The sequence below is a fragment of the Tachyglossus aculeatus genome, chromosome 12 (genome assembly GCF_015852505.1).
Source record: "Tachyglossus aculeatus isolate mTacAcu1 chromosome 12, mTacAcu1.pri, whole genome shotgun sequence".
Taxonomy (NCBI): domain Eukaryota; kingdom Metazoa; phylum Chordata; class Mammalia; order Monotremata; family Tachyglossidae; genus Tachyglossus; species Tachyglossus aculeatus.
Window position 1 is genome coordinate 25,017,360 of NC_052077.1, and position 64,180 is coordinate 25,081,539.

Sequence of the window (64,180 nt, forward strand, 5' to 3'; positions counted from 1 at the left end):
TGGTGGAATTGCTGAGTGTAAGCCTCATGTGGCCTATATTGTATTGTACTGTACTCTCACAAGCACTTGGTATAGTGCTCTGCACACAGTAACCATTCAGTAAATGCCAGTGATTGATTGATGTGCAGATGTTCTCCATACAGTTACAATGGAATCAAGTATTTACTCAACTTAAGAACAAGATTTTGTTTGTGAGAAAATATGCAGATAAATGATTTCTCCATTATTATTAGATTATTTTTATTATTCCAAGTATACATGAGAAACCACTCAGAAACCCTACTGGTAAATGGGAAAGAACTGTTGCCATGTTAATTTTGTTGTTCTTCGGGGACACCCTAATTTCCCACATAAGCCATCCTTAGGGGTGGTCCTGTTTGACTTCATCATGAGCAGAGGTCTATGCTCCTGTCTAACATTTTTTAGTCCATTTTTTCAAACTCAGATGTTTGGAAATTCAGCATCTTTGTCAATAACTGCATTTTTTTCTTGAGTTAACTGCAGCTAAATTCACAAAGGGGAAGAGATTATTTTCAAATTTTATGATATTATTCAGCTACCTTTGGCCATCCTTCTCCATGCACAGTTCAAGAAAGTGTCAAAAATAGGATAGGCTAGGACCTGATCTCGTATGTATCTGCTCTCTTCACCCACTACTACCCAGCCAGGGCTCTCCACTTCTCCCAAGCTCACCTTCATAATGTACCTCACTCTCCACTCTACCATCCTTGACCCATTGTTCAGAACCTTTTCTCATCCAGAGAAGCAGCATAGCTCAGTGGAAAGAGCCCGGGCCTGGGAGACAGAGGTCATGGGTTCTAATACCGACTCCACCACTGGTCAGCTGTGTGACTTTGGGGAAGTCACTTAACTTCTCTGTGCCTCAGTTCCCTCATCTGTAAAATGGGGATGAAGACTGTGAGCCCCATGTGGGACAACCTGATTACGTTGTATCTACCCTAGCACTGAAAACAGTGCTTGACACATAGTAAGCGCTTAACAAATACCATTATTATTATTATTATTATTGTTATTATTATTATTGTATCCAGGGACATCCTCTTCAAATCTACAAGGCAACAACTCTCCCCATCTTCAAAGTCATCCTACAATCCCACCTCTTCCAGGAAGCATTCTCTAATTGTCCTCATCCCAGGTAATGTCACCCCAACAAGATATGCATAACTCTTTTGAATATACTGCCAGCTGTGGAAATATATGGGTACTTATTGAGCTACTCATCTTTCCAAATTCTGGCTCTTTTCGGTTGGTTTTGTTTCTTTTCTCTGCTCCCAACTACTTGTAGCGAAATATATGTCCGATTACCTCCCCCATAAGATTTCAATTAGATTCATACTCTATTAGTTCCCTTATCTTAATTTTTAATGTCTGTCTCCTATAGACTGTAAGTTACTTGTGGACAGGGGTCTCGCCTATCAAATCTATCCTATTGTATTCTCCATGGCGCTTAGTGCTCTGCACATAGCAAATGCTCAATACATTCCATTGATTGATTTTTAAGCCTCTGAAAGCAGAAATTGTGTCTTTTACTTTTCCCAAGTGGTTAGTATAGTGATTTGCACACAATCTATGTTCAGCAAATATCAGTAAGGCATCAAGCCCACCATGCTTTCCTCTTCATGGGCCCAGAAGTCACCTGGTGTCCTAAGGTATTGGCAGCTATGGCTTTCTTCAGACAGCCTAACTCTTAAAGAAATCCACTCAGGCTGACAGAAAGGAGGGCAAAGCTGAGGTAGAAGGTGAGGAAGAGAGGGTAGGTGGAACAACCTGACATGTCACAAGATGTCAACACAGGATCAATAGGATTCTTGGGGGAGACTATTAGGATAATAACAGTGAAAATAATGATAAGAACAACAATAATTGTGGTATTTGCTAAAGACTTAATATACGCCAATTAGTGGTGTAGTGGATAGACCACAGGCCCGGGAGTCAGAAGGATATGGGTTCTAATCCTGGCTCCATCCCTTGTCTGCTTTGTAACCTTGGGCAAGTCACTTCACTTCTCTGGGCTTCAGTTACCTCATCTGTAAAATGGGAACTGAGACTGTGAGCCCCACATGGGACAGGGACTGTGTTCAACCTGATTTGCTTGTACTCACCCCAGCGTATGGTGCAGTACCTGGTACACAGTAAGCGCTTAACAAATACCATAATTATTATTATTAAGTATTGTGCTCAGTGCCGGGATTAATACAAATCAACCATATCAGACATAGTCCCTGTGCCACAGGGGGGCTCATAGTCAATGGGAGAAGAGGTATTTAATTAGCTTTTTACAGGTGAGGAAACTGACGCACAGATCATCAGGCAAAAACTTCTCACCCTCGGCTTCAAGGCCCTCCATCACCTCGCCCCCTCCTACCTCACCTCACTTCTCTCCTTCTCCAGCCCAGCCTGCAGTCTCCGCTCCTCTGCTGCTAATCTCCTCACTGTGCCTTGTTCTCGCCTTTCCTGTCTTTGACCCCCGGCCCACGTCCTCCCCCTGGCCTGGAATGCCCTCTGTCTGCACATCCGCCAAGCTAGCTCTCTTCCTCCCTTCAAAGCCCTACTGAGAGCTCACCTCCTCCAGGAGGCCTTCCCAGACTGAGCCCCCTCCTTTCTCTCCCCCTCTTCCCCCTCCCCCCGCCTTACCTCCTTCCCCTCCCCACAGCACCTGTATATATGTATATATGTTTGTACGTATTTATTACTCTATTTTATTTGTACTTATTTATTTATTTTATTTTGTTAATATGTTTTGTTTTGTTGTCTGTCTCCCCCTTCTAGACTGTGAGCCCGTTGTTGGGTAGGGACAATCTCTATATGTTGCCAGCTTGTACCTCCTAAGCGCTTAGTACAGTGCTCTGCACACAGTAAGTGCTCAATAAATACGATTGAATGAATGAATGAATGAACAGTTAAATTACTTGCCTGAAGACACACAGCAGGCAAGGGGTGGAGCTGAGATTAGAACCCAGGTCCTCTGCCCCCCAGTCCTGTGCTTTTTCCACTAGGCCACACTGCAATATCAATCAGTAGCATTTACTGAGCACCTGCTGTGTGCAGAGCCTTGAACTAATCACTCGAGAAAAAACAACGACTTAAAAGATGGGATCCTTCTCAAGGATCTTACATCGTAGCAGTGGAGACAGACAGTGAAATAATTTGTGGATAGGCAGAAAGAGACTAACATCATAGTCTAAACACCATGAACACCAGGCTTGTCTTGTCTGAAAGTATAAATGTGGCTATGTTGTGGGACATTGCCAATTCCCGAGGTAGACATGACAATCTATCAGAAAACTTTTGTCTGGGAAAGTTCTGTGAATGCAGGACAAACAGATATTTGGAAACAAACTCTACCAGCTCTTGTGCTTCTGTTTAATCTCACTCCTCTCCCACTATGGCCCAGAATGCACACCTCTTTCCTCTAACACCAATGGACTTACTGTGTCACGATCTCAACTCTTTCACCGGAGACCCCTTTCCACTTCCTCCCTCTGGCCTGTTACTCCCTTCCCCTTCATATCTAGCAGATCACCACTCTCCCAATCAATCAGTCAATCAATCATTTATTGGACACTTACTGTGTGCAGAGCACAGTACCAAGCACCTTACAACATAAGAGTTGGTAGACATGTTCCCTGCCCACAGCGAGCTTAGAGCTTGGACAGTGAGGGGGAATCCCCACTTTCAAACTTCCACAAAATCATATCTTCTCCTGAAAGTCCCCCCGATTAACTTCTCTTCTCTCCACCCTATTCTCCCTCTCTTCTGCATCACCTATGCACTTGAGTTCGTAAGTACTTTGACTCTCACACCTCACCCCACCCCCCATAGCCTTATATTGTTGCTTCCCCTTTCTGAATTTATTTTAATATCTGTCTACCCCCACTAGATTGTAAATTCCTTGAGGGAAGGTATCATGTCTATTGACTCTTAGTAACTTCGTCTGTACTAGTGTTTAGTACAGTGTTCTCTGCACAGAGCAAGTGCTCAATAAATTCCGTTGATTAATTGATTAAAATGAGGGTAAAAAAAGTTAGGGATTGTTTACATGTTAAGGCAACACTGCCTAACCGCATTGATTTTTTTTTTTGTCCTTGCTATAATGCGTGTTTAATTTCACGTAAAGCCAAACGAAAAGTTGTCTCGTGGGTTCCCGCAGAACAAAGCTGACTCAAAATGATTGATCAGAATCAGTCCAAACATTGTGTTACTTTCTGCCCCAGAGCAGCAATCTTTCCGTAAACAAGGAAAAGGACAGAGTGATCTGCCCACAAGGTAGTCTGCCTCTGGGACGTATCCAGCAGGGAAGCCCAGGGTGTTTGTAGCGGTGGGTAAAGTGCCCATTAAATGTCAGTCTGTTAGGAGCACCACGCTTAACTTGACAGGGGGTGGCAAGGTCCGGAACAGCATGATTACTAGAGACTAGGCAGCTTCCCAACATAGAGTTTCAAAGTCAGGGAATAATAATGATGGTATTTATTAGGCGCTTACTGTGTGCCAAGCACTGTTCTAAGCGCTGGGGGAGATACAAGGTTATCACGTTGTCCCAGGTGGGGCTCACGGTCTTAATCCCCATTTTACAGATGAGGTAACTGAGGCACAGGGAAGTTAAGTGACTTGCCCAAAGTCCCACAGCTTCCAAGTGGCGGAGTCGGGAGTAGAACCCACGACCTCTGACTCCCAAGCCCGGGCTCTTTCCACTTCACTAATGAAACGAGAGTGTTGGGGAAGCAGCGTGGCTCAGTGGAAAGAGCACGGGCTTTGGAGTCAGAGGTCACCGGTTCAAATCCCGGCTCTGCCACTTGTCAGCTGTGTGACTTTGGGCAAGTCACTTAACTTCTCTGTGCCTCAGTTACCTCATCTGTAAAATGGGGATTAAGACTGTGAGTCCCCCGTGGGACAACCTGATCACCTTGTAAACTCCCCAGCGCTTAGAACAGTGCTTTGCACATAGTAAGCGCTTAATAAATGCCATCATCATCATCATCATCATCATCATCATCATCATCGTTGGATAATGGGAAACCCCTGCCTAGGCGAAGAGAGTTCCTAAGAAATAGACCTCCATCTTGACGAAAACCAAGGGAAATATTAGGGAAGAAGTCGCAGAAAAGAGAAGGGTTGGGGGGAGGAAGAGATCCAGCGGGTCTCTTCCTGGCTATGTTGCCAACTTGTACATCCCAAGCGCTTAGTACAGTGCTCTGCACACAGTAAGTGCTCAATAAATACGATTGATGATTGATTGATTGATTGATTGGCTAGGCCAAGGGGGACGCCCGATTCCCCCCAGCTTGGGTATCATCATCATCATCATCAATCGTATTTATTGAACGCTTACTGTGTGCAGAGCACTGTACTAAGCGCTTGGGAAGTACAAGTTGGTAACATATAGAGACAGTCCCTACCCAGCAGTGGTATCCAGAGGGACTACGGTAGGAGAGTGGAAGCTAGCTCTCTTCCTCCCTTGAAGGCCCTATTGAGAGCTCACCTCCTCCAGGAGGCCTTCCCAGACTGAGCCCCTTCCTTCCTCCCCCCCTTGTCCCCCTCTCCATCCCCCCATCTTACCTCCTTCCCTTCCCCACAGCACCTGTATATATGTATATATGTTTGTACATATTTATCACTCTACTTATTTTACCTGTACATATCTATTCTATTTATTTTATTTTGCTAGTAGGTTTGGTTTTGTTCTCTGTCTCCCCCTTTTAGACTGTGAGCCCACTGTCGGGTAGGGACCGTCTCTATACGTTGCCAACTTGTACTTCCCATGCGCTTAGTCCAGTGCTCTGCACGCAGTAAGCGCTCAATAAATACGATCGATTGATTGATTGATTGGAAGCTTTCGATGAATGCTTCATCGGATGAGGGGCTGGATGGGGAGATCAATCAATCAATCGTATTTATTGAGCGCTTACTATGTGCAGAGTACTGTACTAAGCGCTTGGGAAGTACAAATTGGCAACACATAGAGACGGTCCCTACCCAACAGCGGGCTCACAGTCTAAAAGGGGGAGACAGAGAACAGAACCAAACGTACCAACAAAATAAAATAAATGGGATAGAAATGTACAAGTAAAATAAATAGAGTAATAAATATGTACAACCATATCTACAGGTGCTGTGGGGAAGGGAAGGAGGTGAGATGAGGTCGAAGGTGAGGGGGGTAGGGGAAGACTAAGAAGAGCAGTGCGCGCCTTTCTGACCAGCAGGTCCCTTGGAAGGGGGGCCGCGATGAGTGCGGGACCCGCCTTTGTGGGGGCCATTTGCGGGGCGGTGGAGGAGGAGGAGGAGGAGGAGGACGGCTTCTTCCTTTGATTGGTTGGGGAGTTTAGTGGCCTCCACCGATTTGCCCATCTCCCCAGTGTTTCCCTTCGTCGCCGGCCCGCGTTGGGGCGCGGAGCGGCTGCGGGAGCTGCGCACCGACCCCCGCGCCGCGGTGCCCCGCCGGCCGGGTAGGGCCGGGCCCCGGGCGATGGTGAGTGGCGGGCGGCGGTAACGGGGGCGGCCGGGCTGCGGGGAGCTGCGGGGCGCTGCGGGGAAAGGGGACGGAAACCGGGAGACTAACAAATTAATTGGAGGTTCAGGGAGATACACACACACACACACACACACACACACACGCACACACTCTGGACAGACGCACGCACATGCACACAGCATCATTGGACACACACTGGACAGACACACACACACAGCCTCATTGGACGCACACTGGACAGACACACACACGCAGGACAGACACGCACACAGCCTCACTGGACAGACAGACAGACACACACACACACACACTGGACACACACACACAGCCTCATTGGACACACACTGGACAGACACACACACGCAGGACAGACACGCACACAGCCTCACTGGACAGACAGACAGACACACACACACACACACACATGCACACACTCTGGACAGACGCACGCACATGCACACGGCATCATTGGACACACACTGGACAGACACACACACAGCCTCATTGGACACACACTGGACAGACACGCACACAGCCCCACTGGACAGACAAACACACACAGCCTCATTGGACACACTGGACAGGCACACACACGCAGGACAGACACGCACACAGCCTCACTGGACAGACAGACAGACACACACACTGGACACACACACACAGCCTCATTGGACACACACTGGACAGGCACACACACGCAGGACAGACACGCACACAGCCTCACTGGACAGACAGACAGACACACACACACACACACTGGACACACACACACAGCCTCATTGGACACACACTGGACAGACACACACGCAGGACAGACACGCACACAGCCTCACTGGACAGACACACACACACACACACACTGGACAGACACACACACACACAGCCTCACTGGACACACACACTGGACAGACACAAACACACAGGACAGACACGCACACAGCCTCACTGGACAGACACACACACACACACACACTGGACAGACACGCATACACACACACACACACTGGACACACACACAGCCTCACTGGACAGACACACACACACAGGACAGACACACACACACACACTGGACAGACACGCATGCACACACACTGGACAGATACGCACACACCTACATACACACACACACACACACACACACATTAGCACACTTTCTCATCAGCGTGAACCCGCTGAGGGCCGGGAACGTCTCTGCCGACTGTGTTACATTGTCCTCTCCCTGAGCTCTTAGTACAGTGCTCTGCCCCCAGGGAGAGCTCAGTAAATACGACTGATTGATTGATTGATTGGACAGATACACACACACACACACACACACACAGAGGCAACCGCAGCGTGGAGTCGGGGCGGCCTTGGGTTTTCCTTCCGCCCCTGACGGTGGGCGTGCAGGTGAGCGGGGGGGGGGGGGGGTCGACCACTTTTAGAGCTCTTTTAGACTGGGAGCCCACTGTTGGGTAGGGCCTGTCTCTATCTGTTGCCAGTTTGTACTTCCCAAGCGCTTAGTCCAGTGCTCTGCACACAGTAGGCGCTCAATAAATACGATTGATGATGATGATGATGGGAAGACATCAAGTGAGCGCCCTCGGCCCGGGGGTCCCCGCTTCTGGGCGGTGAGCCCGCCGTCGGGCAGGGACCCTCTCTAGGCGTCGCCGACTTGCACTGCCCCAGCGCTCCGCACACAGTAAGCGCTCAATACATACGATTGATTGACTGCTGGGGGGGGGGGGGAAGCAGGGCAGGGGGCAGGAGGGCCCCCCCCCCCCCCCCATCACACACCCGGACACACACACAAAGACACGCAAACGCACACGCACGAACAGATACAGCCACACACACACACACAGACACAAACACACACACACAAAGACACGCAAACGCACACTCACGAACATACAGATACAGACACACCAACACACACAGACACAAACACACACACAAAGACACGCAAACGCACACTCACGAACATACAGATACAGACACACACACAGACACAGACACACACGCAAAGACACGCAAACGCACGGACACGAACATACAGATACAGCCACACACACACACACGCAAACGCACACTCACGAACATACAGATACAGCCACACACACACACACAGACACAAACATACACAGACACACGCAAACGCACACACCCGAGCACACAGATAACAGCCACACAAACACACACCCACAGACACAGACACACACACACGCACAAAGACACGCAAACGCACACTCACGAACATACAGCTACAGCCACACAAACACACACACAGAGACACAAACACAGACACGCAAACGCACACTCACGAACATACAGATACAGCCAAACACCCACCCACAGACACAAACATACACACACACCCACAAAGACACGCAAACGCCCCCACACGAACATACAGCTACAGCCACACGCACACAGACACAAACACACACACACACACAAAGACACACGCAAACGCCCACTCAGGAACATACAGATGCAGCCACACAAACACACACACACACAGACACAAACATACACACACACACACAAAGACACACGCAGGCGCGCGCACACACGAACATACATCATCATCATCATCAATCGTATTCATTGAGCGCTTACTATGTGCAGAGCACTGGACTAAGTTGGCAACATAGAGAGACAGTCCCTACCCACCAGTGGGCTCGCAGTCTAAAAGGGGGGGGGGGGGGGGGCAGAGAACCAAACCAAACATACTCACAAAATAAAACAAATAGAATAGATATGGACAAATAAAATAAATAAATAGAGTAATAAATATGATATAGATACAGCCACACACACACACACAGACACAAACATACACACAAAGACGCACGCAAACGCCCACACACGAACATACAGATACAGCCACACAAACACACACACACACACACACACACAAACACACCCACCCACCCCCCGCCTGTCCCCTCCCCTCCCGTCCGGCGGGGAGGGCCTGTCCTGTGGGGCTCCCGGCTGCGTTGGAGCCCCGCAACTTCACCCGCAACTTCATCCTGCAAACAGAGCCCAGCCCTCTCCTCCAGACGGCCCCCGGAGGGCCGTTACCGACTGCCGACCCCCCTACGGGACCTCTCCGGGGGCTCCAGTCGCCGACGAGACGGTAACGATCATCATCAATCGTATTTATTGAGCGCTTACTATGTGCAGAGCGCTGTACTAAGCGCTTGGGAAGTCCAAGTTGGCAACGTATAGAGACAGGCCCCACCCAACAGCGGGGCTCACAGTCTAGAAGGGGGAGACAGACAACAAAACATATTAACAAAATAAGTAGAATAAATACGTACAAGTAAAATAAATTGTATTTATTGATTGATGCTTCAATAGGAGCAAAATGAATCGAATTATAGCTCTATACACATCATTAATAGAGTAAGAAATATGTACAAAAATATCCTGAGGAGGAGAGAAAGGGGGTAGGGTAGAGAGAGGGAGTGGGGGCAATGGGATGGGGAGGAGGAACAGAGGAAAAGGGGGGACTCAGTCAGGGAAGGCCTCCTGGAGGAGGTGAGCGCTATCATTCATTCATTCAATCGTATTTATTGAGCGCTTACCGTGTGTAGAGCACTGTACTAAGCACTTGGGAAGTACAGGTTGGCATGAAATGCCTATCCTTGGCACTTTTAATGACTGGAATACTCATTTGTGTCCTCAGCTATTTTGCAGCTATTCCAACCTGATAGACCCTCAAGTTACCCCCCGTTTTACCGTTTTACAGATGAGGCAACCGAGGCACAGAGAATCAATCAATCAATAACGATGAAGCTGGGCTGCGGCCTAGGGCAGCGCGCACTTGGGAAGGGACCCGTTGGGGCTTGGGAATTGATCGTTTTTACACTGTGAGCCCACTGTTGGGTCGGGACTGTCTCTATATGTTGCCAACTTGCACTTCCCAAGCGCTTAGTACGGTGCTGTGCATGCAGTAAGCGCTCAATAAATACGATTAATTGATTTTTAGATTGATTTTTAGACTGTGAACCCACTGTTGGGTCGGGACTGTCCCTATATTCAATTTGTACTTCCCAAGCGCTTAGTAAGGTGCTCTGCACACAGGAAGCGCTCAATAAATACGATTGATGATGATGATGATTTACTTTATTTTGGTGGTATGTTTGGTTTTGTTCTCTGTCTCCCCCTTTGAGACTGTGAGCCCACTGTTGGGTAGGGACTGTCTCTATGTGTTGCCAATTTGTACTTCCCAAGCGCTTAGTACAGTGCTCTGCACATAGTAAGCGCTCAATAAATACGATTGATGATGATGATGTTGGGTCGGGACTGTCCCTATATTCAATTTGTACTTCCCAAGCGCTTAGTACAGTGCTCTGCACATAGTAAGCGCTCAATAAATATGATTGATTGATTATATGTTGCCAACTTGTACTTCCCAAGCGCTTAGTACAGTGCTCTGCACACAGTAAGCGCTCAATAAATACGACTGATTGATTGCTTGATCGTCGCACATCTGGCCCTTTCAGATGATGGCATTTATTAAGCGCTTACTATGTGCAAAGCACTAGCTCTAAGCGCTGGGGGGATAAAATGATGATGATGTATATGTATATATGTTTGTACATTTTTTTTTACTGTACTTATTCATTTAATTTATTTGTACATATCTATTCTATTTTATTTTGTTAGTATGTTTGGTTTTGTTCTCTGTCTCCCCCTTTTAGACTGTGAGCCCACTGTTGGGTAGGGACTGTCTCTATATGTTGCCAATTTGTACTTCCCAAGCGCTACAGTGCTCTGCACATAGTAAGCGCTCAATAAATACGATTGATGATGATGATGATGGCGTTTATTAAGCGCTTACTATGTGCAAAGCAGTGTTCTAAGCGCTGGGGAGGTTACAAGGTGATCAGGTTGTCCCACGGGGGGCTCGCAGTCTTTATCAAGGTGATCAGGTTGTCCCACAGTCAATCCCCATTTTACAGATGAGGTAACAGAGAATCAATCAATCAATCGTATTTATTGAGCGCCTACTGTGTGCAGAGCACTGTGCTAAGCGCTTGGGAAGTACAAGTTGGCAACATATAGAGACAGGCCCTACCCAACAGTGGGGTAGAGAAGTTAAGGGACTTGCCCAAATTCCCACAGCTGACAATTGGCGGAGCCGGTATTTGAACCCATGACCACTGACTCCAAAGCCCGGGCTCTTTCCACTGAGCCACACTGCTTCTCTATTCAGATGCCAGCTCGGGGGCCACCGGTAGGTGCAGGACCGTGGGAAAAAGCCTTGTCATAAACGTTTTGCTTTAGAACATACGAGGTACGATATAAGTGCGTTTTTCCTTACATCCCGAAGTGTTCGGGCCTCTGCAGAATTTCTCCTTTACTCTGCCCTGTCTCCAACTGCCTGCTTTAAGTAAAACCAGTATAGGATACATGGGGCTCGTCATATTCAGTTATCTCACCAATTTCCAACTCGTTGTCTGTAAAAGAGCAGAATGTTAAAGGAATAGAGCCTTAAAAGAAAAAGATGAAACGTTTGAGGACGGGGTACCTGGGCCTTTGCCTGCTTTAAGTGAAACCAGAGAGTATGATACCTAGGACTCGTCATATTCTGTTATACACAGCTATGTAGCCGATTTTCAACTCGTTGCTTGTAAAAGAGCAGAATGTTAAAGGAATAGAGCCTTTTTTTAAATAAAAAAAAGATGAAAGGTTTGAGGACAGGGGGTTCCAGTTCCCAGGCCCTTGCCTGCTTTAACTAAAACCAGAATATGATACCTAGGACTCGTCATATTCTGTTACAGACAGCTGTCGAGCCAATTTTCAACTCGTTATTTGTAAAAGAGCATAATGTTAATAGAATGGAGCCTTTTTTAAAAAAAAAGAAGATGAAAGGTTTGAGGACAGGGGATTCTAGCTCCTGGGCCTTTGTTTTCATGACTTTAATAATAACGGTATTTGTTAAGTGCTTACTATGTGCCAAGCATGTGCTTTCCACTCATATTAGTGTAGCACTGATTCTGTTGGGCATATAGTTAATTCACCAGTTGTAGGCAGAGGAACATGTCAAGCATTTTTGAAACTTTCTGATGAATTGTTATACTTGTTCACAGTTTAGAGCAGATCTGTTCCTGTTCCCTAAAATGGCTGTATTTTCAGAGGTGGCTGTCAAGGGTGAAATTTAACTGAGATGTTCTCTGGAAGGGTTAAGAAAAAAGAAAACAGAGGTTAAAGTTTTGCATAAGAGAAGCGGCGTGGCTTAGTGGAAAGAGCACGGGCTCTGGAGTCAGAGGTTGTGGGTTCAAATTCTGGCTCTGCCAATTGTCAGCCGTGTGACTTTGGGCAAGTCACTTAACTTCTCTGGGCCTCAGTTCCCTCATCTGGAAAATGGGGATTGATTGTGAGCCCCACATGGGACAACCTGATCACCTTGTATCCCCCCAGCTCTTAGAACAGTGCTTTGCACATAGTAAGCACTTAACAAACACCATTAAAAAATTAAATGCAATAAAATGTAAGATCATGAAAAATTATGATACTACCCCATGTCCGGGACATCCCTTTGGCTCTGTCTCTTAGTTTAGTGAGAATGAGTAAGACGTTTGGGACTGATGATTTGCTCCATCAAAACAATATCTCGTTCACCGTTCCAAAAAGGGACAACAGTTTTTAGAATCATTAAACTGCCACCCGAACAATGGCCGGAAAAAACAACAACATATTTTCACTTAATGAAGCTTTAGGGCTTTTTTTTAAACATTCAGTTGCATAAAAGGGAATTGTGAAGGCTTGGTATAGCAGATTTAAATACTCCTTTTAAAAGTTTTTCGTGTCCAAACAAGCAAGTGTTTATTTCCACCTGAATATAATTTTCCAATAAGAAATGTCAAAGAATGCCAGTATGATAAAACAGCAGTTTTTGATACCTTTACGGTTAATATAGTTTTCTGAATACAGCTTTCTGAAAGTCAGTGTGAATTTACATTATTTAAAAGTGTTTTTAAAACAGAGAAAAGTACATTAAAACTCACTAAAAACATTTCTTTTACTCTTCGATTGCACAGGAAAAGCAATGCGTGCATGTTTCTATTGGACTTCAATTTATCAAATGATCAGTCTTAATTCTTGAAACAGTCTTTCGAAATGTGCCCAGTGTAATATGGTAAAGGTCTCAAAACCTCAATTATCTGTGCTAAAACATAAGATTAGATATTTTTAATATTCATACATATAAGTAAGGAAGTAACTATTTTGTGCAAATACTGTACAAATTAAATTACTGGCAGTGGTGGCATGGGAATAGTTTTGGCAAAGGAAACTTTCAAGCAAAATCCAAAGAATTTGAGCATAAACCAACAGAATTCTGGGTTTTATGGATATCGTATGTAAATTGCAATATTGTATGTTTCAGGATCACAAAACTTTGAAACTGAGTGGTAAAATACATGAAGCCAAATGATATCATGGTTTACCTTTTATATCAACTAAAAACTGATGTTGCAAACAATCTTCAGAAAAATGTTGATTTTTATATAGCAAACTGTTTGGATAATGCAGTCCATTCTTAAAATAGTTTAACTGGCTAACAAAATAGTTTAATATACATTTTCATTCTTTCCAAATGCAATCATTTTGGCAGGAACTCCAAATGAAATGAATGTGAAGTTGGCATCAGTAGAGGCAAAGTTAATTAAAAGGGTGAGCTGTTACCTTGAAAATTGTGGTGAACAAAAAACTGCTTTTGAGGAAAATTAAGGTTTTTTCTACCAAAATTATTCACATAGAGTGTTATAAGAACTCTCATTGATTACTTTTCAACTTTCTCTTTCACTTTTCTTGTGGTGTTACAGCTTTTGATATTGATTTTCCCACGTTTGAAAATTCATCTGCTTTTTGTTTCAAAGCTTTTGCATTTTGGTTTCCCAAAGTGTATACAGTCTTTTTTGCCCATTTGTAAAAGCTGATAAAACTTTTCTCAGTAAATTAGAATCGTTTTTAAAAAGTTTTAGTTTTGAAGTACATTTCAATTAAATGAGAGAGGCTAACATGCCTCTAAAAGTTGAACTGTGTTGGTGTTTCCAACAAAAAAAATCTTAGCAGTTTCATCTGCTGTTTAACAGTTATAGAGTTAGTATCTTGCTTCAGAATCAGTCTACAAAAGGATCGTTGGTAACTAATGTTTTTGCTGAAGTTGTACCTGATTAACCTCATAAACAGACAGACTTGAGGAAGTAAGACAGAATCTTTGTCGTAGTCCTCATTATTTGTGCCTCCTGATTGGCCTAGAAGTCCACTTGATTGACAGTTGATACCTGGATTTTCTAGGGATGCAGTTCTCACCTCTTCAGCTGACTTGATGCTACCAAACTGACAATGGAGTAGTAGGATAGAGATGAGGAGTAGCCAAGACTTAAATCCCTTCTGTCAGTCAGGTTAATAGTTTGTTCCCCTCTGTGTGGCCCATCTGACATTCAACGCTGAGGGCCAGGCTTTTTCTGAGAGTCAAGGGGATGAAATGGCTTTCATCAGAAACCTAAATTTCCACAAAAACACTCCCTAGCTTAGAGTTAATGTGAGAATCAGAAGAATATTCAATCATTCATTGAGAGCTTACTGGTGCACAGCACTGTACTAAGTACTTGGGAGAGTACAATATAACAGAGTCAGTAGACTTGTTCCTTGTCCACCACGAGTTTATGGTCTAGAGGAGGAGACGTACATTAATATAAGTAAATATTGCAAATTTCCTTCTATCTTTAACATAGTTTTAGAGACACATGACTGTTTTTCATTGGATCAAAAATGAATTGCTACCTAGTGTCCAGTAACTGGCAAACAACAACAACAAATAAACCCAATAGAAATTGTAAATTTCATCTCATTCCTAAACTGAACAGTAATTAACTAAGCCCTTATCATTTGCCTGCAAAACATTATAATCCAGGTTTGTCTACTTACCATTTGTCCGGTGTCCTGAACATCGGTGACTGATGCCAGGATAAGTAGCAGTTTCGATGGAGAGGAAAACGGGGATTTTAGCTATGTTGTGAAGGTTGAACCGACAGGATTTAGTGATAGATTGAATATGTGGGTTGAATGAGAGTGAGGAGTCAAGGATAATGCCAACGTTATGGCCTTGTGAGACAGGAAGGATGGCAGTGCTGTCTACAGTGATGGGAAAGTCAGGGGGAGGACAGGATTTGGGTGGGAAGATAAGGAGTTCTGTTTTGGACATGTTAAGTTTGAGGTGATAATGAGACATCTAAATAGAGATGTCTTGAAGGCAGGAGGAAATGCAAGACTGCAGAGGAAAGAAATCAGGACTGGAGATGTAGATTTGGGCGTCATCTGCAAAAAGGTGGTGGTTGAGGCCATGGCAGTGAAAGAGTTCTCCAAAGGAGGGGTGTAGATGGAGAATAGAAGGGGACCCAGAACTGAACCTTGAGGGACACCCACAGTTAGGGGATGGAAGCGGCGTGGCTCAGTGGAAAGAGCCCGGGCTTTGGAGTCAGAGGTCATGGGTTCGAATCCCAGCTCCGCCACATGTCTGCTGTGTGACCTTGGGCAAGTCACTTCACTTCTCTGAGCCTCAGTTCCCTCATCTGTAAAATGGGGATGAAGACTGTGAGCCCCACGTGGGACAACCTGATCACTTTGTATCCCCCAGTGCTTAGAACAGTGCTTTGCACATAGTAAGCGCTTAACAAATGCCATTATTATTATGGAAGGCAGAGGAGCCCGTGAAAGAGACTGGGAATGAGCAGCCAGAGAGATAGGAAGAGTACCAGAAGAGGACATGTATGTCAGTGAAGCCAAAATTGGATAATGTTTCCAGGATAATGGGGTGGTCAGCAGTGCTGAAGGCAGCAGAAAGATCATGTGGGATTAGAATTAAGTAGAGGCCATTGGATTTGGCAAGAGTAGTTGAGGGAACATTTGGATTTTTTAGGGGTTTTGGGTGTGTGGAGATTAAGGCTATTTAAGTTACAGTTTCATTTAATGTGGTAGATACTTGCAGGGGCCAAAGGAGTCTAATTTTTGAGGGTTTTTTTTAATGTTTGGAGCATGGCTATCCTTAGAGTAAGGCTTTCAGCTATCCCCAGTTTCCAGAATAGGCCTTGATTTGACCATTCATTCATTCAGTCATATTTATTGAGCATTTACTGTGTGCAAAGCTCTGTACTATTTTGACTGTTCATGTCAAAAATCAAAATTTAGGATTTAGAAACCTAGCACTTTTCAAGACCAAGAGAATCCATTAGACATGGCATGGCTATCAAGCTAGTGAAAAAATAATAAGGAATAAATGCTATGTTAAAATTGTTCTTCAGACCTCACCCCTACTTTTTAGTCAGTGTGCCTTCTTGAGTTGGATCAATAATCTCTAGTTGAGTGCTTTATCATTTACTTTAAGATTATATAGAATAAAGAATTTCAAAGTGCAGACATAAATTATGTCAACTTCTGTAATCTTGAAGCTGTTGGGTGTTGAAGGTTGCTTCATATTCAGTGATTTAGAAATATGTGAGTGTTTCAGGTATGCAACATGACGAAGGTGGTTTTAATTGGTTGATAATTGGGTGTCGTCCACATCCTCAGTTTCTGGTTTTTCTTAGTGGAGGTAGTGACGGTGGTGGTGGCGGCTGTGGAGGCAGGGAGTTCTCGCATACTAATAGTGATGAGTGATCTTCCAAAAATTTAGCACCATGGACCGAAAGCCCTTAGTAGTGTATCTTGTTTCCCAACACAACCATTTACTCCAGTTAGTTTCCAGAGAGCCTTCTCTCTGTTTTGTTTTGTTGTCTGGCAGCTGAACGCAACTAGCCCAGGCTTCAACCTCCTGGGAAAGGTGAGGGATACAGCCTACTGCAAGCTTCTCACACACAGAGACCCTACTTCCTGAACAGTGTCTGTTGGGAGTAGAGAGCGAAGCGGGTGAATGGAACATGGTATTCACCTTCTCTCTCCCTGTTAATCTGCCCGAAGTACCATACACATATTGAGCAGTGACATTCCAGCTCCAGGCTAATTGAAGTTAACTGGTTGCAAAGAGAAGCCAGGCATCATGTGAGCCTTGTTGTATTTCCTCTCCAGCTGCACCAAGGATGGAAATATTTTTAATAAAAAAAGCACTGTGCAGGGAAATTAGGAAGAATCTCATAAGGCAATTTTTCCTGTCACAACATGAAGGAAAAATCAGACTGTGGACATAGGACTATTTCCTTTTCTAAAAACTGAAATTGCACATTGCTGTAAACTTCTAAAGGGAGGATCTCCTACTTTGCTTTCAAAAATAGTCGTTGAACTTTCTGCCGAGAACGTGTATTTCTGGAATTCTTAAAAATCGATTTGTCCCAAGGGAAATCAGCAGTGGAAGCAAACATAGCGGTTATTTCATTGCATGCCCTGGGGCCCGGCACATTTTTAGAAATCTGTAATTAGCTCCTAGTCTCAGGAGCTCTGGAACCAGAGGGTTAGAAACCAGGAAGGTACATTTCATGATGAGAATTTGGGAACTAAGACAGCTCTTGACAGCATCTCCTTTATTTCTACTCTTTCCCAACAGTTTAAAAGCACTCAATCACCTTGCTTCCTCCTACCTCTCTTCACTGCTCTCCTTCTACAACCCAGCCCACACATTCATTCCCTCCACTCATTCCTCCTTCCATCCCTCCTCTCATTCCAACCTATTCACTGTAGCTTGACCTCATGTATCCTGCCGCCAAGCTCTCGTCCACATCCTTCCTCTGGCCTGGAATGCCCTCCCTCCTCATATCTGACAATTACTCTCCCTACCTTCAAAGCGTTATTGAAGAAGACACAAATCCTGCAAGAGGCCTTCCCTGACTAAGCCCTCCTTTCCTCTACTCCCACTCCCTTCTGTGTCACCCTTGCACTTGGATTGGCATCCTTTATTCACCCTTCCTCAGCCCCACAGCACTTATGTACATATCTGTAATTTATTTATATTAATATCTGTCTCCCCCTCTAGACTATAAACCTGTTGTGGGCAGGAAACTTATCTACCAACTCTGTTGTATTGTACTCTCCCAAGCCCTTAGTACAGTGCTCTGAACAAAGTAAGTGCTCAATAAATATGATTGATTGATTCTATTGACACCACTTTGTCTATGTGATACTAAGAATGACCATTATATTTGGTAATTAGGATTACAAGTTGTAATTATAAATACATTTTCTGTTATAGGAGGTTCTCTTTATAAGAAAACTAAGGGGACCAATTTTGAGAGAAAATTGACATATGAAAGATTGTTCTTCGGGAGGTTTTTTGAAATGATAGAGTTGTAGCTTAAATTAATCCAAATCTACTGATTAGGCTGTGTCCAACCTAATTGACTTGTATCTACTCCAGCACTTAGTACAGTGCCTGGAACAGAGTAAACTCTTAAGAAATACCATTTAAAAAAAGAGTTCAATCTAAAGAAATTTTACCGAGTATGGTTTTATATACAGCCCTAAATGGCCCTGTGCTGGCCAAGGAGACAGAGAGGTATCTTCCATGCTCTCATTTCATCTGCAGCCTCACCCTCCTCTTTCTTCCAAGACATCTCCGCTTGGGTGATCCACCCATTGATTGATTGACTTCTTGATCACTTTGTATGTATATTTGATCTAACTATATCATTTGTGTATTTCAAATAGCGATGATATGAGGCTAGAAGGGGATTGTTCTATGTTTTTAGAAAATGACTCTATCTAACCCTAGAGGTAACCCAAGCCTCAGAGTTGGAAAAATTATATTCCATAGTTACTTTGAGTAGATTAATATTTGGAACATGAAGCTTTCTTATTCCTTTGCATAGTGTATGAAACCAAGAGATCACTCTCCCCACCTTCAAAACATTATTTAGTACAGGGCCTGGCACATAGTAAGTGCTAAACAAAAACCATAGTAATAATAATTATTATTATTATTAAAAGCCCATCTCTTCTAAGAGGCCTTCCCTAAGTCTTCATTTCCTCTTCTCCACTCCCTTCTGCATTGCACTTACACTTGGATTTGTGCTCTTTATTCACCTGTCCCTCAGGACCATAGCATTTATGTACCTATGCATAATTTATTTATATTAATGTCTGTCTCTGGACTGTAAGCTCCATGTAGGCAGGGAACATGTCTACCAACTCTGTTGTATTGTACTTTCCCAAGTGCTTAGTTAAGTGTTCTATACACAGTACACACTCAATAAATACCATTGATCTTAGGGGTCAAAGAAGAAGAAAGCCAAGAAGCAGAAGGCAAAAACCTGAGAAACAGTGATGGGAAACAGAAAAGTGATGGGCCAGAGTCAAAGATGTGGCTGGATAAATGAAATGAAATAATACCCCCACATTATAAATGTTTAGAATTAAGAATGATTTAAGTCAATGGGGAGCATATGAAAGTGGTAGCAGAGCTGAAAGCCTCACATAGCATGTTACATTGTGAGCTGCTTGAAGGCAGGCCCCTTTTAGCCTTTTGCTTCTGGTGTACTCTCCCAAACACTTAGTACAATGCACACAGGAAGCCCTAAATACCAATAGATACCTTGACTGATGGATGGAAGGGAAAGAGACCCTTAGTTTGAGTAAAAAAGTAAGTTGTGATAAATCAGAAAATTCAAGAAAATGATGCCGGAGTTGGAGGGATCAACAAGAGACTGGTGAACCTTATATTTCTCAGTTACAGGGAACTTTCAAAGTTTGAGACATAGGTCAGGGACAATCTCCTTAATCAGACGATAGGTTTGCCCACCTGCAAAGCCACTTCAGGTCTAGTTCATAGATATTTACAAATATTCTTAAGTATAATAAAAGGGAAGTAAAGAGTATTGGCTTATTAAGAGTGACATATTAAAAAATAAAGACATTCTAGAGTAGAGCTAGCTTTGGGGCTCAATGTAGTGGAGTCAGTAACATTGACTAAGCACTCCAATGTGTAAAGTGCTGTATCGTGAGCCCCTTGAGAGTCAGAGTCTGTACCAATTTCCAGCACTTGGTACTGCACACAGTAATCACTTAAGTACTATTACTACTACTATGTGCTAGGATGAATACATGGATATTAATTCAGATATGTCCCCTGGCCTTCAAACAGGGGAGTCTTTGACACTGCACATAATACATTGTGTGTGTTGTACACACACAGTCTAATGCAAGCGTTGTTTATCTGGGAAGGTTCCTGATCCACCCCACTGTCCCCAGAATCATGCATGCCTTCTCTCCCCTCAGATCCCTGCTGAGGTGAAGGGAGTCTAGACGTTGAAGATAAAAATTCTGAACCTCAAGGTGTAGGATGCCCTATCCATACAGGGCACAGGGCAGCCTAGTGGAAAACTGGAGTGTCCAAAAGGAAACTGGATGAATGGCCACCCTTCCTACATGGAGCTGGAAATCTAAGAAGGGAGAGGGTGAGGCCTAGGAAAACACAGATAAAATAGAACAATGGAACAGTGTTAATAGTAAAAGTTAAAACAGCCTTTTACATTCATCATGAACTGGGCAAAAGACCTGAGTACAAAACTGTCACAATCTCCTCAATCTTATAACTATGAGGAAGGTAGGTTCTCCCCACCCTTGGGTTATTGGTGGAGGTCAGGGGGAGAAGAGCTTCTTCTTGGAGGTGGTAGCAGGAAAGAAGACAACTGACCATGAATCTTGATACCAGGAGACCATTAGGTGATGAAGAACATATGAAAAGTGATAAGTATCCATTTACACATCCTCCTTACACTGAAAGTTTTCGCTTATATCCAGAGAGATACAAAAACAGAAGCAGGAAACTAGAGCAGCGCTGCAGCAGTGCTGTAGTAGCAGCAGCAGAAGGTCTTGGTATCCTGTCTTCTCTTAAACCAACTCTTCTTCTTGTTGAATGGCCTGTTACCCCATTTTCCCTCCAGCCCCAGCTGAGATCTGGTCCCCAAACTCTGCCTCTGTTTTCTTAGCAAGCAACTGTGAAATAAGCAGGTTAAGCTTTAGGGACTTTTGGGAACATTCAAGAACTTGGCTTCTTCCCTCATTTTCCTTCCCCTAAAGGGTCAGAGGTTCATCTTATGTTCTTCATATCCTGGTGCTTGCTGTTTGTTTCTGTGTCACTCGTTCTTTTTATACCAGATTTGTTTGGGGGTCATTTTATATTTCACTAGGGAAAAATAATGGGGCAAATGCTGTTTTAACCTGTTGAGTTAAATTCCCCAAAAGTCAGAGTTCTCTTCAAGAGGATCTTCCTCTCCATCTCTACCCAAGTGTTTAGTGCAGTGGTTGGCACATAATATGCACTTAACAAACCCGACAGTTATTATTATTATCATTATCAGCTGTTTACTTGAGAATACTGAATGAGTGGATTGGAAGCTATGGAGGTTTTTCTTCAGTCCACATTTACTTGATCACAGTTGTGTCTGGAAATGAGAATCTTACAGTCAAGGCCTCTTATTAGAAACTGGTTTCTCTGATCTTATCCCAAAAGAATAATACTGTTGTACACGGCTCTCATAGTTTTGTTGGCAGGGAGAAGAAGCCATTGGAAAGTATCTTTTAGGTAATACTTGCCTAGCTGGACAACAGTGTTACTTCAAGATGACAGAAAACATTCAAAACCTTGTCATATATTAACAATGGCTGTAAAAATCCCTCAAGATCCCCCATTTTGGTAGTTGTTCATTTAACTCCATAGATACATTTCCTTGGAATCCTTTCCTGCTGCAAGTGAAATATGCTACTAATGAAAACAATACCAGCTGTAATCATCTTTTATAAATAGACCTAAAAATTCTACATGTGCTTAATTATAAAACAACATTTCAGTAGTCATAACACTGACTACACACTGGCCCCTCTTTGACAACAGGATGCCCTTAGGAAATGACCCATCGAAACACCTCAGTCGGAATTTTTGGGGGTAAATTGTCAGAAGAAAATTAGCTTATTGGGCAAAAGGGAAATATTGACTCTTCAGTACTGAAATTGTCCATGGCCAAGGAAATGACTCGTGGGAAACAGGAGAAGTTTAGAGGCAGTGGTCTTAGGAGGATACAAGTCTAAGGGTTTTTTTTTGCTACTTAGGCTTTCAATAATAATTCCTACTCATAATGGAATTGTATTCATCAATGTCTTTTGTTGGTTTATTTTATGGTAGGTGCTTTTTATTGTGGTTGGAAATGTCAGGAATCTAGGGCTATTATATTTTGAAAGAGAAGGGGTTTCCAGCCTCAGCCTAAAGTAATTGATTTTATTATGATTCTTAGGACAAATGGAGCAAGCTTGTCATCATAAATTCTTTTTTATTATAAAATACCGTCAGACAACTTGAATAAAGCATTTTGATAGGGTATGTGATTTCTTTAGCACCTGCAACCCCAGAATCCTAGCTCTCACTTTTTCCAAATAATTCAAAATAGGGAAAGGAGGAAGTTTCTGACCCTTTCCCTGCATAAAAATCACAAACAGCTCAATTTAAAGTCAGCTGACACAGTTCAATAATAATAATGATAATTGTGGTATTGGTTAAGTGCTTATTATGTGCCAGGCACTTCAGTAAGCACTGGGGCGGATACAGGCAAATCAGGTTGGATAAGTCCCTGTCCCACTTGGGGATCACAGTCTTAATGCCCAGTTTACAGATGAGGGGACTGAGGCCTAGAGAAATGAAGTGACAGCAGACAAGCGGCGAGGTTGGTATTAGAACCCTTGAACTTCTGATTCCCAGGCCCATGCGCTATCCTCTACACCATGCTGCTTCAGTATTTGATTACTTAGTAAGATAATCTGCATCCAGTAAGTGCCCAATAAATACCATGGATTAGTTTATTGACTGACACAGGCATTGTCTATAAGTGTGTTAACCAGGCTATCCCAAGACCCACAGTCTGACCCAAGCCCATGCAGGGCTGCATCCTGACACTGCTAAAGCATCAGTAATGCAGCTGGGCATCTTCAGTAAACAGGGAGGGGTAGCCAGCAGGTATGATTTAACTCAGAGACTTCAGGCTTCCTCCCCTTCCCGCTTCAAGAGTACTTGAAGCATCTAATACATTTCAGAAGCAATGTGTTTACAGTACATTTTTGCTCTTAGATTAAATAAAGTTGTATCTAAAAATGAGTTGATTAAAATGTATTACAAAATTAATATTAAAAGCAATGTGGTCTAATAGAAAGAGCCTAAGCCTGAGAATGAGGGGGCTTGGGTTCTAATCCAGCCTCTGCCACTTGCCTGCTGTGTGACCTTGAGCAAGTCACTTCTGTGCCTCAATTTTCTTTTCTGTAAAATGAGGATCGACTACCTTTTCTCCCTCCGCCCTAGACATTGAGCCTCATGTGGGACGGAGGGACTGTATCCTACCTGATTATCTTGTATCTTCCCCCAGCACCTAGTAGAGTGAATGTCACAGAGAAAGTGCTAAATACCACAGATAGTATTATCATTAGTAGTAATATTAATGAATATTTACAATTCTGATTTATTAATCATTTTTAATCAATGGTGTGTACAGAGCCCTGTACCAAGTGTTTGGGAGAGTTGGTAGACAGGTTCCCTCCTTAAATCAATGCTTCTTAACGGACAGACTACTCCAAAATAAGTGATGATGAACAATTACAGCCCGTTGTTGGGTAGGGATTGTCTCTGTTGCCGAATTGTACTTTCCAAGTGCTTAGTACAGTGCTTTGCTCACAGTAAGTGCTCAATAAATACGATTGAATGAATGAATTACAGGCAATATATATCTTATAATCAGGAGGTCTTAAAATGATTTTCATAACAGGGATGTTAAATAATGCCCAGCCAAAGTCACTGAGTTCACTGCAGTGCTTGGAGACACTTGTATTAAATGTTCTGTACCTTTCAGTAGGTGCAACGGATTTGGTCTCAGAAGCATTATGTTCCCTTACAGATGTCAGTAATATCTTTCAGAATGTATTCTTTGTGAGTCTCATTTGCTTTCATGACTCCCTAGTAGCTGCTTACTTTGTAACAGCAACAGCAAGCAGGAGGCCAGGTTACTGATGCAGCAGTTGCACACATCACCGGGAGAGTTAAAACATTCACTATAAAAGAGACCTCTTAATGAGGGGAAACAGGAAGCATTTTGAGTGAAATGCACTTGTTTTTGTTATTACGATTTAGGGAGTTGTCATAGTTTTCATCCTTCCACCATATTTTGAAGGAAGTCTGATGTTAGATATAAGGGGTCATGTAAGGGTAGAGTAAATTGGAACACACTTAGGATTTTTGTGTTTATAACACTTTGGCACTTGGCTCCGCACACAGGGAATGCTCAGTAAATATGAATGATTGATTAGTTAATTAGCAATTTATTTCTAACTAATAAAGTCTGTTGGGCTTTCCAGAAGGAAATCATGACTGAGATTGACTTTAGGGATGGGAGAAAGGCCCAGGGGAAGTATATCAAAAGGATCATCGTTTAGTCAATCACTAGTATTTATTGAGGGCCTGCTGTGTGCAAAGCACTATACTAAGCCCTTGGAAGAGTACAATACAAAAGACTTAGTAGACATGACCCCTGCCCTCAAGGAATTTACAATCTAGTTGGGGAGCCTCCCTCCTTTAACTGGTTCCCACTTCATAGTACCTCTCCAACCAAATACTTCCTTCCCTCTTCTATGCTAGTGGGCAAGGTGTGCCCATATAAGACCTATTAAACTCCAGTCCATTATTTGCCAAACCGTAATCCAGATAGTTTTCATTGGTTGGTTAATCAAAACAGCTGTCACTGAAGCCTGACATTCAGAGTGCTGCTGGGGACATCTAATTGGGGGAAGCAGCGTGGCTCAGTGGAAAGAGCCCGGGCTTTGGAGTCAGAGGTCATGGGTTTAAATCCCAGCTCTGCCACTTGTCAGCTGTGTGACTTTGGGCAAGTCACTTCACTTCTCTGGGCCTCAGTTCCCTCATCTGTAAAATGGGGATGAAGACTGTGAGCCCCACGTGGGACAATCTGATTACCTTGTATCTACCCCAGCACTTAGAACAGTGCTTTGCACATAGTAAGCACTTAACAAATACCAACATTATTATTATTATTATTATTATTATTATTATTATTACCTAATTCCAAGAAAGGCAGAATTCCATTAGTTTCATCCTCAAGGACAGACTGTGGCGGGGACAAGTATTCCCCAAGGCAGTTGTAGATGGCAACTCTGAGCTGCCATTTTCTGAAAGTTGTCCACGGAAGGCAAACTGGGATATCATGAAGCAGGGATTTTGAAGCGGATTCTATGCTGATGCGTCAGGGGGGTGGGAGGCAGGGTGGGAGTGGGGGGTGCTTATTACTACTAGACATTATTTCTAGTCATAGCATCACAGCTGGGTGGAACCTCATTCAAGATCGCTATGAGTGTTAACAGTACACTGAACTTGATAGTGAATATAGTTGTAGACTATATCGCTCACACATCTCTTCCCTCTTTTTTATAAAGGTGTAAAAGCACATCTGTTCCTGGGCTGACTTTGTGTTGCAGCTAGGTTACCACCATCACTGCCTTCATCTTTCTGCAGTTGTTTTCTTCAACTAAGAAGAAAGTGGGACAAAACGCAAACAGCAGCTTTGCCGTCTCTGGATATTGCAAGCAATATGTTCTGCACTAAACTGAAAGATCTGAAAATCACTGGAGAGTGCCCTTTCTCCTTACTGACACAGAGTCAGGTTTCTGAAGAGCGGGAAGAGGAATGTGCAGAAGGGTCGGATATTTGTAGTGCGGCTTTGCCCATTTGCAGGGAAGTTCATGAGAAGAAGGTCCAGGGAAATCTTCCTCAAAGAAAAACCAGTAGAAGTCGAGTGTATTTGCACACTTTAGCAGAGGGCATTTGCAAACTGATCTTCCCTGAGGTAAGTGACTCCATTTCAGTGAGTATGATAGCAACATTTCTGAGTTGAAGTACAAATATTTAATAAGTAGAATGAAAGACTCCCAATTCATACCTGTGATAAGCAGGAAATTTCAAGGTATAGAATATTGCCTTTTGTAGGAAAAGTTTCTGGTGACTACCCATTTTCTTTTTAAAATGATGTTACATTAGGCATGGTTCAGTTTTGTGAATATCAATTATAATTAAAATCAGTGATAATTAAAAATGAGTTTAATTTAAACTTCGATCAATCATTCATATTTATTGAGCATTTACTATGTGCCAAGCACTGTACTAAGTGCTTGGGAGAGCAGTTCTGTGGGATTGAAAAAGACATGAATTTGATTCTAACTCAGAAATAAAGGTGACTTCACCAAGTAGTGTCCAGTAAGGATTCAATAAATATTACTGATAGCTTTATCTCTTAATGCTGAAGTGGTTTGGCTCTGCTTTGGGAGAGGTGATGAGTCCTCTCAGAGTGGAATTGGTTGCATTACCTCAACAAGCTTCAACATTCAAGTTCATGATATGGAATCCACTGAAGAGGAGTAATTATTTCTCAGAAGAACATTGAATTCATTAAAGCATAAATACTGTATTTGTTTCACTTTAAAAGACTTTTGGTTTGAGTTATATGCTCAGTTGAGTGTATATAATCATTTGAATTCACTTGAAATAGCTTTTTTTAATTAAATTCTTTTTGATCTCCAGTTTGAAAGGTTGTTTCTTGCACTTCAGAGGACACTGGCAAGGCATAAAATTAAAGAAAACAGGTAAGTTAAGTGATTTACAAACATGAATGAACAACTAGACCCTATTTGAACCTTGTGTTTCATAAACCATGCCCTCTAGACGTACTTGTATGTAAAGTTGTGTCATTCATTCATTCATTCAAATTTATTAAGCACTTATTTTGTGCAAAACACTGTACTGAGTGCTTGGGAAAGTACAATACAACAATAAACAGTGACATTCCCTGCCCACAGATCATCAGTAATGTGATAATCAGATATATGACAGTCCAAGTCCGTAAGGCAGTTCTACATGACAGTTCCTTCACTGATCTTTACTATTTCCCCTTTCAATTTGTCATTAAAGACTTTCTCACTGTTAGTCCCATCTGAAATGCTTCAAAAAAGGTTTAAATAGCCATATTTACAAATCTCTCATCCATACTATTTAATTTCAACATTTCCTGAAGTCCCAGTAAGTTTAATTTATAAAGTATGGAACAGGAATTGGAGTTAAATTGTTTTTAACTTGAACTTCACTACCTACTTGAAGAAAAGTAAAGCACCATATACTCTATATCTATTTAAGCTTTTGAAGAGCTGTAAAAGTCATTAGGAATTCTGTAAATGTGGTAATGGGAAGAACCTCCTGCAAACTTTAATGTTCATTGCTCACCTTACACTTGAGTGGCACTTTGAGGAAAGATCTTGTAAAGCAAAACTTTGTAAACTATGAACAGTTTTACTTAGTAAAAGTGGGATCAGGTTTCAGACCCTTTCAAGACAAATAAAGTGTTTTATTTGGTATGCAAACTAAAACAGACATGGGTGACTGTGTAAAGAATTTGTCCAGCCAAGGCAAGGGATGCTGGAAACATTTCTCCTGAAGAAAAGTAGAAGTTATCTAGATGATAGAACAGGCAAATTTGAAGAGATATTACAAAAGAAGAACAGGCTTGCATTGGTTAATCTGGTTTTAATTTCTAGTCTATCTGAATGTGGGAATTAAATAATAATACTTTTATGTTTACATAACCCTTTTTCCTTTATGGGAAAACACTACTGTTTTTAGTACTAGTGGTAGTTAATAGTTGAATTTTTTGAATGCTAACTTGGTGCAGTGCACTGCACTAGGCTCTTGGGAAGTGCAGAAGAAGGAAGAAGTAGGGGTGGTGGTAACCTCTGAGGAACTTTCAGTTCAAGAGCTAGATTTGGTAATCTAATTTGGTACAAGCCTAGAGAGTAAAATATGCTTTATGAGGATTCATTACTGAAACAAAGAAGACGTGGATTTGTTTCAGAAAAAAATCAAGCAAATAGAAAAAAAGTAATTTCATTTTATTTTCTTTACTCTTTTATATGGAGCTATGATTTTTTACTAAGCTTTCCTATCCTTTCTGCTGTTTCTAATCCAAAATGTTATAATCCTTATAGAAAGTCTTTGGAAAAAGAAGATTTTGAAAAAATACTTACAGATGAAGCGAGTGCTGCAGGTAAAAGTATTGATAAAGGCTATCAAGCCTTTGGGAAGAGAAGAATCAGCAGTCAATAGTCATCTTCCAGTTTGATATTTATATATATATATTTCATGATTGTTTCCAACTAATATAAAGCGTTTAATACTTTCTTCCAATCTATAATGAGTTCTATTTGTTGTATATTCCCACTTTTCCCCGGTATGTTGCCACTAGATAAATTGGAAGAAGTGGTGTTGCCTAGTGGATAGAGCTTTGCCTGGGAGTCAGAAGGACCTGGGTTCTAATCCTGGCTCTGCCACTGTTCCACTGTGTGACCCTGGGCAGGTCACTTCTCTGTGACTTAGTTACCTCATCTCTAAAATGCTCTGTGAGCCCCATGTGGGACATGGACTCTGTTCAGCCCGATTTGCTTGTTCCCACGCCAGTTCTAAGTATAGTGCTGGCACATAGGAAGCACTTAACAAATACCACTTAACAAATAATTAAAAAGTTGGACGGGGTAAGACTTAAGGGTAACTGTCCTTTCTGAGAGGTTTGACACTAGGCTGGCCATCCTTCCCCCTTGTCACAGTTTCTGACCTTGGCGGAATTCCAACGTGTGTAGATGACCTAGATATAACGCCAGGTGAACCTTTTGTTTTGCTACCCGATCCTAGATAAAAAAATTTCTCCACTTAGATTAAATAGTAGTTCAAAGCCACAATGTTGCTAAAACCAGCATTGGATGACAATATTGGTATGACCCAAAAGTTACCATATACTTCCAGGTGTTCCAGTGGATATTCTCAAAGCATCGCTCGGTGAAGAACTTTTCAAGATCTGTTATGAAGAAGATGAACACATCTTAGGTGTTGTTGGAGGGACCCTTAAGGATTTCCTAAACAGCTTCAGCACCCTTCTAAAGCAGAGTGGTCACTGCCAAGAGGCAGAGAAAAGGGGCCGTGTTGAAGAAGCTTCAATACTATGTCTGGAGAAGGATCAAGACTTCCTGAATGTTTACTACTTTTTTCCCAAGAAAATAACGACTCTGATTTTCCCTGGCATCATTAAAGCAGCAGCTCACACACTGTATGAAACTGAGGTGGAAGTGAAACTTCTGCCTCCCTGCTACCGCAATGACTGCAGTGAATTTGTTAACCAGCCCTATTTGTTATACTCTGTTCAGGTCAAAAGCACAAAGCCTTCTATCTCCCCTTGTAAGCCACAGTCCTCCCTGGTGATCCCCGCATCTCTCTTTTGTAAGACATTTCCATTCCATTTCATGTTCGACAAAGATATGGCTGTTTTGCAATTTGGCAATGGCATACGGAGGCTGTTAAATAGGAGAGATTTCCAAGGAAAGCCAAATTTTGAAGAAAACTTTGAAATTCTAATGCCTAAAATTAACTACTCATTTAGTGGAATTATGACTATGTTGAACATGCAATTTGTCATAAGGGTGAGGAGATGGGACAACTCTGTGAAGAAATCTTCAAGGGTAAGAACAGATGCAACTTGATCATTTATTTGTAGCTACTGGCTTTTCTGGGAAGATACGAGCAAAACAAAAATCACTTAGGGTGATTTTCTAAAGACTGTAGAAAAAGAACTTTCTTGAGGAAATGGTGTACAGAGAGAATTTCTTTGCCATGGTATTCTTTACCACAGTAATAGGTGTGGGCAGGGAACATAACTACCAATTCTGTTGTACTTTCCCAAGCACTTAGTACAGTTCCCTGTACACAGTAAGCACTTAATACCATTGATGATGATGATCTGCCTAACATCACCAACTAGTTTACTGTTAGCTTGTAATATTGAGGTACTGTATATTCAAATCCATTTTATGAGGCAATAAAATGTATTTATGTTGGATATGAAAATTTAGATGCAGAATAAGGAAAAAATCAGAATGGTCCAGTCAATGGTGAATAAGCATATTATTGAAATCTCCATTCATAGGGAAGTGGATACTGGTTGCCAGTATTTCAGGGTTTCGTAGAGGCTTAACGTGTGCCTTATGTAAGGTCAGACAAAATTGCCTTAAGTAGCACTGCAAAGTCACAGTAAAATTTGATTCTTAAAAGAGGTTTGATTTGAAGCAGTGGATTGTTGGGCTGGTAGAAGATACTGGCAAAGAGTCCTATAGACTGAAGCGCCTTATAAATTAATACCTTTATAAAAAGCAGATAGTGGATGTATCTACAAATCTGTGCAGCTCATTTTATTCAATCCCATTCCAAAGCAATTTATAATGGTGACTGGATACCTCAGTGGTTTTTATGTGCTGCTGAGGAAACTAACAGGAAGACAAATTAATTGTAATTTGGTTACTCTCATGTTGTTAAAAACTGGCCTGAAACAGCTTAATATACTCACCTACCCATGATTATTAGAATTATTATTTGATCTGCATTTCAAAAAATAATTTAGAAATGATGCAATTCAGTGAATGTTCAATCCCAGACAACTTAAACTCTATAAAATAAAAGTCACATTGCTTTGTGACTTAATTAGGTTCTGTGACAGATCATCTACTAAGTAACTTTAACCATAACCCTAGAAATACATACTCCTTAGCACCTGAGGCCTCTAACTTTTCCTGATGGTGTAAACCAACTGAGACAGTCCATGTAGAAATCCTTCAGGGCAAATAGTTACTAGCTCAGATTCATGAATTGCTCCTCAACCCAAGGAGACAAGACTTAACAGTTTTGTGTTAATTCGTTGAATTGTTCGTGAAACAACACACTTTGAAGATAGCAATTCAGGGAACCTCCCTGAACAGTTTCTTTTAATAACAAACGCTAAGGTAACCACCCTTTTTAGGTTGACAACATTGTCCTGTTGAGTGATTTTTAAGGCCCGCTTCTATCCAGACCCTATCTTAGATATTAAATAACAGTTTGATGGGAATCTCAGCTTCAAACCTGTGCTTGGAAAGCACCTCATCCCCATCAATGGCTTTGTTGGCCCCGCTACCAAATAGCAGGCTTTCTTTACCCCACTTTCCTGAAATTGCCCTGCATCATCCAGAATTAACCCCATCCCCAGTCAGTGGCTGGAGACACATTAGATTGTCTTCAGATGTTTTAAATCAGTGAGGTATAATTGACTTGGTAAGGGAGGGACAACTTCCATTGTTGCACTTAAATTCCCACCCTTCCCGACCCCCATCCAACCTTACAGCTTTGGCATCACTAGCACTTCACCTTGTCCATTGTATCTTAGAACAGTGCTTGGCACATAGTAAGCGCTTAACAAATACCATAAAAAAAGACATGGTGCAATGGTCAGCACTAGCTTAGGAGTAACAGCTAGGGAGTCAGTCAGGCAGGTAATCCATCAATCAATTGTAGTTTTTGAGTGCTTAATGTGTGCAGAGCACTGTACTGAGCCCTTGGGAGAGTGCAGTATAACAAAGTTGGTAGACATGTTCCCTGCCCACAAGGAGTTTGCACTCTAGAGGGGGAGATAGCAAAATAAATAGTTGATAGTGCCACTTGTGGACAGATTCAGGGGTGCTGTCAGTTTACAGGGAGGGAACTACCATGTATATATTTCAGGGGTACTTGGACCTTGGCAGAGATGTAATTGGTTTAGGAACCCTCACTTCAGTTTACAGATCACTCCCATGGTGTAATGTCTCCAAGTGTTTACAAGCTATTACAAAATGAACATGGTGCTTCTGCTGCAGAAAGGCAACTGCACCTCTTTTTCAAAATACTTGTGCTATTTAAGTTTTTACTGTGTGTTAAGTACTGTTTGAAGTTACAAGATACCATGACAGACTCAGTCCCTGTCCCACATGTTGCCCACAGCCAAAGTGGGAGGGATGAGATGAGAAAAATTGAGGCACAGAGAAGTTAAGTGATTGCCCAAGATCACACAGCAGAGAAGTAGTGAAACAGGGGGTAGAACCCAGATTTCCTGCTCTTTCCATTAGGCCACACTGCTTCTCAAAGAGTTTCTGCTTTTCAGAGGCCCAAATGATCTATAGCAATTTCTTCTTGCCCTTGGTTGAAATGCTCTGAAAGTTCGGACTGACCATCATCTTTGCTTTTCAGGTCATGGATCTCAAAGGCCAAATGATCTACATCATTGAATCTGGCACCATCTTGTTCTTAGGATCACCCTGTGTTGATAGATTGGATGATTTTACCGGCCGAGGTCTCTACCTTTCAGATATTCCAATTCATAATGCACTGAGGGATGTGGTCTTGATAGGAGAACAGGCCCGAGCTCAAGATGGACTAAAGAAGAGGTTAGGAAAACTTAAAGCCACCCTAGAGAAGGCTCACCAAGCACTCGAAGAGGAAAAGAAGAAGACGGTAGATCTTTTGTGCTCTATATTTCCTGGCGAGGTTGCTCAGCAGCTCTGGCAGGGACAAGTTGTGCAAGCCAAGAAATTTAATAATGTCACAATGCTTTTCTCTGACATTGTAGGATTCACTGCAATCTGTTCCCAGTGCTCACCTATGCAGGTTATCACCATGCTCAATGAACTGTATACTCTGTTTGATTACCAGTGCGGAGAGTTGGATGTCTACAAGGTAAGGGGAATGAATTTGTGAAAATAGCATTCTCGGAGAGTCAGAGGACTTGGATTCAAGTCCCGGCTATGCCAAATTCTCGCTGTGTGACATGGGCAAGTCACTTAACTTCTCTGTGACTGTTTTCTTGTTTTCCCTCCTTAGATGGTGAGCCCCGTGTAGGACAGGGACTGGGTCCAACCTAATGAACTCATATCTATTCAAGCACTTACAACAGAATTTGACACATAGCAAGTGCTTAACAAATACCATTTTTTAAAAAACCCGATGACTGTCCCCCATGCAGTCACAAGTAGCTTGGAAAATTATTTTTCCCTAGACCATAATTCTCTAAAAGGATCTTGGTTTGCTTCATGACAAAATGGAAATGTACAGCTTCTCCTGGATGGTTTGGCTATATGTGTAACAAAGTGGAAGGGGTTATATGCTACACTGATCAGAGTGATGCTTCACTGGGCCAGTGATATTTATTTAGTGCTTACAGATTAACAGAGATGGCAGATGTGATCCTTGCCCACAAGGAGCTTACATCCTACAGGGGGACAAAGACATTAAAATAGATTAGGGATAAAGGAAGCAGAGTTTAAGAATATTTGCTTCATTCATTCAGTCAGTCATTTATTGAGCACTTACTGTGTGCAAAGCACTGTACTAAGCGTTTGGCAGAGTACAATATAACATAAACAGACACAGTCCCTGCCCACAACGAACTTACAGTCTAGAGGCAGAGACAGACATTGATATGAATACATAAATAAGTAAATAAATTACGTATGTGTACTTAAGTGCTGTGGGGCTGGGAGGGGGGATGAATAAAGGGCACAAGTAAGGGTGATGCAGAAGGGAGTAGGAGAAGAGGAAAGGAGGGCTTAATCAGGGAAGACTTGGAGGAGAATTGCCTTCAATAAGGCTTTGAGGCCGGGGAGAGTAATTGTCTCTTGGATATGAGGAGGGAGGGCATTCCAGGCCAGAGGGCAAGAGGTCAATGGTGAGATAAATGAGATCAGGGTACAGTGAGGTTAGCATTAGAGGAGTTAAGTATGCGGATTGCATTATAGTAGACGAGTAGAGAGGTGAGGTATGATGGGGCAAGGTGATTGAGTGCTATAAAGCCAATATTGAGGAGTTTTTGTTTGATGCGGAGGTGGATAGGCAACTGCTGGAGTTCGTGAGGAGTGGAGAAACATGGTCTGAACGTTTTTGTAGGAAAATGATTTTGGCAGCAGAATGAAGTATGGATCAGAGTGGGGAGAGACAGGAGGCACAGAGGTCAGCAAGGAGGCTGATATAATAATCAAGGCAAGATAGGATAAGTACTTGGATTAATGTGGTAGCAATATGCTTAGAGAAGAAAGGGCAGATTTTAGCGATGTTGTGAAGGTGGAACTGGCAGAATTTAGTGACCGATTGAATATGTGGGTTGAATGAGAGAGAGGAGTCAAGGATAATGCCAAGGTTACAGGCTTATGAGATGGGAAGGATGGTAGTGCCATCTACAGTGAAGGGAAAGTCAAGGGGAGGACAGGGTTTAGGTAGGAAGATAAGAAGTTCTGTTTTAAACACGTTAAGTTTGAGATGATGGAAGGACATCCAAGTAGAGATGTCTTGAAGGCAAGAGGAAATACGAGACTGCAGAGGGGGAGAGAGATCAGAGCTGGAGATGGACTGTGGGGCTGGGTTGAGTATCCAAGTGCTTAAAAGGTACACAGCCAAATTCATAGTCTATGCAGAGGGGAGGGCAGTTAGGGGAAATAAAGTGCCAGAAATATCTCTAGAGTTTTTACTGGAGCAGGATGTTATTGTTTTGTTTAGGGTATTGCCACATTGTCCACTGGGAGTGAGATGAAAGGCAAAGGGTGGGGGGTGGGGGGGGTGGGAGGAGATGAGGAAGGTGAATTTTTTAAATAAGATTTCTACAGGGTCTGCAAAGAATTGTTTTCACACACTCTGTGTGTGTGTGCAATGTGAGGAATAGTTGTTATCCTCTATAGCCATGAAAGTTAGGAATTGTATTGTCTGGAGAGTTTTGTGGTGGACTTTTAACTGCAGTTAGTTGCTTCACTAAACATACTGCTAACATTTTATAGCACAGTAAAATAGATAGATGGGATCCAAAGGAGAGGATGTATTTAAGTTAAAGCGTGCTCAGGAAAGCCCCATTTTTCTTCAGGGGCTTTAAAAATGCATGTGTTTTCTTATTTTTTTTTCATCAGGCATTAAAATCAACAAAATAATTACACATTTTACATAATCCCTTTTAATTTGGGCAGCCAAGCTGTATTTGTGAGGGCAAAAACACCTCTACCAGGGATTGGCTTTTTTGCTTAAATCTGTCTTCAGCAAGCCTGCCTCATTTATCTTTCAAATACCCACATTTAAGTGGAGAAGCTGAGTCTTAGAGATTGGGACATGCCAGAGGCCACATACTGAGTCAGTGCCTGAATTAGGAGCCAGATCTCCTCTCTTCTAGTTCAGTGCTGTATTCATTAGTCAGTCATTATTTCTCTCAGCATGGTCTATGGGGAACCCACAGGGCCTCTGTAGCCCCACATCACCTTCTGCTAGAGCTCCTGCATATTTAACCTTGGCAGATGGGATTCTGTTTTGTTCTTATCCTCTTCCTTGGGAATTCTCTCCCTGTAGGGGCAGGTTTATTGCTGCACATTCCTATTAAAAGAGTGATATTCTTGGGAAAGCATCTGGGAGCTGGTGCCAACACAATTTCCCTTCCTCTTCCTCCCTCAACCACTGGTTACATAGTGACCGACTTCCCACATTAAGCTGGTTGCCTATGATTTTTCTGGGTTTTCTCCTGCCATCCAGATAGCCTAAAGTGGGACCCACTAAGGGTCTCAGAAATCATGCTTGAATAGGAGTTTCCCACTCACTCAAGAAGATCCTTTCCAGGCACGGTCCCAGCCAAGGAAGCCGCTCAGGCTGCCTAGGCTTTGTCCGGTTGATAGCAGTGGCAGTGGTACTGGCCGCTGCTGAGGATGAATTGGTTGGTTCTGAAATCCCAGGAGAGGTGGGGTGTAGTCACAATGGCTCACCTGGTGATATGGCCCCTTCTAGACTTTAATCTCCTTGTGGGCAGGGAACATGCCCACCAGCACTGTTGTACTCTCCCAAATGCTTAGTAAGTTGTTGTGCATTGATTGATACCATTCATTGGCTGGGGCTGCTACCAGTATTACCATCACAACCTTGGCAGAAGCTAAATCGGCCTAATTTTGGCTAGTCACCACTAGGACTGCTAGACGGACATGGTAGTCCAGGCAGTTAGGTTCTCCCTCCTGTTCCTTGGTCTCCCTCCCCATATCTCCCTCTGCCATTTTCTATTTTACTACTTTACCCCTTCCCCTACAACTTCTCTCTCCTTCTGGCCCATCCCACTTTTCCTTCCTTCTACTTCCTGCCTTTGCTTCTTTTCCATTTTTCCTCTTTCTTTTCCTTCTCTTCCTTTTCCTTCCCTCTCTTTTGTCAGTTGCCCATTCCTTTCAGTCTTCTCTCCCCTTCCCCCCACCTCAACCCCCCACTTCATTGGCCCAGTCTGCATCATGCCTTGGGCAATTCAATTTCTGGTCACCTTACTGGAGGTGAAGGTATTTGGAAATGGTGCCTGCACACATGTGCATAGTCTCTCTCTCTCTCTCTCTCTCTCTCTCTCTCTCTCTCTCTCTCTCTCTCTCTCTCACTCTCACTCTCTCTCTCTCTCTCCACCCCCCCACCCCCTTCCCTCCACCTACCCAAAAGAGATGACCTTCGGGAAATCTGTCCTGCCAAAACTATTCTTGGACTAAAACCTTTGAAAAACACTGCCTAAGGCTATGCTGACTTTTGTTTATTAATGGCATTTAGTGTCCTGGAATCACTTATTTCATGTTTAGTCTGATTCTTCTCTTGATTTCTTTACCTGGATATTTTATTATGAAACTAATTTATGTGTTTAGGTGGAGACGATTGGAGATGCGTATTGTGTAGCTGGAGGTTTACATAAAGAAAGTGAGACTCATGCTGTTCAAATAGCCCTTATGGCTCTGAAGATGATGGAGCTATCAGACGAAGTGATGTCTCCCCATGGAGAACCTATCAAGGTCAGGCAAATGAATTGGTTGCTTTGAGGATGAAGTTTTAACTGTTATATCTTGGGGGAATCGAATAGTTACTATTTCATCACCCCAAAAATGCTATCTGTAGCTAATTCTAATGAATGGCGTTTAACCACTGAGGGAAAGAATTAGATTTGGTTAGAGATATTCGGATAAGGTCAAGAATTTGAATGTCAGCTTGGTAGCCACACATATACAAGTTATCTTTCTTTGGTTCACTTGCAGTAAAGCTGTTATTCATTTCCGTGAAAGAAATTTAAAAGAATTTGTGTTTAGGAACAGCTCTCTTAGTGCCTTTGCTCCTGTTCCCAGAAATGTGGAAGCCTTCCAGGCTATATGGCGTGTCAGAAAGACCCAGACCAGTAAAATGGTAAATACTGTAATCAGCTGTAATATGTAGGAATTTAAGCTGGTGACTCCCACTCGCTTTAATGAGTACCCTGTGACTAATCCTTCTGTGAACTCTGCTGAGTGTTTACAACTGCCTATTTGTGACAAACCCCATAAAACACAAGAATGTCAGAATTCCGGGGAAGAGATCTGTCTGCCTAACATTCCAGCCTTAATTTCTATAATTTCCTTTTATGGGAATAGCTATTTTTTCTCTTTCTATTTTTAAGAATAAGGAATGTCTAAACATGATATGTCCTATCATCAACAGTAGCCTCTGTGGACTCCTCGTTTCTTAAACCTTATGTGGCTTTAACAATATTTTTTTGATTGTTGGAGACTTATGGCTAATGTCTTCTTCTCCCCATTATGCAACTCTGAAACATTTGTGTATGACAGTTTGTGACTTTGGGACTCATAGAATTTTTCAGTTTCAAGGTAACTGACTGCATATGCAGCTCTGTAGAATCTGCAGATCAGCAGGCAAGGCCAAGTATATTTACTGATCATAGGAGCCATTCGTGACCGAGCTTCAGAGACTGAGGGCCAAAGCAAAGGCTGCAGCTGAGGGACACGTAGAAGAAGCTTGTAGAAGATCAATAAATCAATGGCATCTATTGAGCGCTTACTATGTTTAGAGCACTGTTATAAGCACTTGGGAGAGTACAAGAGAATTAGCAGACACATTCGCTGCCCATATTGAATTACAGTTTAAGCTCCTCTCTCCTGTCCCTTTTTACCCCTCACACTTTTTTCTCATCCAATTATTACTCTTCCCACAAATACAAGCTCGCTCTTACAGAGAAAGAGGAGTGGAGGACAAGAGAAGCAGCAGCAAGGGGAGAAACAGAGTGTTTGTTGGGCATAAAATATCCCTGGGAACCAAATGATGGGTGAGAGGGCCTGAAAAAGAATTCTAGTTAGTCCCAGAGCTGGGTAGTAGAGAAAAATTTCTCCGTTATGGCACCGCAGCCTTGTGAGTGCCCAAGGGATTTAGAGAGTGGAGCCTGCTAGAGGTGAGAGATGTCTCCGCCTAAGCCCTAGATCCATTGCGGGTGCAAAAAGCACCCAGTTAACTTTAGAGCTGGCAGAGAGAACAAAGCAACTCAATGGGGCTCCAGTCCTTCCCTACTCCACTATCCCAACTTGCTCTGCCATCGCCGGAGCTCATTTAAATGTCCATTCCCCCCAGTTCCCTTATGCACCTGTTCCTCATGCTCCCTATCTCCAAAACCCATGTCTCTCCTGTCTCCATGGCTCCCCTGCACATCCTCTCTAACTTTACTTGCCCCCCAATGCCAAAACCCAAACCTGTCCTAAACAGTTTTTTAAAAAATATTTAACAGGAAGGCAAGGTGCCAGGGAACCATGGGAGATAGATGTTTAAAAGAGCTGCAGCAAAGGTGGCGCAAAAGGATGAGGCAGAGAAAAAGAGGGGGGAGAGGGATAAGTATAGAAAAATATCCAAATTAAAAGGCAGAAATGGGTCAACAATTCATATGGGGTTCAGCATGGAAGGAGAGGCAGTAAAAGACCTGGCTGTCAAGAAATCAGTTTGGAAGGAGAGAGTCGTGTGCTCAGAATGGCTCATGGCAAAGGTGGTTTTGACCATTATATTTGAATGGGCCATCAAAAGCAAGGAGAACTGTCATTACAGTGAGCAAGAACATTGTCTTTTCTCTCTGACTTTCAGATGCGAATTGGCCTGCATTCTGGTTCTGTCTTCGCTGGAGTTGTTGGAGTGAAAATGCCTCGTTATTGTCTCTTTGGAAACAATGTAACCCTGGCTAACAAATTTGAGTCTTGCAGTGTGCCACGGAAAATTAATGTCAGTCCAACAACATACAGGTACTGAGTGTTGTGTGAAGTACCCAAAATCTTGTTGGGAAGCCCAGTCATTTTCTCAGCACTGTTCACTTGTTCTCCCCATCTTTTCTGACCATTTATATGACAGAGAGAAAAAGCCAAGTAAATGATATCAGTACTCTAACTTCAGTAATACATACGAGTGGTACATCAGCATTTTGGGAAACAATTCTGCATTTTTCTGCATTTTGGGGAGAAGCTAATACTGGACTTGTGTTTTGCTCTAAATTGAACTTGGATACATGTGCTAAATGAACCTTTCATACCTTAGAGCTAGACAAGAATGTTGTCTTCCATTTTATTGACTAACTGAAAACTATTCCTCACTTCCTGTTCCTTTTCTGTGGGAAAGAATCATACTAAATCACCAGGGATATGGATAGAACAACAGATTTCATTGTTAACTGTAAATAATTGAATTTGAAAAGTCTTTAGTAACATCTTAATCCTTAACTGCAAACTGCATTTTTCACAAAAATAAAATTTAGAAGGCAGCTTGGAATTTCCATCAAGAATCTGGGCTTTGTAAACAAATAATTTGAAAATTGATTTAAAGATATAGGAATACAATTTTGTTTCTAATCCAGAAACGCAAATAAATGGCAGACACAAATAGACGTTTGTATAAAACATGTTAGGATATTATTAAAAGTAAATATTTCTCAACAAATTTCTCTTGGTATCATTTTAGTTGAAAGCTGAATTCTGGCACAAGATCGTTGTAAAAATCTGACCCACTGCCTAATTCCAAACAGCTTCTGAATAGCCTTAAATTGAATTCAGCTTCAGCATGTAGATTCAGAATGGAAACTGTAATTCGAACATATCGTCTATTGGCTAAAAATAAAATTATCTCCTGCCACCCGGAAATACAGTAAAACACAGTGTATGTCAAATGTCAACTTCATATCCATCTCTGCTTAAATCTCCCCCGAATTCTTTGTTCCAATTCTCACATAGAAAGGGGGCACATTCTGCTTGAAATTTTAGCCATCTCTGTTCAATTACTATTTTATGAAAATATGGGGAGCTTACAGCAGATTGGGGGACTGGATATTGTGGTGGGAGTTGTCAGGGACAGAGACGGAGGGAGGCTGGAGAGAGATGGAGTTGGGTTGTGAGTGATTTTTGGCAGGAAGGGAGCCACAGTGGGTCAGATTCCTGAGAGATGCAAGTGATGCTGAGTGGCAAAAGAGGGGACTGGAGAGGATTGTGCAGTTTACAAATAAGCACGATTTTAGGACTCTAGGAGAGGAAAACAAAAAGTGCAAAGGGTACAAGACAGGAAAGGGACAAACAGGAATCTTCTTAATATGCTTAACAGGAATTCCTCTGGTCTGGTTTACGGTCTCTATACTAGACTTAGTCTTATGCATATATATATATATATATATATATATATATATATATATATCTTATATATATATATGTCAACTGCATTCATGCATGCCATCTTCCTTGATTCTTCTTCCTTCATATGATTCTATTGGGCTCTCTGAGTTGGGAAGGACTCTTTGTACATTTTTAAATGTTAAATGGAATGACAATTTTAATTTTCTTTTAGGTTACTGAAAGAATACCCTGGTTTTGTGTTTACTCCCCGTTCGAGAGAGGACCTACCGCCAAACTTCCCCAGTGAAATCCCTGGAATTTGTCACTTTCTGGATGCTTACCATCAAGAAACAAATTCAAAAGCTTGGTTCCAAAAGGGAGACATCGAAGATGGCAATGCTAACTTTCTGGGCAAGGCATCGGGAATAGACTAAATTGTGGGTTCATCCACTGGTGAAGCCATGTTTTAGATATGTTGATTTTTAAAAATATATCTAATGAGATTGAGTGAAGCCTATGAAAGCACTTTAGAATTGCAGAAACCTGAAAAGTAGTATTAAAAGTTCAGTAGCTAAGTCACCTGCTGCTTTTGAATTCCACTTTGCATGTCAGAGTATATGCTAACATTTCACCTCAATTGTTCTAAAACGATGCATCCTAAAAGGTACTTTATTGTAGCAGTTGGTGTTACACAAAAATCACTTCAGATATACCCGTTATAATTATAAACATATTGTACCCATTTATCAAAAAGTTTTAGTGTGCTGTACAAAGTGATAAAGTCACCTGAAGTGTTGTGCATTGGTGGAATGTCAGTCATTGCTGAAATGTAATTTTCATTGTGCTGCCCCCCCAAAAAAATCACAGTAAATTATGGCCCTTACTCTTGTAACTCTACCATTTGTAATATGCACCTTTTCACTGTATCTACCAGTATATATGCCAAAGTAGGCAAAGTATTGCTCTACAAAGTTTTTTTCATTTTTCAGGAAGTAAATAGTTATTGGTCAGATATTGTGTAATCACAAGCAAAGTCATTGTAATCATCCAAAGTTATTTTAGTTCATAAGTTTTAAGAAGTTATTCTCCTATTATGTATTATAGCAATAAATGTTTTATCTTGTTTAACATTTATTCTCTCCTGACTTTCAGCATAAGGCCTATATGTCATGTTTGTCTATGATTACCCCCATGAGAGTAGCACAGCGCATAGATAGTGACGTACGTTAAGGTTTATATTTAAATAAGGTTTATATTTAATTTCTTATAAAATATTATCATTATTATTTTGGTGATCTGCTTTAACCAAAGGCATCATGTCATTTAAACAGACATCCTGAACAAGGGCATCTAATTTAAATTCTTCTTGGAAGCAATGTAATTTGTCCTGAAAGTAAGGTCATTTAGTCCAGATTCAGCAGTAACTATTCATTGCCTTCCCCAAGCACTGGAGAAATCCAGTAAGAAATTTTCAGCTCCATAGGTGAAAGTTACAGAGCTGGTTGTTTTCTTCTCTCCCCTGATTTTTATAGTGGCTCTATATTGACTATGTAGGGTACTTAGCCGTATATGTTCTCAAAAATTCTCTGTGATTTTTCTAGACACTCTAGCTGCAGTGCGTATGAATCCTGAGTCTAGAGACTGTGGATGCAAAAGTCTGCCGGCAGCAAAGATGATATGATGAATATTATGTATAGAAACTGTCATGATGTCATCTGGATTTCCTCTTGCAAAGTTGTAGAACACATAAAACTTCAAAGCAAAAGCTTTTAAATCTTTACCACAGAAAGCATTTTGTTAACAAAACTGCAAATTCTCTTTTGCAGAACATCCCATTTAAGAGCTTTGGAAATCCATTCCAAATTTAAGATAAATTTGTACCACATTAAAATTGATTCATGAATCAATGGTATTTATTGAGTACTTACTTTGAGCATAGCATGGTATCAAATGCTTCCCTTTAAAGATTTTCCCAATTTTGGTTAGGTAAAAAGAGGCAGAATATTCCATTTTCATCCCCAAGGGATTCCCTGTTCCCCCAAGAAGTCAGGTTCTGCCTGGGAATAAGTTAAATCATTTTAGGAAAGGGTTTTTATTCTTTCAGACATCCTAGGGACCACTGAAAGAAGGACAGAGCAGGACTATTTGAGGGCAGGAAATATCCTGGAAGAATGAATACCTATCTAAGGCACTATTCATTATGATGAAGGAGTTTGGGGCCTGGGAAGAATGTGGTTTAGCTGTATTGAAATTGCTAATAGGAACAAGTTGTTGCAAGTGTTGAGTTAGGAGGATTGAGGGAAGACAGTCAAATTATACATGGAAAAATTAATATTTTTTCTTTCTGAACCTAAGCCCCATAGTTAATAGGAAATATGGGATTAATAGTGGAAATTTAAAATAATTTTGGTTGCTAAACACATTTCTATCTTCCAGGCCATGTGCCCATCCTATGAAACTCTAGAAATCTTCCCAAAGAGAGTCTGGCCTATAGAGACTTCCCACACAATATATTTTCTAGAACAAGATGATGGAAAATGCCATTCTGAGAAACATTTCAAAACTTCTCCAGATGCCAGTTTAAGAACCTTATTTCAATCCCTGGGTTTTGACGTATGCCATTTCACAGCTGCCATGAAACAGATTCCTTTTGAGAGGTCTGCAAAGTAGAAACCATGTCTTGGCATTGCAATTAGAAACCACACCGTGGTTGACTGGGTTTTGTCAGCTCTGTTGATGTTGTTTGGCCCTTCTATAGAGTAACTGAAAACAGGGTGAAGGAAGAAGAAAAATAAGAGGAAAGGAAAGAGAGGAGAGGGAATGGATTGAAGCAGAATTGGGCCTGGCCATTTTCCCTTTCGTCAGAGAGAAAAGCTTGCACATTACAGCTAGGCCTCGTTTTGGCAGTTGGGTCCCCTGGCCAGATGCTTCCTTGATTCAAATCCCAATCCAACCCAGTACAAAGCTGCAGTAACCACTGACTTTCTTAAACAGGAAATGCTGAAATGAACAGTACTTACGTACGTACTCTTACACTCTATTATTTCCCCTCTCCATAATCTATTTTAATGCCTGTCTCCCCTTGTAGACTGTAAGCTCCTTGTGGGTGGGGCTTTTGTCTACCAGTTCTGCTGTATTGTACTTTCCCAAGTGCTGTGCACTGTACTGTAAGAGCTCAATAGATACCACTGATTGATTGATAAAACTAAGCCTAGAATGTCCCCAGTAAGGTTCTACTTTCTAATTGGTGGGCCCAAAGCAGTGAAGGAAAGGTTTGTATGTTGAGTTGAGACAATGTGGTCTAAATGGAAAAAGCACAGGTCTGGGAATCGAGAGACTCAGGATCTATTCCCAGTTCTACCATTTGCTGGCGGGTGATCTTGGGCAAGTCATTCAACATCTCTCTGCCTCAGTTCCCCCATCTCTAAAATTGGGGTTAAAATAACTATGTCCCTCTTCAACTGTGAACTCCATGTGGGACAGAGACGATGATAGATACGATTATCTTGTATCTACCCCAGCACTTGGTACTTTGTAAATATTTTAAAAATTCAATTATTATCATCTGTGTGACGGGGGTTAAAGAGTGTTTTGTCAAGTTTGTCCACTGTTTGATTCCCATTCCCTTGGCCAGACACAGCATCCTAATTTTAGGAAGATGACATTTTATGCCAACATAGTCTTTTCTTTCTGTATACAGTAGTGCATTATTTGTTAACAATAAGACAATAGGTGTTTACCCTTTTGTTAAAGATCCACTAAGTGCTGGAGAAGGTCATAAGAAAGAAGTCACAATCCTACCCTTGATTAACAACACATTTAGGCAAATCAAATATGATTTCATTATGCATCACAGTATCCCTGCAAGACATGCAGTATAAAGCTTCACTGAAGAATCTTTGTGCGGGTCAAAATACAACCTTGCCTGCAAAAAAATCTCCTTTGGCTTCACACTTTACCCTCTCTGAACTCCAACCTGACGTTGACATATCTACTCCCTTTTATGGTTCACCATATCACTAGTTTAAGAAAACTTGTACGTTCCTATGAAGATTAACAGAGAAACTTAACCTAAAGGAGTGGTACAATTTTGAAAATAATTTTTTAAGACTATTTTGAGAACCTGTCCTATCTCCCCACATCCATGGGTTCCTACTAATCTGCTTTATTTATGGAACGTAAGCAGCATGGCTTAGTGGAAAGGGCCCAAGCTTGGGCATCAGAGGACATGGGTTCTAATCCCGGCTTTGCCACTTCGTCTCCTATGTGACCTTGGGCTAGCCGCTTAACTTCTCTGTGCCTCAGTTACCTCATCTGTAAAATAGGGATTAAAAGTGTGAGCCCCCTGCGGGACAACCTGATTATCTTGTGTCTACCCCAGTGCTTAGAACAGTGCTCGGCATATAGCACATGCTGAACAAATACCATCACTAATATTATTATTATTATTGTTTGCCTTCAAAGGAGCTGAGGCAAAAGGCACACAAGAGTTAAAGTATCAGGGATGCTCCACTTAGCTTCCCCCCTCATACTGCCCCAACTATTTACTCTGTCTGAAGCTACTTAGGTTGGGCTACATTCTGGGGCAGGTCTGCTGGGTTGGCCCAGTCAGTCCTTTTGCCTTGGACATGGAAACGAGACTCTCCTGCTGCTGTGCCTTTCAAAATTTTGATTTTGAGGGCAGGGGATTATGTCTACCAACTCCGTTAGATTGTACTTTCCCAAGCACTTAGTATAGTGCTCTGCTCGCGGTAAGTGCTTAATAAATATAGTTAATTTTACATCAGGTATGAACAGATTAGAAAATACAAGTTAAATTGACTTTCAAAAATAATGAAGGCTAGTACTTGGCAAAAAACGTAGGAGAAGCACCGTGGCTCAGTGGAACTAGCACGGGCTTTGGAGTCAGAGGTCATGGGTTCAAATCCTGGCTCCGCCAACTGTCAGCTGTGTGACTTTGGGCAAGTCACTTAACTTCTCTGGGCCTCAGTCACCTCATCTGTAAAATGGGGACTAAAACTGTGAGTCCCCCGTGGAACAACCTGATCACCTTGTAACCTCTCCAGTGCTTAGAACAGTGCTTTGCACATAGTAAGCGCTTAACAAATATCATTATTAATATTATTATTATAATTTAAAAGTATATGGATTTTTCATAACTCCTTTTAAAATATAATTTGAGATGTTTACTTAATCTAAATGCATCCATTTCTATTTTGCATCAGTTTTGAGGTTAGCCCTGAGTCTATCTGCATGCTAAATTGAAGGCACCATAATCTTTACAGAAATCTGGGCATCAATCAAACGATAGTATTTATTGAGCACTGACTCTGTGCAGAGCACTAAACTAAGTATTTGGAAGAGTACAACAGAAATAGCAGACACATTCCCTACCCATAACAAACTTATAGTCTAGAGGTGGAGACAGACATTAATATTAATAAAAAATGCAACCATGGAAAAAGCATAGGTCTGGGACTCAGGAGACCTGGGTTCTAGACTGTGAGCCCGTTGTTGAGTAGGGACCGTCTCTATATGTTTCCAATTTGTACTTCCCAAGCGCTTAGTACAGTGCTCTGCACACAGTAAGTGCTCAATAAATACAATTAATTGAATGAATGAATGACTCAGTCCCTTCATTTCCCTTTTGTGTGACCTGAGCATTTCTCTGGGCCTCATTTTCTTCACCCGTGTAATGGGAATAAAATATCCATTCTCCCTCCTTTTAAGACAATGAGAACTTGAGGAACAAGTACAGTGTCCAATCTAATTTGCTTGTGTCTACTGTAGAGCTTCTCACAGTTCTTGACTCACAATAAAGTACTAAATACATCATTATTATCCAACCTGAATGGAACTAGAAATAAATGGTAGCACAGGGGAAGAAGTGCTGAGTTTATTGAGCCTGCAGTGAACACTCAATAAAAACGATTGAATGAACCCTGCATCAGTGGCTAGGTTAGCCTCCTTTTGAACAAACATGGGTCCTAGTTGCAAGTCAGAGCCTTTGTATGGCTTGGGAAAAACGTTTTCGAAGTTTTGAGGTCTGAAACAGCAGACTTCAAGTTCTGTTGTATAATATGATGCCTGGGCATTCTCTTCAGTTCTTCATGTTCTATTTTCAGTGAACCCCACTGTTTCTTTTCAAATGAGAAGCTTACTGATTGTGTTACTGCTAGTTGGCTGTTCTGTTTTTCTGATTTGACGATTGTGTTCTCCTTATTCTCACCAGAGGGTGGCCAGCCATTAAATCTGGCAGTGACACCTCCCTGGTCTTGGAATCCTGTACCAAAAGTAGAAGGGAGAATATTTTGCTCAGCTACTTTCAGCCATACATTTGCCTTTCAGTCCTGCTTCTTTCTTCCACTGAATCTGGCAAGATGGAAAATCTACCACAATGTCATCCAACAGCCCTGGACATTTTCTAGGTATGCTGCCACATCAATGCTATAATGAAATTATACAAATATAATAAAATGTTTAAAAATGGTTTTTTTAAAAACAAAAACAACATCTGGTCCTTTTTAAAACAATATTGTTCGAAGGTACACAAAGGAATCAGCCCTTGTTCAGAACCAACTGCTACAAATAATAAGACCAATTTGCATTTTCAGTATTATAGCTCCTTCCCTTTTAACCAACCTCCATTTTGGCAGCAGTTTCTGCTAAGAGCAAAACAAACTCCAACAACAAAAAATTAAAGCCAAACTCCAACTATCCTATTTATTTGTTTATCTTAACTACTTTGCAAACATAAGGTTTATCTTAATTGACCATGATTGTTTGCAGTCATTGATTGACTCACTGAAGGTAAAATACCACTTAGCACTATAGCTGTGTACAATTTTGTAGATGTTTGGATACTTGTTTACATCTTGCTTTGGTACAATTTGACTCATCCAACTATGAAATGCAAATTTTTTTCACTAACCTTATAATACAATGCATTCTATGAAACGTTTAGAGGCTTGGCATTCTTTATTGGACCTGGGTTCTAATCCTGGTTGCACTGTTTGCTTTCTGTAAGTTTATTATGGGCAGGAAATGTGTGCTGATTTATCTTGTATCATACTCTCCCAAGTGCTTAGAACAGTGCTGTGTGCAAAGTGCTCAATAAATACAATTGATTGACTCTATATGACCTTAGGTATGTCACTCTGTCTCAGTTTCCTCACTGAAAAATGGGGATCTAATATCTGTTCTCCATTCTGCTTGAGACATTGAATCCCATGTGGGACAGGGATTATCTGGTTACCACGTATCCATCCCAGGGCTTAGTTTGGTGCTTGTCCATAGTAATACCACTAGTAGTATTATGATAAGTAGTAGTAGTAATTTTCTCAGGGCCCCCATATTTTATGTGTGCAGAGATCTTGAAGAATACTTGAAGAATACTTGCTGAAATCTTCCCCTCATCCACACTCCACCCTCAACATTTACTCCCTTTAGAGCTACACAGCTTGGGTTATGTTCAGGGGCAGGGGCTGCTAGGAAGGAGCTCTGGGCTCTGACCTGAGGGAAGAGATGTTCTTCTTTATTGGAAAACTGGAGGGTGCTGGATGAAAAACCAAGCCGAGTATGTTTTACGAACAGAGTGGTGGTGGTAGTAGTAGTATTTATTAAGCCCTTACTGAAAATCACTGTAGTAAGCCCTGGGAAATAATGCACAGGTGGGAATTCAGGAGCATAAATGTGGCTAGTATTCTCTCCACTCTACAGTAGATGGTAAACAAAATTTTGATAACCATTACTTTAGCCCAGTTATAACCAACATCCCTCCCTAACTGTGTTTATTCATTCAATCATACAATCGTATTTAGTGAGCGCTTACTGTATGTAGAGCACTGTACTAAGTGCTTGGAAAGTACAGTTCAGCAACAAATAGAGACAATCCCTGCCCACAACGGGCTCAGAGTCTAGAAGGGGAGAGGCAGACATCAAAACAAGTAAACAGGCATCAATAACATCAATATAAATAAATAGAATTATAGATATATACATATAATTAAAAATAGAATTATAAATATGTACATATATACACACACAAGTGCTTTGGGGCGGGGAGGGAGGTAGAGCAGAGGGAGCCGGTGGGGGCGATGGGGAGGGAGGGGGAGTTTTCTCTGGGACTCCGGTCTTTCCTGACTTTTCCCTCTCTTTTCCTTTTTTGAGTTCACCCCCACTTCCTTCTGTTCTGTTGACCGCTTCCATGCCCTCTGTCCCGACCATTATTGAGAGTGCACCCCCCACGCTGTCTATTCTGGAACCCAAACGGAGGAATAAATTTCCTGAGACCGGACCAAGGCAGATCTTGGGAAGGGAGGGGGTTTCCAGGAATGAGGAGACAGGAAAAAAAATACCAGTAGAGGCCATTTCATTCTCCTCAATGAAAAAGGCTAAGGGGGTTAGGGCCAGATTTGGGGGGTTTCCTCCTTTCATTAGAACCTGAAAGCTCCTCTGCTGGACAAGGGAATAGGGAAGCAAAGAGAAAAGGTGAAGAAAGGAGAAGAAGAAGGCAATAAATCATTCAGGAAACCTTATTTTCTTTGGTCAATTGATAATAGGGTGGCTTATTATCTAAGTAGTTCAGATAGTTTCCCAGTAGCATGAAGGATGTTATTAGGATGACTACCATTTGATTCATTTGACTATCTGGAGCTCTTTTTAAAAAAAAATATGGAGCAGGATCATTCTCCATGGAGATTTGATCAGGATTCACAACTGGAAAGGGGATGCAATTGATACGATCTGAATCCACCCCTTCCTCTCCACCCAAACTGCTACCGTAATGATCCAAACACTTATTATATCCTACCTCAACCACAGCCTACTCACTGACTTCATTGTCTCTTGTCTCTCTCCTCTCTTGTCCATACTCTACTCTCCTGCACAAATCATTTTTCTAAAATACCACTCAGTCCATATTTCCTGCTCCTTAAAAACCTCCAACAGTGGCCCATCCATCTCCATATCAAACAGAAACTCCTTATCATTGGCCTTAAAGTACTCAGCTGGCTCATCCCCTCCTTCCTACCTCACTGATCAAAACCACCCAACTCACAAACTTTGCTCCTTTAACACCAACCTTCTCACTGTATCTCGATCTAGTCTACCTGCTACCATGATCTATTTTCTTCTCTGTTTGAATGTTCAGCGCTCGCATATCATTTTCAGAGCAATGCTGTCCCTCTTTTTCAGCCAAACCACGCTTTCCTCCGGGAGGAAATGTGTGGTGAATCGTGGTCATGCCTAAAGAAGCCTACTTCAAATGTGCCTTCTCCAATTGACGGCCTTATAGGTCTATAAAAAAAGCCGTGGAAAAAATGACCTGTGGTGAGACCCCCCCGGCCTTTGCTGCCACATAAACCACCTCCCTGCTTTCATATTGGTCATCTATTGACACCTAAAAGTGGCATAAACAAAGGCAGAAAGTGGGTGACTGTTTCTGTAGCTTCATCCATTTCCACAGTGAGTTTTATGTGGTTGCATCACATCACGTGAACAGTGACAGTAAAACATCATGATTTGATTTTCTCATTGTACAGGGGCAGCGAAGATGGAGGTGATTGGGGAATGGTGTCATCTGGTTTGTGCAGTGCCATCTGTCTGGTTCATGAGCCCATTGTTGGGGAGGGATTGTCTCAAATTGTACTTTCCAAGCGCTTAGTACGGTGCTCTGCACACGGTAAGTGCTCAATAAATACGAATGAATGAATGAATGAATGAATGAATGAATGAATGAATGAATCTTCTTGCCAATGTCCTCCCTCTGGCATGGGAACCCCTCCCCCTTCATATCCAGCAGACCATCTCTCTCCCCATCTTTATAGCCCTACTAAAATCACATCCCTTCCAAGAAGCCTCCCGCAGTTAGCCCTCACTTCTCTGTCTTAGCCTTCCCTTCTGCAGCACCTATGCACTTGGGTCTGTTTCCTTTAGGCTCTTTGATAGTCACCCCTCCCTCAGCCCCACAGCATTTATGGACAGATCTATCAGTAATTTCTTTTAATATCTGTCTCTTGCTGTAGTCTGTAAGCTCCTTGTGGGCAGGGGTCATCTATACATCCTCTTTGGTATTGTACTCTCCTAAGCCCTTAGTAGATAGTGTTCTGCACACAGTAAGTACTAAGTAAATACCACTGAGATATGCATGATTGGCAGATCACTTAGAACTCCCACTCTGAGATGCTCTGATTGTTGGTTCTTCATCTTTTTACCTCCTCTCCTCACCCTCTATGCATTAGCCCATTTCTTGTCTGACCAATCATCACAGGTTAGTTAGAAATCATCTGTTAAGACAAAGGATCAGGCAACAGGCCAAAATTAATCAGTTCTACAGGTCATCTGCTGGTGGAACCATTTAAATCACTTTGTCTCATTTTACAAATTGGGACTTTATAATAATGATGGTATTTTGACACTTTCTATTTTGCTTACCTTTGTTTTAGAATGGGGTAGTTATTTGTGAGGAGGAGCAGATAAAGAAGTTCAGATAAGACATACTAGCGTGCATTAGATTGTGAGGATTCATGTGTGGAAGACTTCTGAACACTTCAGAAGACAGATGATGAATACACAGGATATTGCCTCTGTAATGCACACAGACTATACAGAGAGTAGAAGGTCTTTTTCACTGGTTTAAGGACATTTCATGGAATGAAAATTAAAAACAGAACAAAAGCAAAAAGCAACAGCTACAAAATTTTTTTAAGGTACAAGTGGAATATATATAAAAATAAAACATTTATATTTTAATCATGCTGACTCACATGAAATTTTTAATAGGACAAGTCTGTAAAGATATTTCCTCAGATATTTTTCTTCTCTCTCCTACCCCTGCAGCTAAAGCCCAGTCTCCCACTCAGCATCGAGAGGCTCCAGTTTGTCCAAGGATACACAGCAAACTCAAAGGGGCTCAGAGCAGCTTAGTCACCCAAACACACATGCACAGTTGAAAGTTTTGACAGCATGCCAAGAATATATATGATTGTTCTTTTGAATATTTGGCCAATTTTTGGTACTATTTGTATCAGTTTCCTAGCGGCTCGGTACAAAGAGTTCAGAAGGCAATATGAAATGAATGGAGATTGCTTTGTGCTGCTGAATCAGCCTGTATTCTAAATGAGAAAATTTCTCACCTGAAAAATGAGCCCAGAATGGAGTGAGAAACGGCTGATCCTCACGAGAACTAGTTTAAATGCACAAAACTTCTAAAATCTCAGTTTCATGATGATGTTCCACTCCTGAATTCAATTATTCTGGTGACAATAGGAAAGCATTTTTAAAACATCGTAAAAATATCCACAAAACAGATTTCATTTGTTATATGTGTACTTCATTTGAATTGCTAATTTTGTAATATGAATAGTATTTGTTTTATGTTTTATGCCACATGTTTTATGTGGCATGGATACCAACTCATTTATTAGCATTTTTTCCCATCCATTTTGTTTGTCCTCAAATACCATTCATTATCCTCAAACACCATTCATGCTCATGTTTGCTGCCCAAGCACCAGCAAAAAAGTGAACCATTCCCTACCAGAATATTAAATACTGCAGTTTCATGAGCCATTTGCCTTCACATTTCTGTCATCCATTGCTCATCTGCCACGAAATATGCTGTAAGTGTACATCATCTGATTTGACTTGCATGTCCAGACAGCCTCATATAGGAAGGTGATTTAATAATCACCAAGTGCTTCTCATTAGGTTTAATGATTCATAGCACACAAAATCAAAGTTGCATGTCATTATAAAGGTTGATTTATATCCCACATAAAGATATTGTTTTCAAAATATAGATTTTTTAAATAAAAAAGCTAGTACATTTTGGGAGATTTATAATGTACTACATACAATTTACTCATTCCATTGACATCGTGACATTGTGTTATTTCAGATGGAGGGAATCTAGAAATTGTCTGAAAGGTTCTTTTCTATTTAGAATAATCCAAAAAAGTTTATTTGCTGCCAAACTGTAAGTGGAGTGGGTATCTGTTCCCTTCCTCTAAATATCTTAGAATTTTCCTTCCCAGCCCTGTGATGTCCATTACAAACTCTCTCCTCCACGCCTTTTCCTCCCTCTCTCGCTCTCTCTGCCTATATCCCTTCTCAATATTACAAAGGGTACCCTTCTTTCTGTCTACCCTCTTCACCCTTCTAATCGCTCACACTTACATTTCCTCTCAACGTTGAAAGAGTGGATATAAAAATAGTGTGAGATAAAGCTCTGGAATAGCCCAGGCCTTCCTGTCTGGAAAGAAAATGAGATATGCATGCCTAAAATTGCTCTGGCTTTTTCCAATTTGATGACTAATTGGGTCTAATATTCTAGTACGTAGAATTATTTTGGCAACATTTACTTTGAAATAGTTTACATTCACTGACAAGTGAGGAGAAATGGCACCACTTGTTACTTCAATAAAAAAAAATCCTGAAATTCATGTCTCTCTAACTCTGTCACCATTTTTCACGTCAAAAATGAAGGTCTGCTAAGAACTTCCATATCTTGTGGCACAGAGTTAATCTCCTTCTTTGGGATATCTGAAAAGACTGGCTGGAAATAAACTGTTTTTCATTAGACTAACATTTACCAAAATATCATGTATGTATGACCCTGACGTAAATGGAAGCAGCATGGTCTAGTGGTTAGAGCGCAGGCCTGAGAGTCAGAAGGAATGAATGGGTTCTAGTCTCAGCTCCACCACTAGTCGGCCGTGTGACCTTGGACAAGTCACTTCACTTCTCTGTCCCAGTCTTAACCCCATTTTACAGATGAGGGAACTGAGGCACAGTTAATTCTCCCAAGAGTTTAATACAGTGGTCTGTACATAGTAAGCACTCAAATACAACTGATTAACTCCCATTTTACAGATGAGGTAAGAGACAGAGAAGTGAAGTGACTCACCCAAGGTCACATAGTAGACAAGTGGCAGAGCCAGGATTAGAACCCAGGTCCTAGGCCATGTTGCTTAACATGAAGTCTCGGCATACTCAATAAGAAATGTTTGGCAACTTGTCCTTTATACCGTCTGGTCAATCATTCTCCTGTGACTTTCAGGGTACTGCATAGGCCAGCTTCAATCCCCAGCTCCTAGCTTTAATACGATCTAGGTTCCAATGTTGGCTGACAAAAACAGTAATAGTTAATTAGACTATCTATAGTTGTCAATCTACAGCATTGTGAAAAGGTGAAATACACTAGAGTCTTGGTTTTTAAAAACACCCTATTTCTGATCTTTGTTTTCTTTCTAGCCAGGGTCGCCTGGTTATAGCCAAAGGGAAGAAGAAAGAAAATGGTACAATTTATGCAAAAGCATTCTCTGGGAAACGTCTGAGGCATTCTTCCTGGTCTTTGCAGTCAGTTCCATTAGCTCCACTAGTTGGGCTTCACTGATTTCAAACAATGCTTTGAGTTTGTTGCTGTTCCAATGGGGTGGGAGGTTATTTTATCCACTTGGCTTTTTGTTCCCTCCCACAACCTGTCTCCTTTTAGGCGGCTGGAGAGTAGATTTCATTTTGATTGCAATCATAAAAGCCTCCAGGCCCAGTGAAGACATGGAGAAAGAGAACAGCAATTACCATTCTACTGAATAATCCTTCCTTGGCTTACTTTCTTATTATCCATCGTAACATTTGCAATCTAAGCACCCAACATGTCATATTATAATCACTGCTTGTCTCTAAGCATCCTAAATTAGATCAACTATCTCTTCCAGACCTTGTCTCCGACTGCACATAGCCCAAGACCACATTAGTCAGTACCCATGCAACCATCAGGCTGTCAGGTTGATTCTGGCAGCAGTCCCTTAGTGGTAATCTAGTTTGGAGATGTCGATCTTGGCTTTTATATCATAATTCAAAAAACATTCTTTTATTCTGTTTATTACAAACCCAGTTAACTGTGGCAGGTCAGTTCTTCTTAATGCTTTCAAATATGGGAGCCTTTCAAACTAGTTTGCACTCATGAGGTTTTCAAACAAGATTCTTACCAATGACTAGCTCTCTGATTCCTATTTCTAAAGTGCTTATTTGGTTTCAGTCACCTTTTGATCACAATTTCTGCAGGCAGGTCAGTACACCAAGAAGTTACAGGGTCAAGGGAAAAAATAATGCTTCTCAGGGTATCCTTTCTCCTAGGGTCAAATTTATACTTGAACAATTTATGCCTAACATTGTTTTTCTTTCTATTAAGACCTTGTTCAGGAACAGTACTACATCATAACTCTTCCGTGGTGTCCCACTGGACATTTCAAATGAATCAATAATTTCATATGGACATTTATCTATATTAAAACCCTCAGGGAATCTCTTGCTTTTACTACAGAGAGCTGAGATCTTAAGAAATAGTGATAATAGTGTTTCTATTGTGTGGCAACTTTGCAAAGTCAAAGTGTTAAGATGGAGATAAGGGGCTTTGAGCTACTCAGAAGAAAGGCTGAGAAATGACATGCTGCAACAGTATGCTCCACAAAAAATGATTTGGACATTCAGAGGACTTGATACTTTTTTTTTTTTAAGAAAGAACACGCAAACCTCCAGGAGCTAGTCAGATGGTTCTGACCTGAGTTTTCAGAAGAAATTTAAAAGCAATTTCTGAGTACTTCTTGGAAAACAGATCCCTGTTTTCTGGCAATATGCTGGCAATATTTCCACGAGAGTCCCAGACATTTGTAGGGTGTTGTGGAAAATTTGAGAAACAGACAATAAATTAGATCGTTAACTTTTCAAAGGCAGGGATCTTGTCTTTTTCATTTATACTGTTTTTATATCCCAAAGTAAGTAGTATTGTGAGGGGTACCTGTCCTAGTGGAAAGAGAATGAGCCTGGGAGTCAAAAGACCTGGATTCTAATCCCAGCTCTGCCGCTTGCCTGCTGTATGACCTTGGGCATGTCATTTTACTTCTCTATGCCTTGGTTAACTCATCCGTAAAATGGGGAATAAGACTGAGTCCCACATGGGACATGGGCTGTGCCCAACCCGATTACCTTGGATCTACACCAGTACTTTAGTACAGTGCCTGGCACATAGTAAGGACTTAAAAAAATGCCACTAAAAGTAATAATTACTGTTCCATAAATACTATTGATGATGATGATATTAAGATAAATAGTTGTACATCAGATATCGGGTGGAATCACAGGCTGTTTCAGCATTCTCAGTGAGAACTTTCTTGTGTCAGCCAGCTGGTATCAGGGAGCAAATTTTGTTTTTTGGGTTTTTTTAACTGGCCCTGACTCTCCCATATCCCCATCCACATGCGGCTCACCTGCAATCCTGGCTTTTTTAAAACTCATCTTCTCCCTCCCCCGGACATGGTGTAGTGGATAGAGCGTGGGACTTGGGCCCAGGAGGTCATAGGTTCCAATCCCGCCTCTGCCACTTGTCTGCTGTGTGACCTTAGGCCAGTCATTTCCCTTCCTCTGTGCCTCAGTTACCTCATCTGTAAAATGGGGAATAAGACTGTGAGCCCTATGCTGTGTCCAACCCGATAATGCTTGTATCCACCCCAGGGCTTAGTAAGAGGGGGTGGCACGTAGTATACCATAATTATTATAATTATTACTCTCCACTACCCCGCAGTGCAGAGAGGATGGGAAAGCAGTGGGGTCCCTCTAAAGCCAGATAGAGTAAAGGTGAATGGAGAGCAGAGGCAGACCCAATTAAGAACAATATTATTTATTTGATGCCCATGTGAATGCGACAGGTAGGTCCCTGCTGGCCCTGATGACATGATGTCATATGGATGTTCTGGAATTGTTCTAATCCCAGACACACTGCTTAGTTTGTTTTGCCCAAACCCAGCTGCTTTTGATAACTTTTAATGCTTGGACTTCCATTATGGACCAGAGCATGCGCAGTATAAAACCTGAAAGTAACATTCCTTTTTCCACCCAAATAATACCTAATATCCTAGTTTTAGCAAAATTAACATGCTTAGTTTGCTTGTGGGCTGTGTACCTCAGGACTTCATTAAATGTGTATTTGGAAACCTGTCAGAGGCTTAAGCAAACTGTTGAAAAACCCACTTCAGGTATGGTTTTCAATGTAGTTCATTAGGCTGGTCTTTCCTCCAGTCCATACTTCATGCTGCTACCACTATCATTTCCTAAAATATCGATCTGCACACATCTCACCACTCCTCAAAACCCTCATTGGTTACTCATACCTCTCTTCATCAAGCAGAAATTTATGATCATTACCCTCAAGGCACTCAATTACCTCTCCCTCCCCACACTATGACCTATCTTGTTTCACACCCTCCTTCATGTCTGGAACTCCCTCTCCCTCCACATTCTGCAGACCACTGCTTCCACATCTTCAAGAACCTACTGAAATTACATCTACTCTAGGAGGCCTCTCATCTTCCCTTGCCTATCCCTAGGCATTTGGGTTATGGCAGGAGACCGGACGTTCTGGAGAAAATATAACTATAGAGTCGCTATGAATCAGAAACGTCTCAACAGCACTCGATAATAATAACAAGCACTTGGGCACTCACTCATTCACTCACATATTCTATTGCTTCCTCCTACGTCTAATTTCCCCTCTCAGGGTCTCACTTGGAGAGTTTCCAGTACTCCACCAGTCTCGGCTACAGGAGGAAGAGTCAAGCAGAGGCATACCCATTCCATTCCTAGCTTGGGCAGTGGTTCGTGAATGGAAGGCAGTCTCCTACAAGTCAAAACTCACCTATGCTGGGCAGCATTGACATGGGAGAAAGTCGAGGCCAGAGACGCAGGTTTACTGCGTGGAAGAGGGCAATGGTAAACCACTTCTGTATTTTTACCAAGAAAACTCTATGGATCCACTACCAAAACGATTGCAGATGGAGGTGGGACATTCTGGGAGAGATGTGTCCATGGAGTTGTTATGGGCTGGACACAACTCAACAGCATAAGACAAGACCTGTAATTTATTTTAGGGTTTGTCTTCCCTTGCTAAAGGGTAAGCTCCGTGGGGGCAAGAATCAGATCTACTAAATCAATTCAATCAGTCGTATGTACTTACTGTGGCAGAGCACTGTACTAAATGGTTGGGAGAGTACAATATAACGGAGTTGGTAGACATATTCCCTGGCCACAAGGAGCTTACAGTTTAGTGGGGGAGACAGCTATTGAGTCAAATTACAAATATGTCCATAAGTGCTGTAAGGATGAAAATGGAGAAAATGAAGAGTACTAAATTAAATGCAAGGGTGATGCACCAGGGAGAGGGAATAGGGAAAATGAGGGCTTAGTTGAGAAAAGCCTCTTGGAGAAGATGTGATTTTAATAGGGCTTTGAAGGTGGGGAGACTGGTGGTCTGTCGTATATGAAGGAGGAGGGGGTTCCAAGCCAAAGGGAGGATATGGTTGTAATCTTCCAAGTGCTTAGTACAGTGCTCTGCACAGAGTAAGCTGTTAATAAATACTATTGAGTGATTAAAATCCTTTAAATACCCACAACATACCAATGGCTAAATGTTCCTACTCACAGAACACAACAGAATTATCCAACAGTAATATCATATAAAACAAGTAGTATGAGACATAAAGGATAAAGGGTGGAGTAGTATATTCATTCATTCATTCATTCAACCATACTTATTGAGCGCTTACTGTGTGCAGAACACCTTACTAAGTGCTTGGAAAGTACAATTCGGCAACTGATGGAGACTATCCCTACCCAGCAATCATCATCAATCGTATTTACTGAGCGCTTACTATGTGCAGAGCACTGTACTAAGCGCTTGGGAAGTACAAATTGGCAACATATAGAGACAGTCCCTACCCAACAGTGGGCTCACAGTCTAAAAGAAGGAGACAGAGAACAAAACCAAACATACTAACAAAATAAAATAAATAGAATAGATATGTACAAATAAAATAAATAAATAAATAAATAGAGTAATAAATATGTACAACCATATATACATATATACAGGTGCTGTGGGGAAGGGAAGGAGGTAAGATGGGGGATGGAGAGGGGGACGAGGGGGAGAGGAAGGAAGGGGCTCAGTCTGGGAAGGCCTCCTGGAGGAGGTGAGCTCTCAGCAGGGCCTTGAAGGGAGGAAGAGAGCTAGCTTGGCGGATGGGTAGAGGGAGGGCATTCCAGGCCCGGGGGATGACGTGGGCCGGGGGTCGATGGCGGGGCAGGCGAGAGCGAAGTACGGTGAGGAGATCAGCGGTGGAGGAGCGGAGGGTGCGGGCTGGGCTGTAGAAGCAATGGGCTCACAGTCTAGAAGGGGGAGACAGCAAACGAAACAAAAGAAGTAGACAGGCATCAATAGCATCAGAATAAACAGATATGATATCTGTTCATTTAATGATGATGATGATGATGATAAAGGTTAATGATGTATATATAGCTATAATTATATTTATTCTGATGGCATTGACACCTGTCTGCTTGTTTTGTTTTGTTGTTCGTCTCCCCCTTCTAGACTGTGAGCCCGTTGTTGGGTAGGGACTGTCTCTACATGCTGCCGATCTGTACTTTCCAAGCGCTCAGTACAGGGCTCTGCACACAATAAGTGCTCAATAAATACGATTGAATGAATGACTGCCACAAAAATACAAATTGTCAACCCTATGGTATTTCCAATCAATCAATCAATCATATTTATTGAGCGCTTACTGTGTGCAGAGCACTGTACTAAGCGCTTGGGAAGTCCAAGTTGGCAACATATAGAGACAGTCCCTACCCAACAGTGGGCTCACAGTCTAAAAGGGGGAGACAGAGAAGGAAGGGGCTCAGTCTGGGCAGGCCTCCTGGAGGAGATGAGCTCTCAGTAGGGCCTTGAAATCAATCAATCAATCGTCTTTATTGAGCGCTTACTGTGTGCAGAGCACTGTACTAAGCGCTTGGGAAGTCCAAGTTGGCAACATAGAGAGACAGTCCCTACCCAACAGTGGGCTCACAGTCTAAAAGACTACGATTGAAATCAGCATCATCAAAAATCGTGCTTATTGTGTGCAGAGCACTGTACTAAGAGATTGGGAAATACAAGTTGGCAACGATTGAATGGATGAATGACTGAGCCCCTTCCTTCCTCTCCTCATCCCCCTCTCCATCCCCCCCATCTTACCTCCTTCCCTTCCCCACAGCACCCGTATATATGTATAAATGTTTGTACATATTTATTACTCTATTTATTTATTTATTTATTTTACTTGTACATATCTATCCTATTTATTTTATTTTGTTAGTATGTTTGGTTTTGTTCTCCGTCTCCCCCTTTTAGACTGTGAGCCCACTGTTGGGTAGGGACTGTCTCTATATGTTGCCAATTTGGACTTCCCAAGCGCTTAGTACGGGGCTCTGCACATAGTAAGCGCTCAATAAATATGATTGATGATGATGATATAGAGACAGTCCTTACCCAACAGTGGGCTCACAGTGTAGAAGGGGGAGACAGAGAACAAAACCAAACATACCAACAAAATAAAATAAACAGAATAGATAGGTACAAGTAAAATAAATAAATAAATAGAGTAATAAATATGTACAAACGTATATACATATATACAGGTGCTGTGGGGAAGGGAAGGAGGTAAGATGGGGGGAAGGAGAAGGGGACGAGGGGGAGAGGAATCAATCAATCAATCAATCGTATTTATTGAGCGCTTACTATGTGCAGAGCACTGTACTAAGCACTTGGGAAGTCCAAGTTGGCAACATATACAGTCCCTACCCAACAGTGGGCTCACAGTCTAAAAGGGGGAGACGGAGAAGGAAGGGGCTCAGTGTGGGCGGGCCTCCTGGAGGAGATGAGCTCTCAGTAGGGCCTTGAAATCAATCAATCAATCAATCAATCAATCGTATTTATTGAGCACTTACTGTGTGCAGAGCACTGTACTAAGCGCTTGGGAAGTCCAAGTTGGCAACATATAGAGACAGTCGCTACCCAACAGTGGGCTCACAGTCTAAAAGAGTACGATTGAAATCATCATCATCATCAATCGTGGTTATTGTGTGCAGAGCACTGTACTGAGCGCTTGGGAAATACAAGTTGGCAACGATTGAATGGATGAATGACTGAGCCCCTTCCTTCCTCTCCTCCTCGTCCCCCTCTCCATCCCCCCCACCTTACCTCCTTCCCTTCCCCACAGCACCTGTATATATGTATATATGTTTGTACATATTTATCACTCTACTTATTTATTTTACTTGTACATATCTATCCTATTTATTTTATCTCGTTAGTATGTTTGGTTTTGTTCTCCGTCTCCCCCTTTTAGACCGTGAGCCCACTGTTGGGTAGGGACTGTCTCTATATGTTGCCAATTTGGACTTCCCAAGCGCTTAGTACGGGGCTCTGCACATAGTAAGCGCTCAATAAATATGATTGATGATGATGATATGGAGACAGTCCCTACCCAACAGTGGGCTCACAGTGTAGAAGGGGGAGACAGAGAACAAAACCAAACATACCAACAAAATAAAATAAACAGAATAGATAGGTACAAGTAAAATAAATAAATAAATAGAGTAATAAATGTGTACAAACGTATATACATATATACAGGTGCTGTGGGGAAGGGAAGGAGGTAAGATGGGGGGAAGGAGAGAGGGACGAGAGGGAGAGGAATCAATCAATCAATTGTATTTATTGAGCGCTTACTATGTGCAGAGCACTGTACTAAGCACTTGGGAAGTCCAAGTTGGCAACATATACAGTCCCTACCCAACAGTGGGCTCACAGTCTAAAAGGGGGAGACGGAGAAGGAAGGGGCTCAGTGTGGGCGGGCCTCCTGGAGGAGATGAGCTCTCAGTTGGGCCTTGAAATCAATCAATCAATCAATCAATCAATCGTATTTATTGAGCGCTTACTGTGTGCAGAGCACCGTACTAAGCGCTTGGGAAGTCCAAGTTGGCAACATATAGAGACAGTCCCTACCCAACAGTGGGCTCACAGTCTAAAAGAGTACGATTGAAATCATCATCATCATCAATCGTGCCTATTGTGTGCAGGGCACTGTACTGAGTGCTTGGCAAATACAAGTTGGCAACGATTGAATGGATGAATGACTGAGCCCCTTCCTTCCTCTCCTCCTCGTCCCCCTCTCCATCCCCCCCACCTTACCTCCTTCCCTTCCCCACAGCACCTGTATATATGTTTGTACATATTCATTACTCTATTTATTTATTTTACTTGTACATATCTATCCTATTTATTTTATCTCGTTAGTATGTTTGGTTTTGTTCTCCGTCTCCCCCTTTTAGACCGTGAGCCCACTGTTGGGTAGGGACTGTCTCTATATGTTGCCAATTTGGACTTCCCAAGCGCTTAGTACGGGGCTCTGCACATAGTAAGTGCTCAATAAATATGATTGATGATGATGATATGGAGACAGTCCCTACCCAACAGTGGGCTCACAGTGTAGAAGGGGGAGACAGAGAACAAAACCAAACATACCAACAAAATAAAATAAACAGAATAGATAGGTACAAGTAAAATAAATAAATAAATAGAGTAATATATGTGTACAAACGTATATACATATATACAGGTGCTGTGGGGAAGGGAAGGAGGTAAGATGGGGGGAAGGAGAGAGGGACGAGGGGGAGAGGAATCAATCAATCAATCGTATTTATTGAGCGCTTACTATGTGCAGAGCACTGTACTAAGCACTTGGAAAGTCCAAGTTGGCAACATATAGAGACAGTCCCTACCCAACAGTGGGCTCACAGTCTAAAAGAGGGAGACGGAGAAGGAAGGGGCTCAGTCTGGGTGGGCCTCCTGGAGGAGATGAGCTCTCAGTAGGGCCTTGAAATCAATCAATCAATCAATCAATCAATCAATCAATCGTATTTATTGAGCGCTTACTGTGTGCAGAGCACCGTACTAAGCGCTTGGGAAGTCCAAGTTGGCAACATATAGAGACAGTCCCTACCCAACAGTGGGCTCACAGTCTAAAAGAGTACGATTGAAATCATCATCATCATCAATCGTGCTTATTGTGTGCAGAGCACTGTACTAAGCGCTTGGGAAATACAAGTTGGCAACGATTGAATGGATGAATGACTGAGCCCCTTCCTTCCTCTCCTCCTCGTCCCCCTCTCCATCCCCCCCACCTTACCTCCTTCCCTTCCCCACAGCACCTGTATATATGTTTGTACATATTCATTACTCTACTTATTTATTTTACTTGTACATATCTATCCTTTTTATTTTATTTTGTTAGTATGTTTGGTTTTGTTCTCCGTCTCCCCCTTTTAGACCGTGAGCCCACTGTTGGGTAGGGACTGTCTCTATATGTTGCCAATTTGGACTTCCCAAGCGCTTAGTACGGGGCTCTGCACATAGTCAGCGCTCAATAAATACGATTGATGATGATGATATAGAGACAGTCCCTGCCCAACAGTGGGCTCACAGTCTAAAAGGGGGAGACGGAGAAGGAAGGGGCTCAGTCTGGGTGGGCCTCCTGGAGGAGATGAGCTCTCAGTAGGGCCTTGAAATCAATCAATCAATCAATCGTATTTATTGAGCGCCTACTGTGTGCAGAGCACCGTACTAAGCGCTTGGGAAGTCCAAGTTGGCAACATAGAGAGACAGTCCCTACCCAACAGTGGGCTCACAGTCTAAAAGAGTACGATTGAAATCATCATCATCAGTCGTGCTTATTGTGTGCAGAGCACTGTACTGAGCGCTTGGGAAATACAAGTTGGCAACGATTGAATGGATGAATGACTGAGCCCCTTCCTTCCTCTCCTCCTCGTCCCCCTCTCCATCCCCCCCACCTTACCTCCTTCCCTTCCCCACAGCACCTGTATATATGTATATATGTTTGTACATATTTATCACTCTACTTATTTATTTTACTTGTACATATCTATCCTATTTATTTTATTTTGATAGTATGTTTGGTTTTGTTCTCCGTCTCCCCCTTTTAGACCGTGAGCCCACTGTTGGGTAGGGACTGTCTCTATATGTTGCCAATTTGGACTTCCCAAGCGCTTAGTACGGGGCTCTGCACATAGTAAGCGCTCAATAAATATGATTGATGATGATGATATGGAGACAGTCCCTACCCAACAGTGGGCTCACAGTGTAGAAGGGGGAGACAGAGAACAAAACCAAACATACCAACAAAATAAAATAAACAGAATAGATAGGTACAAGTAAAATAAATAAATAAATAGAGTAATATATGTGTACAAACGTATATACATATATACAGGTGCTGTGGGGAAGGGAAGGAGGTAAGATGGGGGGAAGGAGAGAGGGACGAGGGGGAGAGGAATCAATCAATCAATCGTATTTATTGAGCGCTTACTATGTGCAGAGCACTGTACTAAGCACTTGGAAAGTCCAAGTTGGCAACATATAGAGACAGTCCCTACCCAACAGTGGGCTCACAGTCTAAAAGGGGGAGACGGAGAAGGAAGGGGCTCAGTCTGGGTGGGCCTCCTGGAGGAGATGAGCTCTCAGTAG

General features: G+C 42.0%; 1 protein-coding gene across 3 annotated transcripts; it reads left to right on the plus strand.

Moving 5' to 3' along the window:
* Positions 1 to 6,420: 6,420 nt before the first annotated feature.
* On the plus strand, positions 6,421 to 43,848 carry GUCY1A1 (guanylate cyclase 1 soluble subunit alpha 1). Of its 3 annotated transcripts, none has more exons than XM_038755101.1 (9): positions 6,421 to 6,487; positions 25,895 to 26,304; positions 27,036 to 27,097; positions 28,490 to 28,548; positions 29,301 to 30,010; positions 32,580 to 33,065; positions 37,016 to 37,159; positions 39,258 to 39,412; positions 40,995 to 43,848. In XM_038755101.1, exons 2-9 carry the CDS (start codon positions 26,050 to 26,052, stop codon positions 41,194 to 41,196), a joined length of 2,073 nt encoding a protein of 690 aa, XP_038611029.1. In that variant the 5' UTR covers positions 6,421 to 6,487; positions 25,895 to 26,049; the 3' UTR covers positions 41,197 to 43,848. The 3 variants fall into 3 exon arrangements, with proteins under 3 accessions (XP_038611029.1, XP_038611028.1, XP_038611030.1); XM_038755100.1 differs by lacking the exon at positions 6,421 to 6,487 and adding an exon at positions 9,473 to 9,611; XM_038755102.1 differs by lacking the exon at positions 6,421 to 6,487 and adding an exon at positions 14,131 to 14,158.
* The last annotated feature ends 20,332 nt before the right edge of the window (positions 43,849 to 64,180 follow it).

Coding starts and splice junctions, on each gene's coding strand:
- GUCY1A1 (XM_038755101.1), top strand. CDS start 26,050: ATGTTCTGCACTAAACTGAAAGATCTGAAAATCACTGGAGAGTGCCCT. Junction 30,011..32,579: donor CTGTGAAGAAATCTTCAAGG/GTAAGAACAGAT, acceptor TTTGCTTTTCAG/GTCATGGATCTCAAAGGCCA. Junction 39,413..40,994: donor GTCAGTCCAACAACATACAG/GTACTGAGTGTT, acceptor ATTTTCTTTTAG/GTTACTGAAAGAATACCCTG.